The sequence below is a fragment of the Crinia signifera genome, chromosome 19, assembly GCF_055691185.1.
Source record: "Crinia signifera chromosome 19, ASM5569118v1, whole genome shotgun sequence".
In the NCBI taxonomy this organism is placed as follows: domain Eukaryota; kingdom Metazoa; phylum Chordata; class Amphibia; order Anura; family Myobatrachidae; genus Crinia; species Crinia signifera.
In genome coordinates this window covers 105,442,273-105,514,361 of record NC_139226.1, presented here as the reverse complement: position 1 = coordinate 105,514,361, position 72,089 = coordinate 105,442,273, and the positions used below count along the sequence as shown (strand labels likewise).

The 72,089-nt window shown below is 44.5% G+C and overlaps 1 protein-coding gene and 1 long non-coding RNA gene across 2 annotated transcripts in view; one reads left to right on the top strand and one right to left on the bottom strand.

Annotated features, from left to right (window-relative positions):
* LOC146042829 (uncharacterized) overlaps window positions 1-108 on the top strand; it is a 13,961-nt gene extending 13,853 nt beyond the window's left edge. The window contains exon 4 of the long non-coding RNA XR_014464030.1: window positions 1-108. This exon is cut by the window's left edge and continues 1,463 nt beyond it. This is a non-coding gene — a long non-coding RNA (uncharacterized LOC146042829).
* A 15,583-nt stretch (window positions 109-15,691) lies between these two features.
* On the bottom strand, window positions 15,692-71,771 carry LRRC38 (leucine rich repeat containing 38). Its single transcript, XM_083163084.1, has 2 exons — window positions 70,642-71,771; window positions 15,692-16,234 (listed from the first exon to the last, which is right to left on the bottom strand). Exons 1-2 carry the CDS (start codon window positions 71,264-71,266, stop codon window positions 15,999-16,001), a joined length of 861 nt encoding a protein of 286 aa, XP_083019210.1. The 5' UTR covers window positions 71,267-71,771; the 3' UTR covers window positions 15,692-15,998.
* Between the last annotated feature and the right edge of the window lie 318 nt (window positions 71,772-72,089).

Sequence of the window (72,089 nt, the reverse complement as noted above, 5' to 3'; positions counted from 1 at the left end):
TATGTTGGTGACACATGTAACTTGTGTGACACTTTTTTGCTTTGTAATTGTAAAAAAAAAAAAAAACTTAAACAAAAACAAAATGATAAAATCTGGTTGGAATCCACATGACTGCTGTTATTTTCTTCTGCTTGTTTGCATGCACCAGTTCAGTGAACTGTACAGTTTATTAAAGTTTCACAACACACATTGCAAATATAATTTGCGGGACGGGAACAGCAGGGTAAGAGTAGTTTGCTGCCAATTTTCCCTCTGCTTACCCCAGCACAATCAGGCTGTAACTGCACCGTGTGTCAGCCATGTTTGTCTCCCTGGTGCTGGCACCATGCGATAGATCCCTGTGAGTGCTGTGTGTGCATTGCACTGAGAAAGGAGGAGAGTAGGGTGGAGGCGCAGTCTGGGAGTTTGGCTACTGTAGCAGGGCATATAAAGTGCAGCTTTTGTGGTCCAAGAAGTGGCGCTGAGAATACTCAGACAGGATAACGTACAGTATAAGTAAGTGCTTATTTCTACTACAGCAATAATGATATATGCTACACACTAGATTTGTACAGATTCTAAACTTTAACCGTACCTCTCAGCTGTCCCGATTTGCACAATTTTTATTTGTTTGGGACTGTCACATGTCCCACCAGCAGCCTGGAGGTGTCCTGTGGTGGTGGTGGTGGAGGAGTTGGGAGTCCTTAGCAGATCAGCAAGGAATAAACACTGTACACAAGCAGGGGGACAGGGGGTATGGCCAGCAGCTCACAGAGCAAAACAGGGGCGTGGCCTTGCAGGAGCATCATCTCATGAAACCACGCCCCTTTCACACAGGCCACACACCCTTGCCAGTGGCAGGAGTCCAGATCACAACATCTTTAAAGGTATGCCTTAATCACTATCATTCACTTATCATCACTTATCAGCACTCTATATAGGAAATTAAGATGGGAGTTCTATTTTAAATGGGCTGTGGCTAGGGGCAACCAATCAGATACTATGTATTATTTTCTAAATCAGGGAGCTTTTTTACCTTTTACCCCAAAATATATTTAGATACGCTTACGTTACCCACTTGATTTGAAAGGAAGGAAATCATATATTATCAATTATTTAAATTCAAAATTTTTTTGAATCTATTCAAAATTTCTTTCAAAGCTTCAACTTCAAAACTTCAGGTTTTGGAGAAATGATGTGGTTTTATTCTGTGCAATTTTTTGTCCCCCTAGACTAGACATGGATATACCTTGACAGGAGCAGGCGGAGTTGGAGGTGGGGCCCAGGTCATCAAGCAGGGAAGGGTGTTATACACAAGGGCCTGACGCACTGCGCTGCATCAGGTGCTTGAACACTACAGTACTGTAACACACACAGCCGGGCAGGGCCGGACTGGGACCAGAAATCGGCCCAGGCATATTGAACACACAGGCCCACCTAAAATAGGCGGGACCCTTGCGCAACAAAGCCACGTGGCGAAAAGGGGGCGTGGTCTCATGGAAACACACAAACACACACGTATACCAGGACACATCCATATAAAAATAGAACACATGTATACACACAGCCACACAGCCACATATGCACATACACCAACATTTGTACACACAGCCACACTCACACATACATGTTTACACATAGCTACACACATGCCTATAGACACACACACACACACTTGTGTACACACACATACATACACACGTGGCTATATAAACACAGCCACATATGCACATACACCCACATTTGTACACACAGCCACACATACATATATATATATATATATATATATATATACATAGTTACACACATGCCTTTATACACACACAAGTGTATACACACATGGCTATATACACACAGCCACATATGTCCATATTAGTCTAAATATGAAAAAAAAGCCCCATATGCACATAAACACAGGAACTGTAACCCTCTCACCAGTGCCGTAAGTTGCCGGGAGGCAAGATAAAAATTGGTACCCCCCCCCAACACACACACACATACATCATCTTATATAACTATATGTATGCATGTATGTATGTTATGGATATTATGTTTAGAATAAAGAGAGTGTGACATTTATGGTCCTGCTAGGAGGAGGAGACAGCCACAGAAGTGATATCAACAGCTTTCAATTAAATTATTCAAACTCAAAGGGGAGGAGAGGTGCCCCCTTGGGAGCAGGAGCCCGGAGGCAGATGACTCCATTGCCTCCCAGAGTTCTGCCTCTGCCTCTCACCTATGAGACCTCGGTCCAGTCAGAAGGACACAGAGGGCTGGGGGAAGTGGAGAGCCGGACGGGCTGCAGGTCTGTCAGGAGGCATGGGCATTGCCTGACACTGCGACAAGCCCCGCCTCCTCCTCACACTGTGTCGGGGATTCCAGAGCAGCACGGCTCTACACTCCCCTCTCCCGCACCGCTCAGTGTCATGATGCAACTATGCAAAGTGGCCACTCGAGCTGGAAAAATTCAGCCCACCTGGCCATCGGCCCTTCTGGCATTTGCCAGAAGTGCCAGATGGCCGGTCTGGCCCTGCAGCCGGGCATATAATCTATATATAGATTCTATATGCAATGAAATGAAATTCCAGGGGATAATGGACGATTACCCCCAGGAATTTCATTTTTACCCCATTTGGGGTATGTTCCCAGTGGAACTATTGTATCGGAAGTATAGTGAGAATCAGGGACACCTCAATACAGTTTAGCAATTATTTATTTACAAAATCATTAACAAACAAGAAATTATACTTATACCACGTTCCTCAAAGGCAGTTACAAGAGATAGCCAGTCCAAACAAGAGAGTCCAAACATAGGGTGTATTTCCAGGGAGCCTCCTCTCACTGTGTAGTCCTGGATCTGTGGTCAGTCACAAGCACCCTGTCCTCAATCTTAGGTCCAATGGAAGCTCAAAATCAGTCTGTAGTGACCCTGTATTTAAACTAAATCCTGGGTGGTTGTCAAGGGATCATATCCACATATACATTAACTTGGAGACCTTGATTAATGAATGCCTATTGACAATCCCATTGTTGTATAGAATTCTAATTTAGGTCAAATAGTCCTTCATGTCTGTGTACTTAGAATTGTGGTGAATCTTGTCAAATGCTTAGTATATTTGAACTTGGACAAGATTCTACAGTGCTTGAGCTCTGTAAACCTGTATATGTTTACATCAAATAACGGTATTGTCTGGCTTCTCCTGTAACACAATGTGGCAGTCTAAATTCTGATTAACACAGTATAGCTACTAGTCTATGTAGGAACAATGGTCCCTACAAAGATACAGATACATTCTTATAACACAGATATAGAGCTATATGACACACAAATACATAGAAGACAAACAGTTTACCCTAGACTAAAAGTCAACACGGTTACAGGGTAATTTACCCCTGTTCCCTGACCACTGTTCTAGATGGGGCTAAATAAATAAGAAGTTGATTCTGATTGGTTGTCCCTATGAACATCCCATGTGAAATAGAACTCCCAGCTTAGTAAATCCCCCCCCCCCCCTGACTTGAGACAGCATAATGCAGCATTATGTATCAAAAAAAAAAAAAAAAAAACAACACCTGGTCTATTTAAAAACAATTAAACTCCATGTTATACACTTTAATCTTACATTTCAATATCTGTGCCACTAATTTTTTTTTAGGAGATACTTGCTCCAAATACGTCAGCTCCTGGTACCAATTCCCATGAAATATAACTTGTGGCAGTGTCAGACTGGGGCATAAAGGGCGCAACGGGGAATGCAGTGATTGGGGCCCTTGTTTGGGGGTGTTGATAGTCTCCAGAAGGGGTGTGGCCAGCTGCCACAGAGGTTTGGCTAACTAAAATAGAGTGCCTGTCTGGACCCCTTGAGAAATATATATATATATATATATATATATATATATATTAAATACTGCTAATGCATGCTTTGCCAGAATAATAATGACAGTGCAATGGACAAAGTGCAGTGGAGGTGGGCCCTGCAGGAAGTGGGGCCCACGTCACCAACTACTAGTGAATCCAAACTTCTTGGAGCCCCCTAAGAAAGGGGGGACCTGGAATAACATATCCCCCCCCCCCCCTAAAAAAATGCTTGTTTTTATTTTTAAAAATAGCGCCACTTAATGTTTTTGAGAGGTAGCGGCTTGCATTGTAGAAATAGTTTCTAAAAACTGTTTATCATGAACAATAGAGCATAGCTAGTGAGGTGACCAATTTGTGAGTTTATTAAAACAATCTGATTTGTGTTAGGTATCCAAAAAGTAAATGAATTGCTAAAGTTTTAAGGTCTTATGTTAAAATGTAAATGTTATTTCGGTTAACTCAGAGGAACATCTTCCAAATGTGTATTGTCTTGGATTTTGCCATGGCCTTTAATGCTGACTCATATTAACATCAAGATGTCAAATCACGTACAGATCCTTTGAACGCATACTCCACATTGGCTTCTGAAAAATGACTTTAGTCCTGAAGCAGTGTTGGAACAGCAAGCGCAGAGTTTCTTCGCTCTGTAGCTGTCAGGTTGTGTTAATGAACTAAAGTATAATATTGACCAGGACACTGGTGATATTTTTGTTACTCATTTTGGTATTTGTGAATAAGCCCAGGAGTCATATTACTAAGCAAATACATGCACAATTCATAAAAAAATCACATGCATTTCTAACATGATCTTTGCACAAGTTATGACTAATTATGGATAACGATGCTGTGCCTTTCTCGGCAAGGTCAGGATGAATTGAGTTTAACAGGGTAGAAGAAACAATGGCCCTTATTCTGGTTCACTCGCAAAGGCAAATTCCTTTTCAAATGGATAAAACCATGTACACTGCAGGGGGGGGCAGATGTAACATGTGCAGAGAGATTTAGGTTTGGGTAAGTCCGGATGTTTCAGCTAGCCATAACATAATTGCATACCGCCCATAGTGTTGCACTGTTGCTACAAACAACACTATGGGGTTTATTTACTAAGATGGGAGTTCTATTGAAGATGGGATGTTGCTACGGACGACCAATCAGATTCTATTTATTATCTTCTGGAAGGTGCTAAATAAATAAGTAGATTTTAATTGGTTGCCCAGAGTAACATCCCATCTTCAATAAAACCCATCTTAGTAAATATAACCCATAGTGTTACTATAAGCAACAGCAGTGCCAGATTAAGCCTTCAGGGGCCCGGGGCACTTTAGACGGGGGGGGGGGGGGGTGGCCTTGCACTATATATATATATATACGTACAAAAGAGCAGCACTCCGTTCAGAAAGATAAATAGTGTATTGAAGTAATCACAGCAACGTTTCAATGCGGGTGTCGCATTGTCATCAGGCTGTGTTTGTCCCTCTGCACATTACTCTGTAGGACTGTAGGGAACCTCACAGTCCCAGTGCTGCCTCTGATTAAAAACCCTCCCATGACTACGCTGCTGCTGCTATCCTCCATGGGCATGAGAAGCATGTAATGAGCTCCACCAAGCAGAGCTCAGCACAAACCTCTCGGCCTCTGCCCTCCTGTGCAAAGTGTTGTGGGACTTAGTCAACTCCCAGTGTCAGTAATGTCAGTATGCCTTGGCACCCCATGCTCAGCTCCATTAATCATTGTCACATTGGCAAATAGGTGAAGCTGCAGCACTACCCCACTCCCATGCACAAAACCTTTAGCTAAATAAAATTTAAATACAGTACATACCAACCACAGGGGGCTCCTAGCTACAGAGGGGCCCAGGGGTACTGACCCCTTTTGCCCCTGCTTTAATCCAGCCCTGAGCAACAATGCAACACTAGTGGGGCGAGCTCCTGAATTGTCGGTGTCTCTGGCTTGGAAATACAACAGGAAGCAGAATGTGGTATAAAAAATGGCATTTTAGCCTGTTAACTATTAACTGGTATCAGCAGGTCAAAGAATCCACAAAACATACACGGATGGGCTATATTTTTATTAATAAAGTACAACAAATATGTACAACATATTTGTGACAACAAAATAATAGGTACAAGAAAACAAAAATTCACACGAGTTTGCATTGTGCAATATAAATACATACAATACATCTGTAACATAATAGCGTAATAAAATAATACAATACTTGGGAATCATAGTACAAAACGTTTGTCATTTATAAATATTTCATTTTATTATTGCACACATGGCACTAGAGTAATGATCAAGTCATTTTAATTGTTTCCCACCCAAATGGTCAATGCTGCATTTTATTTCACATTTTTATACCATAAGATATTTTATTAATTGAAGGAAAACTGTCATCAAAATGTAACGTTTTAGAATTTCAAATGAAAGATAATAGTTAATAGAAAACCACGCCTATCTTTTAATATAATTGATAAAAATATAGTGGAACATGCACAAATACAAGCCAATAAGAATGTGTTATTTTTTTTCCAGTACGACGAACTTAATTGAAAGCAAGCATCTGAATGGTTACTTTCTATGTTTTACAATTATCACAAAATTAAAAAAACAGTAATAGATGTAATCTTGCAACATAATCTTTTCATATTGTTTATTATCACAAATGTAAAAAACATTCCTGTGTAATAAAAGGCTAACGCTGCTCCTAACCTCTTTGGGGGGAGATTCAAGTGTTTTGCACGCCAGCGGCCACTATATGGCGCCACATGGAACAAGTCAAGTATTGCTCCATTTAGGCACACACAGCCGCCGGCACTAACATTACTGTTATTTTGTTCTGCAGTTCCGTGATGCCTGGCTTGGGGAATCGGGAAAATCCAATGTGATCATACCTTTTTCATCTTAATTTTTATTACAATTCATGCAACAAATAACAATCAATTAAAAGTGTAACAGTCACTGCTTCAAAAGTAAAAAAAATATATTGACTTACTGTAATTTATTAATTGATTTTCTATATTGTAGCAGGACCTTATTAAATAATTCCATTACTGTAGATGCCTTCGATTTTTGGAAGTATAAAATGTACATAAATGTGGAATGTACCTGTTTCTACATTGGTGTAGGAGGGAGGCTGCCTCTGGCTGCACCAACCCCCCTCCCCCTAACGTTTCTGGTCCCTGCAGCTGCTGTTTCCTCCCCAGCTGGTCCTCACCGCTGTGCAGTAGCTTTCTTGGTACTGCGCTGGCCCCCAGCTTTCATGGGCTATGGCACAGACTGCACTGGCTTCACTGGCTTCACAGTGGCGTAATATACCTGGAAGGGTTGCGTTCCTGCAGCCCATAGGTAAAAACCGCCACTGCTTACTCTCCAATCTGGATGTTGTGGGGTATGCCATTTGTGTCTTCAAAAACAATTATTCACTGACTAAACCTCGCTATGGGCAGAAGTACAGAAGTAGTTTTGAGGTTCAGGAATAATTTACACAACATATTCCAGATGTTCTTTATGCATGTTCTTTATGTATACAGTGTCAGCCATGTATTCCAGAAAACATTTAAAAATACATCATGTGATACAGATGAGTAAGGTCTTTTTCTTGGGTATATTAAGTCACACTAGAGCAGGCATGTCCAACCTGTGGCCTGTTGTGAAACTACACATTCCAGCATGCCTTGCAATAGTTTTAGCATTCCCTAATAGCAAAACTGTGGTAAGGCATGATGGGACTTGTAGTTTCACAACAGCTGGAGGGCCATAGTTTGGACATGCCAGCATTAGAGGATATTTTTGAACGATATTGTTCTCTATATCGTCCAGCGTGTACACTCAATGGGGCAGATGTATTAAGCCTTAACAAGAGATAAATGCAAGGGTGATACAGAGAGATAAACGTCCAGCCAATCACATCCTATCTGCCATGTTACAGGCTGTGTTTGAAAAAAGTCAGTAAGGAGCTGATTGGCTGGACGCAGGGGCGGATTGGGGACTAAAAGTGGCCCTGGAATATTTCTGGAAGTGGCCTCATGTGGGCGGCAACAAATCAATAATGGGTGGAGCCCATTACAGCACACTCCGTTATACCCAGTACGCATTACAGCACACACCGTTATGCCCAACACATTACAGCACACGCCATAATGCCCAACACATTACAGCACACACCATTATGCCCAGTATATATTATAACACATAAGTGCTGCTTACCTACATGCTTGTTGCCAGGCATTATATGCCCCTTGCAGGGGTTACATGCTGGTTGCCATGAAGGGGGCATTTTATGGTCATTGCCACAGTGGAGGGGGCATTTTATGCTCATTGCCACAGGGGGGTGTGGGGGGGGGGGGCATTTTAAGCTCATTGCCCAAGGGCTAGAAAAGCTGACATGCTGCTCAGCAGAGTAGGTGAACGGGTTGTCAGCACGACAGGGGACTGGATGTGGCTGGAATAGAGGGGCCCAGCCCTGGGCAGCTGGGCCCCACAATTTATGATGGCAGCCCTGCTGGCAGAGACAATAATTTTGCCTATTCAGTGGTGCTGGGCTGCTGGCAGTGCTTTTACTTACAGTTAACTGATGCCACTTTTGCCACACACAGCCACTGGGCTGAGAGTAGTCTTCTGCTGCTGTGAGCGGACTCAGAGCAGAACAGCAGAAGCCATGACTGAGGACTCCAACATAGGCTTCAAGTTCTCCCGTTCTCCTCCTCCCACCCTGCCCCAGCATAGTTTGCACCTCTTGTAATGTGCGCGGTGACGTCACGACGCACATACAATCACAGACTGAGAGTGAGACTGTCTGCATTGTCTGCCTTTTCTTAAGTGCTAGAACAGTTAATAAAGAAGAAAAAAATACAAAATTGTTCACTGATTATTGCCGAATGCTCCAGCTATGCCACTGAAGTGAATGGGAGCCAGTGAGAGCATGTGCCCAAGTCAATATCACTTCAATGGGACCGGTTAGTGATGTGAAGAGATACCAAGGTGCTGTTACCTCTAGCAAAAAACCTTCTGATTTTATCACTATTAACACTTTATGAACCACCAAAAAATGTGCACATCTCAACATAGCTTTTCTTTTATATTCTCTATGTTAATTATAAAGGACTGAGTAATGTCCTTTTTAGGAGAGCATGGTTAATCAAAGGGGACGTGTCCTTCTAATGAAAGGGGTGGTGAAGCAGACTGGGGTGGTGATGCTGACACATATGTTGACAGAGACAGCCACTGACACACAAGTGCTGACACAGACACTAATTTGCAGACAGACTGACACACAGCCATTGACACAGAAGCTGACACTCTGATACCACCACATGGACAGATGCTGACACATAGATACAGTAGAAGGAGGCCAACACACAGAAATACGATGACACAGAAATATGCTGACACAAAAATAGATGTTGACACTGACACACACAAACAGATGGACGCTGACAAACAGGAAGACGCTGAGATGATGCAGTCACACAGAGATACTGGCACGCAGACAGACACTGACACATGGAAGCTGGCAGAGATACTGACAGACAGATGCTGACAGACAATGATGGTGCTGACAAAGATGCTCACTCTCAACACTCTCACAGCACTACATGGACAGATTTTGACACACACATACATGCAGAAAGATACTGATACAGACAGAAGCTGACACACAGATATAGGCTGTAGGTAAGGGATTTGGACCCAAGGCAGGTTACATGGTAATGCCCATGGTGTGTGCTTACTGTATATATGTATACTGGAAAATGACGCATCCTGCCTGTGTGCAATAATAATACCCTGAAGGGCAACACCCCATACACACACACGCACGCACGCACACATCTATATCCAGGGGCTTAACTAGAACTTTATGGCCACCCCCCAGCCTTCGTCACTACAATGCCTCTTAGCGGGAGAGAGAGAAAAGAGAGATCTAGATAGATAGATAGATAGATAGAGTTATCTAGGAATGAGGGAGAGAAAGAGAAACAGATGAGCAAGAGAGGGAGAAGCATTAATGGGGCTTAAGAACAGACAGATGTGAAGGAGAGGGCACAGAGAGAAGACCTGACAGGATGGGTGACAGAGAAAGGGACGGACCGGACAGGATGGGCCGCAGAGAGAGGGACAGACGGGATGGGCCGCAGAGAGAGAGGGACGGACGGGATGGGCAGCAGAGAGAGGGATGGACGGGATGGGCCGCAGAGAGAGGGACAGACGGGATGGGCCGCAGAGAGAGGGACAGATGGGATGGGCCGCAGAGAGAGGGACGGACGGGATGGGCCGCAGAGAGAGGGATGGGAAGAGAGAGAGAGAGAGGGATGAGAAGAGAGAGAGAGATGGGAAGAGAGAGCGGGGGGGATGGGAAGAGAGCGAGAGATAAGAAGAGAGAGAGGGAGGCGAAGAGCGAGAGAGGGGGGATGGGAAGAGAGAGAGAGGGATGGGAAGAGAGAGAGAGGGATGGGATGAGAGCGAGAGAGGGATGGGATGAGAGCGAGAGAGGGATGGGAAGAGAGAGAGGGGGGGTGGGAAGAGAGAGAGAGAGAAAGAGATGGGAAGAGAGAGGGGGGATGGGAATAGAGCGAGAGAGAGAGAGGGATGGGAAGAGAGGGGGGATGGGAAGAGAGGGGGGATGGGAAGAGAGAGGGGGATGGGAAGAGAGAGAGAGAGGGATGGGAAGAGAGAGAGGGATGGGAAGAGAGAGAGAGATGGATGGATGGGGGAGGGGCTATATGGAGAGAGAGAGAGAAGGATAGGATTGGGCATAGATGGATACACAGGCAGGACACTCTAACTAGCGAGGATGTAGATTGAGGATGCAGCAGTTTACACAGTCCCCCTCTCACCTCTTCAGTGACCTCTTCCTCGGCAGCAGAGAGAAGACGTGCAGCACCAGCAGTAGCCCTTCACCACTGGCTCACACACAGCCTCCAAGACCCCATGAGCAGGTTACCTCTGGAAGGGCATAACATCGCAGCGGGGCTACAGAGACGCTGACTGATGAGGAGGTGGGGGCTGCCGCTTAGATTGTTCTGGGCGGAGCGTCTGTTTACCGGGGCGGAGCTTATTTTGACCAGGGTCGGAGCTTCAGGTGACCCCAGGCGGGTGAGGGGGGGGGGGGGGGGGGGGGGCTTGTTAGACAGTGACAGTGCAGAAGTCACTGTACAGAGTGGTGTAAGGGGCGGAGCCTATTGCCGATCAGCGGCCGCCGGCGCCCACGCCGCACACACACAGCGGCGCAGCACTGCCCCCCCTCCTCCTCCTCCTCCTCACAACAACCACACCAAGAATAATGAATAATGCAATGGTGATTGCATAATGTATAAAATAAAAATATGATTCCCGGATCAGCGGCAACACCGCACACAGTGCCCTGCTACTATATGCGCCCCTGCCTCATCCTCTCCGCTGTTCTCCGAGTGACTGAGTCCCGGAGAACAGCGGGCAGGAGGAGGCGGGCCACATACAGTAGTAACTAACAGGGCACTGCGTGCGGCGTTGCCGCCAATCTGGGGACTCACTCATATTTTTTTTTATACATTATGTAAATACAGTGAATGGCATTTTTGATTATTGTTTGGCATGGTCCATCCATGATGTGGAGGCTGGAGGAGGAGGGGCAGGCAGTGCAGCGGCCGGGAGGAGGCGGGGCTACTATCTCTGACAGCAGCCACCCACCAATGACAGACAGAGGAGGCAGGGCCGCACACAGGGACTGGGCGAGGCCTCCTGCCGCTGAGCAGCCCCGGCCTCAGCCCCAGGCTGTCCCTGTGTCAGTAAGTGTGGCTCTGCGCACGCATGCGCAGCTTTCGGCGGCCGCGGCCTCTGTAGTGTCGGCCTCCCGGGAAAATTCCCGGTAGATATAATGGCCAATCCGCCCCTGGCTGGACGTTTATCTCTCTTTGGGCAGTATTCAATGAGAAAAATCCGCCGTGTTTTATGGCGAGTTTGTGCTTGGACGGAGAATTTTGGTCTCAGAAAGCAAACAACCCTATTCAACGTGCACTTCTCGCCGTCTTTCTAAGTGATTTTCGCCGTGTCTCTCCGTGTAGCAATTCTCCATCTTTTCATGGAGAAGTGGAATGTGAAAATTTATTTTGTCTTTAATTTTGGTGTCAAAAAATCATGAATTTTATTCTGTGAAAGGGCATGCTATTTTAATTCATGTGCTTATAGCACATGAATATATATTTAATTAAAAAAAAATATATATATATATTTTTTTATACAGAGCAGCCAGCAGGGGGCCGGGAGCAGAGAGACGCTTATTACATATTCATATATTCACTGCACCCGATCATTACATATGCATGATCGGGAGCAGTGAATATACCCGGTCCCCTGTTGGCTCTCCCAGGGGGCAGCCTGTGCTGCCTGGCTCCCGGGGAGCCCACCTCCCCCCTACATACGTTCTGGGGCAGGCAGGGAGACTTCCATCTCCCTGCCTGCCACCGTCCCACGGCTCCCTGCAGCGGACGCTCGACCGCTGCAGGGGTTAAGATTCGCCGCGAGTGGCAACGAGCCCCTCCGACATTGAATACTGGGAGAGCGAGTGGCAGCCAGCCCTCCGGAACACAGCGAGTGTGCAGCGAATCCTAAACAGGATTCGCTGCACGCGGCGATATTTTACATTGAATACTGCCCTATATCTCCCTTGCATTTATCTCTTGTTAAGGCTTAATACATCTTCCACAATATCAGTAATGATGAGCACTTCCGTGCCTTGTTAATGATGATTGATGTCTATTGAACATACAGGTCAAATTGGCCATATAGCCAAACAACATGCATGTTAAGCAAGACCTTCAGCCGATATTGTTCGGTGTGTACGCACAATATCGGCCGATGGTTAACTATATCAACCACGGCTAGAGCGCATGGGGCTTTAGACAGTGCCTCTGGAAGATCACTCCTATCAGCTGTGACAGTGATAAGATACTTTAAAATTGTTGTGATAATTGAATGGTTTGGATAGAACAGGTGTAAGTCATCCTTGTTGACCATCCTACATTATCTATATAATAAAATCAACTGCTGATAAAAAAAATATTATTTTTAAATTTTAATAGGATGACAGTTTACATGAACTTGGACCCCCCCAACAATGACTCACTCGGGGATATTTATAGAAGGTGAGAGGCCCCACCTATAAAGTGTTGGGGTGGAGAAGCGAGAGAGAAGGGGGGTAGAGAAAGATGGCAATCAGGGGGAGAGAATATACTAAAGTATATAAGCATTATTAAAGTATGTACTGATGAGTAGATTTCTGGTATGTAATTGTATGGTATTCACCACCTTTCATAAACTATACAAAATCTAATGCAATGCTACTGGTTATACATTATATAGGGCACACAGAGGCCTCTCGGAAGGAATGGTATTGCTAGCATGTGATCAGGGCTGTTTCAGCATTCAGACATTGACAAGAGTTTGAAGAATCTAATAACACATTCATCAATTTATAATGTTCTAGTAGTTATTAACCATACCCCCCAACTGTCCCGTGGTGGTGGGGGAGTTGGATGGGAGCACTGTCACTGCTGCTCTGCACAGCAAAGCAGCATATGATGTGAATGGAATAGATGGCATGGCATCTATTCATTGAGCAAGTTACGCCTGGGGGTTGCCCAGCTCCTCAAAGAATGCCAGGTCCTTCCCCACATTGATGCAAATGGAGGTTTGCTATGAGGCCACACCTCTTCACAAAATGCCCCGCCTCTTCCCTCTTTTCCGGTAGCAGGATGCTGCATTTATTGTGAGGTACAGTATGCCCATAAGTGATAGGAGCACATTTTGCATAAGTACTAAAAGAAAGGAATTTACTTTCAAACAATCATTCCTGAATGAAACATTCCACAGTACAGTAAATACAGAAGGTAGGTACTATAGTGCACTAATATTTTAAGTTAACCTGATGGCAAAAGGGTCTAGATGACTTATTCATTATTAAATTATGCACATGTTACATCTGCCCCACCTGCAGTGAACATGGTTTTGCCCATTTTGAGAACAAATTTGTACTGCGATCAGATCTGAATAAGGGCCTAAGCCTTGAAAAGTGATAAAGTTTATCAGGATAAAGTACCAGCTAATCAGCGCCTACTGCATACCTCCCAACTGTCCCACTTTTCACGGGAATGTCCTGGTTTTTGGGACTTTCCAGCGTCCCGCCCAGTTGGAAGTCCCCACTGTCATTGGCGCATGCGCACAGCATCTATATCTGCAGCCAGAGGGGTTGGAGGCCTGGCTAGCAGCTCACAGAGCCACTGGTCAGGCCCCCACAGCGGCAACAACGGGGGCATGGTCTTGCAGTAGCATTGCAAGTATAGGCTACGCCCACTTGCTGCTAGGCCATGCCCCCAAAATTTTCGCCTTGTGCAATATCCCTATTTCCAACCCTCCAATGTTCGGAGGTATGCTACTGATATTGTATGGGCAGTGCTTTAAAAAGTGACAGGAGCTGATTGGATGTCACTTTATCTCTCTCCACGTTATCACTTTTTAAAGCTTAGTACATCTAGCCCAGTGTATTTATGCTCTACACTATCTATCAGGTAAAGGGGGGTTGTTCTAACATCCACACCCTATCTCCGCCCATCGCATTCATAATTATTGCATATGCACTAACATATGCGATAATTATGGCAAAGGACAGCTCTTGCGTTAAGAGCTGTCCTTTGCGGTGAGAGCCCGATGGCTCTCCCCTCCCTCCCCTCCCTTACCCGGCGCTGTTGCTGCTGCACCAGGCTCTCCTTCTCCCTGCACCCGGAAGAGGATCAGTGCAGGGAGGAGGTCACAGGTCCGGGCAGCACAGCTCTGTGCTGCCTGGACACAGATGAGGAGGGGGTCGGTGCGGGGCGGCGGTAGGTCGGTGCAGGGCAGCGTAGGGTTGCGGTAGAAGCCCATAGGCTTCTATGGGGCATCGCCAGATTTTTCTGGCGATGACCCATACCCCGGTAACCCGGCGGGGGATGCTTAGTGCATACCAAAATGTGGTAAAAACCCTGATAACGGGGTTTTTACCACATTTCAAGCTTAGAGAATCTCCCCCAATGACATTTCAGTGGGTGGTTTTACAGTATTTGGATGTTGCTATGGGCAAAGCTTTTTGGCCCAATATTTAATCTCTCCATATATCCTGCTCTATGGCAATACTGTGGACAAAATGTAATAGGAATAAGGCATTGCAAAATCCAAGTGACAGGCCTTAACTATAAACTTTATTTTAAATATTTATCCACCTTCTGATAACATTAATTTAGTGGTTTGCAACATTTGCTAAATACACTGCTCCTTCTTCAAAGATTTCTCTGTGTCTTTTATCTTCAAAAAGTGCTAAGTTTAAATTGCTTTTGGATCCAGTACAATGTTCTTCTCGGAATAGTTATATGGAATGTAGAGATCTCATCTGAACCTGGGTCATATCCTAAAGGCCCCATAAAGATTTCCCTTGAACCACCCGGCAGCTTACCAGGCGGCAGGATCACATACGATATATGGAATGTGGTGCTTTTACTGACAATGTCAATATGGTCAAAAGTTCGACATTGGCAATGGTCAACACAGAATATGGTCAAGACACCCCAAAAACTCATGTCCAACTTTCCATGTGTTGACCCTTTTTATTTTGACCTTTTGCTTGTGCCGACATTGTGCATGTCAACCTTTGGTGGTCAACCTAGACCCTGACAGTGTTTTCCAAGCTGGAAAGTTTTTTAAAGGTTCCCATTATTAGTGTTCATTCTAGCACCCGCCATCTTTGAAAACCCATGCAGTTCCTCTTCCCTGCCTGGGGTGTCGCTGTCTGCTATAGTGCTTCTAGCGCAGTGTGGTCTGTATATCAGCACTGATATGCAAACCAGACCTGTGCTAGAAACACCACAGCAGACAGCGACACCCCAGGCAGGGAACAGGAACTGCATGGGTTTTCAAAGATGACGGGTGCTAGAATGAACACTACCATTATGCTGGGAGTAGTCTTTCTTCCCAGAAAAATATAAATAAGCGTAAACCAATGGTACACAGCAGCGGTTCCTTGAGTATACTACCAGCTCTGGGGTGTTATAGAACAACACAATTATGTCTCATACAGGAACTGTAGATGCACATGGTTGCAACTATATAGTGTCCAAAACACCAGCGTATTATGCCGGGGAGTGCACTGTACTTCTTACTCATCCTCCTCATCCTCATCCTTGCTTGGGGCACATCTGTGGAAACAATGCACAGTGGTAGCCAGGAAGAAGCTTGAAAAAATGGCAGCGATGGATACAGCGACTCCGGAAAAGATAATGATGAGAAAGTCTGTCAATGACAAACTGAATTTGCATTCGCTAAAACTAATGTCTGAGAGTTCGTGTAAGAAAATTTTTCGGTCCTCTAAGACGCACTGAATTTCCTCCACACCTGTAAGAAGGGAACAAATGCAGGAACAGGTCAGATTTACATATATCGTCCGCAGATACATTATATACAGTACAAAATCAAAGAAAACATGGGGATCAGCACACATGTCTAGTATAAGTATAATGACGTGCCACACGTACATCAGGGTTGCCTACTTTTAAAGTCTCCTCTCCGGGAGAAGTCAGGAGAGTAGACTGTACTTTGGGGGGGAATTAAAGCTACCGTGAGGGAGATGCTGGGGTGTGTGTGTGTGTTTTGGGTGCCGGTACCTGGGAGGGTTGCCCACCTTTCCGGGGGGCCGGGAAAGGGACCCGATTTCCGAGGGGGCCGGCAGCGGACCAGATTTTCGGGAGCCTCTCGGCCATTCCGTGACATACATGGCTCTCGGCCTGAATCATGGTATACAGTCCATGGACTTGTGCCTTTCATGTGTTGATTTCCAGTGGTGGCTCGGAGAGGGCTGAAACACAGTTAAAAATTCGGTACTTGTTTCTTAGCACGGCCACACCGATTTGTATCGGGGTGATCGTGTCGAAAAAATAACGTCGGTCGCATCGCATGCGACCAAATCGCATGCGATGCGATCGACCCGATTTTTACATTGAATCAAATGTGAATAGGGCCCCTGGGACCCTATTTTACATTGGATTCAATGTAAAGTATTCCCCAGACCCCCAATTTTACCCCCTCAATGGCACCCCACGATTGACGCCAACCTGAAGTGTGGCGAGCGCAGCGAGCCCGCGAGGGGCGGCGGTGCGCGTCCTCCGACCTTTTCATACCCCTACTATCCACGTCGGCGTGGAGTTGAGAATATAAAGTGTGGCGAGCGCAGCGAGCCACCGAGCCCGAAGCGTGGCGAGGGGACGCGTATAACTTCACAGGTATATGCGTCCGCTCGCCACGCTTCAGGCTCGGTGGCTCGCTGCGCTCTCCACACTTTGTATTCTCAACTCCACGCCGACGTGGATAGTAGGGGTATGAAAAGGTCGGAGGACGCGCACCGCCGCCCCTCGCGGGCTTGCTGCGCTCGCCACGCTTCGGGGCCATATACAATGTGAAATGGGTCATATTGGCCCATTTCACATTGTTTCCTATGTAAAATGGACTTAATCAAGTCCATCTCATCTTGTGCCATTATAATGGCACAAGACCGACGCGATGCTCCCGATTTCAATGTTAAAAATATTTTAACATTGAAGCCTATGGCAAAATCGCGTCCATCGTGTCTGACGCGTCGGGGGCCATGTTAATGCACGCGACCGACGCGATGCCCCCGATTTTGCCTTTGCCGGCAAAATGGACCTGATTTCAAAGTAAATCGGGTCCATCGTGTACCTTAACTTTAAGGTACACGATGGACGCGATTGTGGCCGTGCTAGTTAACAAGTACCAAAAATTCAAATAGGGGAGAAACACCAACAGCCATTGATTCAGTTTGAAGAGGCAGTTGGTGGCAGTGGGTGTGGCTTCCTTATTTGACATTTAAACTGTGCTATATCCCCTCCTCTGGGGCCTGCCCTGACGGTCCCTTGCATCTTTAGAATCTACAGTACAGGATCCATTATATGTTATGTATTCCTAATAAATCCTATACCCTTTTAGAAAGTGTTCAGATGTAAATACAGGTTATATGCAAAACATAACACGCTACACGTTATTAAGTCTTAGTTACGTTTAATACAAGTAGCCAAACTCTGTTGCTGACTAGAACCTGAACCAAGAGATTGTGTGACATTGTGCTGATTACACTGTGCTTCATGATCATTTAATGACTATTTATAAATTTAGGTAGGGAAACGTGAGAAAAGTGTAATTCACCTGACCTGGGGTTAGATTTGGCTGTTCTCCTGTGACACGTACTTCTAGAATTCAGTGCTGGCTCAGCAGTGTTTTCTTCAATGCATGTTTTATATATTTCTGTGGAGAAACTCATTTATTTCCATGTACATAGAACATCTCTTCCATTCGCCTGGGAGAAGTGGAAGAGAATATTCAGTGCACTGGATACACACAAACCAGGGGGGGTAACTTACTAAGAATTGCCTGTGTCCCTTATTGCCCCAAATCGTCATAACAAACCATACTTTTACTAAATAGCGTTATCAAGTATACGTTTGTCTTTCGATAGGTGGTCTGGGGAATGTGACAGTTAGTAATGACTACAGCTGTGCACCAGCTAGGTGGTCTGGGGAATGTGACAGTTAGTAATGACTACAGCTGTGCACCAGCTAGATGGTCTGGGGAATGTGACAGTTAGTAATGGCTACAGCTGTGCACCAGCTAGGTGATCCAGGGAATGTGACAGTTAGTAATGAATACAGCTGTGCACCAGCTAGGTGATCAGGGAAATGTGACAGTAATGAATACAGCTGTGCACCAGCTAGGTGATCTGGGAAATGTGACAGTGAGTAATGACTACAGCTGTGCACCAGCTAGGTGATCTGGGAAATGTGACAGTTAGTAATGACTACAGCTGTGCACCAGCTAGGTGATCTGGGAAATGTGACAGTTAGTAATGACTACAGCTGTGCACCAGCTAGGTGATATGGAAAACGTGGACCGTTGGTAGATCTCGAGGACCGGTTTGGCCACCTATGGGTATTTAGTTGCATTGTGCTTTGTGTTGGGGAAGTTGTATGCAGAATTCTCAGTAGAATGCATCACAAGACAAACTCCAACATAAATGGATTCACACCACCATGACATTAAGTTGTTGCGATTGAGGTGGAACATTTGTATGATCTCATTATAAGACACTGCATTGAGTTTCAACCACCCACAGAAGAACATAGGCCTACATAGAACCTGCTGGTTCCTCTGTTTTGTTGCTTGTGCCTGGACCCTTTTAATCGGCTGGTGCAGGCTACATGAAATCATTACCTTCATCCAGGGTACTTCATAGATCATTGCATTGATTTAGTGCATTGAAGTAACGATGTTGGTGTGATTTGGAGCAATTTGATAAAAATGAATATAAATAAATTAGCGATTTCCAATGATACCAATGATATTTGGCCAATTTTTACGCCGATGGTGAAATGCCATGATTTAGAGTACAAAGTTGTATTTGACATGCAACTTCTTTGCAAATTAATCTTTAGAAAATTGGCTCAATTGAGTCATTTTCAAAAACAACGCAAATCAACCTAATCGACCATTAGTAAATTACAACCCCTTGTTGCGTGGCTTATGTGAGAGAAAGGATCACACCTGGTCTGCAGAACATTCCCCCCATACTTGTAATTCTTTATACTTCCCTTACTTCTACCTTATTGTTTTATAGTCACGGTATATCATCACGGAGCCTTGCTTATACACAATACCACCGTTTCCCAAATTCGGTCGTCAGGACCCAACACGGTTCATGTTTTCCAGTTCTAGAGTGGATATTTAAAATGTGACAGTTGGTGATACACAGTGCTCCTGCCGGTGACCTTGAGAACGTGACCCGCAGGAACATTGGTCATTGGCCTTACAGGGAAGATTCCCGGTAGGCTGGCGCACCTGTGAGGCCACCTATCAGCCAGTCATCCAGACTGATTTTCTATAATGGTGCTGTATAGAATTCTATTCAGCTCTGTTGAGTAGGATTAAGCAATGTCATCTTGAGTTTAGACACTACACAACACCACATCCAGTATTGTTGACTAATGAGCCTGCCTGGGTGATTCGCATACCTCCTATATAATCCCATGCAGCTCATAGCAATGTCACTATAATATATGTTGCTATCAATGTATACTTGCACATGGGTGTGTTGGCCAACATTTTGTATATGAAAACAGGAAGAGGGGTCCATAGTGAAAGAGGGTCCAGTGGAAAGCGGGAAATCACATAGAAACTACATTGCTCCACCTGCCAGACTGACTCACAACTTGTAACTATTGCCATCCAACCCCCCCCCCCAACAACCAAGGCATGCCTTGCCCACTGAAACATTGATATAATAAAGTCAGTTAGTCCAAAACAATAATCTCCAGAGTATACAAGGTCTGCTGAGGTGATATTAAACAGCTGGACAATACACTGAAAAATATGTACTGCTCTGATTTTGGGGATACTATAATAGGGAGGTCAGTGTAGGAGACAGATGGCATCCAGTCATAAACAGTGGTGGGTTCAGAAGTGAGGCTTCTGCATAGTAGAACCACACCAAGTGCCAGTGAGTCCCCACTGGCAATGATTGGCAGCATTGGGGTGGCAGTGGGTGTGGGCTCCACTGCATGAATTTTGGATTTAGCTGCAGCCCCACATCTGGACCTTCCAATGATCATAAATGGTAACAAGTGATAATTGAGTCAGGTGTCAGACAAACATAAGCAGTAATTAGCAGAAGGTTGAAAAGGGTCAGTAATTAGCAGGATAATATACACAAAGCAGATGATGCCAAATATGTAATAATGCTATAACATGCAATGAGTGCCGCTGATAGTTTATAATCCCCCATGAACAATCCCATTATATTGGTGCAGCCATCACAGCACTAATGTATTAATGCACAGCACCTGCTCACCCCTGGAAATTAGTGATGCTATTAAGGGAACCAGTAAACAATCTAACTGACCTGGGATTCTATAACTTAGAATGTCTGTGACTTTATCCCGGAGACTGGCACTAACTCTGACAAACCGCTACTAATCTCCAGGGCGTGATTAAAGGTTCCAGGTGCCCTAGGCTAACACACATGTAGCTCCCCTTGTAATGCTGCTAAACACACGTGTACTCAGGGACTCACCAGTCATACTGCCCACGTGCTTGTAAAGAAGGTTATACAACTGGCATGTACTGTAGGATCTAATGCTTGTGGCGTGGGAAGGAGACTTTGCGGTTAGGCTCCCCAGCTGGCGCTGTAGTACATTGTACATAAAGTATGTTTATGGTTAATGGTTCCATCAGTAAGTTACATTGGCACAGCCATCTGGCAGTCACCTTAAGAACATTACCCCCCCCCCCCACAGTACATTGGGACAGGTGATAGCTAACAAGCATGGCATAAATTAGGCCTTCTCTCTGATGCAGATCACTTTCCATGGCTCCCTTCTCAGTGTAAATGGAAGAATGCCTTCCATTTATTTAGTATTTTACATTATATACCACATTGCAACGATATACCTTACGTGGCTTTGGTGCCATTACAATGCACTGGAGCAGAGAACTGCAATGGGTTTACTATTAGTACTATCTAATTTGAGGTGCATCTATTACCTGCAAGCAATGGAAGCCAGTTCATCTTTCTGGTCCAATGCTACCCCTGCCTGACTCCCAAAGCCATTTGATCTGTTCTTAAAAGACAAGGGTGGAGACATATCTAAGCAAGGGACTGAACTATTTTATATGTACAGTACATTGCAGAAGTTGTATTAACTGGTGAAGCCCAGGCCTTTGTTGGACCCAGAGTTCCCTGGTGAAGCACAGGCCTTTGTTGGACCCAGAGTTCCCCGGTGAAGCCCAGGCCTTTGTTGGACCCAGAGTTCCCTGGTGAAGCCCAGGCCTTTGTTGGACCCAGAGTTCCCTGGTGAATTCCAGGCCTTTCTTGGACCCAGAGCTCCCTGGTGAATCCAAGGCCTTTGTTGGACCCAGAGCTCCCTGGTGAAGCCCAGGCCTTTGTTGGACCCAGAGTCTTTTGTGAGACTCACCAAACCAAAATGAATACTTAGAATGCCAAACTCCTCCTTGACGCCTGACACCTGTAATCTCAATAGAGTATCAGAAACTTTGGTATATAGCTGTTTACCATAATGTCAAGAATCACAATAAATAATAACGTTCATGCTTCAATCTACAAAAGTCAATAAACATATAAAGTAGAGATGCGCGGGCTCGGATTCCCCAGATCCGAGCCCGCACGGACGTCATCAATCCGGGCCCGGATACGAGCAGTGCTCAGCGCTTCCCGCCTGACTCAAATCCGGGCGCACGGACAAAACGTCATCGCCCGGCGTCGGATTCTCGCGAGATCACGGAACCCTTAAATTCCGCAACCTCGCGTCGCCATCTTCACTCCAATCTCGGAGAAGGGTAGGGAAGGGTGTGCTGCTGCTGTGTGTGGTCTCTGCTGGGGCCCGTGCTGCTGTGTACTGTGTCTCTGCTCAGTGATCAAGACATCACCATTGCAAGGATGACTGGTGCTGTGTTCTGTCTCTCCTTTGTGCTGGGGCCTGCCTCTGCTCCTGTATAGTCAGTCACAGTGTGATAGTCCACTGGTGCTGCTAGTGCCACTGCCTGCCCCGCACTGCCTAGTGTCTGTTGCAGTCTGCTCTCTGCTGTTGCCACTGGCCTAGTGCCTACCAGTACCTATTGCAGTATATAATTCCAGTGTGCTGTTGCCCCTGGCTACCAGTACCTATCACAGTATATAATTCCAGTTTGCTGTTGCCACTGGCAGTGGCTACCAGTATTTTATTTATTGCAGTATATAATTCTAGTCTGCTGTTGCCACTGGCTACCAGTATTTAACGCAGTATATAATTCCAGTCTGCTGTTGCCGCTGGCTACCAGTATTATTTATCACAGTATATAAAAATCCAGTCTGCTGTTTCCACTGGCTACCAGTATTTATCGCAGTATATAATTCCAGTCTGTTGCCACTGGCTACCAGTATTTATTGCAGTATATAATTCCAATCTGCTGTTTCCACTGGCTACCAGTACTATCAGTCCAGGGGTGCCCACATGTGTGCTGTATCTATCCAGGGGTGCCCACATGTGTGCTGTATTTGTCCAGGGGTGCCCCCATGTGTCCTGTATCAGTCCTGGGGTGCCCGCATGTGTGCCGTATAATTCCAGGGGTGCCCCATGTGTCCCATATCAGACCAGGGGAGCTGCCCTTTTTTTTAATGAAAATAAAATTAAGGTGTTTTTTTTTTTTTTTACTGCAAGGGCTGTTAAATGCGCTGTAGTCCAGGGGTGAGCCAAGAGTGCTGTATAATTCATGGGGTGTTGCTAAGTAAGGTGTGCTGCTCTTTTTTATAATTAAAAGAATACACATTTTTATTTTTACTGCAGGAATTTGTCTGCCGTATAATTCCATGCCTGCCGCCATGTGTGCCATAACAGTCCAGGGGTGCCGCCATGTGTGCTGTATAATTCCATGTGTGCTGTATCAGGTCAGGGGTGCCACCATCTGTGCCGTATAATTCCTGGGGTAAGCCAAGTCTGCCGTATAATTCATGGGGTGCTGCCAAGTGTGCTGTATTAGTCCAGGGGTGATGCTAAGCATGCCATATCAGTCCAGGGGTGATGCTAGGTGTGCCGTATCAGACTAGGGGGGATGCTAAGTGTGCCATATCAGTCCAGGGGTGATGCTAAATGTGCCGTATCAGTCCAGGGGTGATGCTACCTGTGCCATATCAGTCCAGGGGTGATGCTAGGTGTGCCGTATCAGACTAGGGGGGATGCTAAGTGTGACAATTTACAGAGGTGGATCTTCACAGCGCTTTTCTCAGGAAAGACGGTTCTAATCCAGGTGTTCACCAACACACGGGACAGAAGAGAAAAAGATTTTCCAGTTAGCACATAAACTGAAAATTCTGATTCAGACGGGTAAAAGTACCACCGCCACTCACCTAGATTGACTAGGAGATGTTCACATCAAGGTATCTTTAAATGCCCATACACCAAGCCAATGGAAAGACACTCACCGAGGGAACAGTCCCTATGTTCATCACAAAGGTTTCTTTATTCAGCAGACTTCAAACGACTGGTCCACAGGTAAAATTCACATTTATTAAAAAATTCCGCAAACAGCTTAGGGCCCCACACTTCCACTGCTGTATATCTGTCCTCTCACCCGGAATAAGAGGTGGCAGCGACACAGTTCAACCCAACGATGGCATAAGGGTTAGGTGGAAATGCAAGGGTCCAGGTTAAAAAGTCCTTTAAACACCAACGCGTTTCGAACATGAATGTTCTTCCTCAGGGTGCAATACAAAATAAAATGGCTCCTGGACGGGTATATATGCTACACACAAACATGATAGTTCTAAAACATGGCAGAGATCAATGCTCTAACCAGCATATACAATATACATAAAAAGCTAAAAATACACACAAATTCATCTTTTTTTAACAATCATAAAAACGACATTCATAATCCGTTATTTAATATATAAAAATGGGAAACATCAGTGGTATATAAACACATCAAATCCGCTCCTGGGTTTACTGATAATTGGCTGGCGTCCGTCTTCCAGAGACTGTACACTCTCACTTCCGGAGTGCAGACGCCATATCCGTTGGGTGGAACGCACTATGCGGGTCACCGCCCGACATGCCGCTTCCTGTCAGATCGCGGCGCTTAGTCCTTTGGAACGCAAGCTGCTGGCTTGTTTCCAGGAAATGGAGTTTATGAATGCGTTCCACTGCGGATCTTTGCGGACTTAGGTATTGAAAGTCTCTGCCATCGTAACGTGGATAGTCTCCCCCATAGTAAAACAAAGGAGATAAGAAATGGGTCAGTCACTATATAAACAATAAAACAAATATATATTTCTATATACCATTTCATCCCTATAAAGAATAGCGGGTATACAGACAGATTTTTTACAGAGAACTCATTACGTACAGACACATCATATCAGAAAACATTTCAATTCAAAATCAATTCAAATCAGATTTTGAATTGAAATGTTTTCTGATATGATGTGTCTGTACGTAATGAGTTCTCTGTAAAAAATCTGTCTGTATACCCGCTATTCTTTATAGGGATGAAATGGTATATAGAAATATATATTTGTTTTATTGTTTATATAGTGACTGACCCATTTCTTATCTCCTTTGTTTTACTATGGGGGAGACTATCCACGTTACGATGGCAGAGACTTTCAATACCTAAGTCCGCAAAGATCCGCAGTGGAACGCATTCATAAACTCCATTTCCTGGAAACAAGCCAGCAGCTTGCGTTCCAAAGGACTAAGCGCCGCGATCTGACAGGAAGTGGCATGTCGGGCGGTGACCCGCATAGTGCGTTCCACCCAACGGATATGGCATCTGCACTCCGGAAGTGAGAGTGTACAGTCTCTGGAAGACGGACGCCAGCCAATTATCAGTAAACCCAGGAGCGGATTTGATGTGTTTATATACCACTGATGTTTCCCATTTTTATCCTGCAATTTTTATATATTAAATAACGGATTATGAATGTCGTTTTTATGATTGTTAAAAAAAGATGAATTTGTGTGTATTTTTAGCTTTTTATGTATATTGTATATGCTGGTTAGAGCATTGATCTCTGCCATGTTTTAGAACTATCATGTTTGTGTGTAGCATATATACCCGTCCAGGAGCCATTTTATTTTGTATTGCACCCTGAGGAAGAACATTCATGTTCGAAACGCGTTGGTGTTTAAAGGACTTTTTAACCTGGACCCTTGCATTTCCACCTAACCCTTATGCCATTGTTGGGTTGAACTGTGTCGCTGCCACCTCTTATTCCGGGTGAGAGGACAGATATACAGCAGTGGAAGTGTGGGGCCCTAAGCTGTTTGCGGAATTTTTTAATAAATGTGAATTTTACCTGTGGACCAGTCGTGTGAAGTCTGCTGAATAAAGAAACCTTTGTGATGAACATAGGGACTGTTCTCTCGGTGAGTGTCTTTCCATTGGCTTGGTGTATGGGCATTTAAAGATACCTTGATGTGAACATCTCCTAGTCAATCTAGGTGAGTGGCGGTGGTACTTTTACCCGTCTGAATCAGAATTTTCAGTTTATGTGCTAACTGGAAAATCTTTTTCTCTTCTGTCCCGTGTGTTGGTGAACACCTGGATTAGAACCGTCTTTCCTGAGAAAAGCGCTGTGAAGATCCACCTTTGTAAATTGTCACGTGTATCTGTTTTAGGGTTTGGTAGCCCTATTTGGTGTATTTTCTAGCTGCATTTCTATAGTGAGCGCAGGTGACCACTAATATCTTTTTTTCCAATTTTTGGGATGCTAAGTGTGCCATATCAGTCCAGGGGTGATGCTAAATGTGCCGTATCAGTCCAGGGGTGATGCTACCTGTGCCATATCAGTCCAGGGGTAATTCTAGGTGTGCAGTATCAGCCTAGAGGGTATGCTAAGTGTGCCATATCAGTCTAGTGTTTGTGCCGCACACTTGTGTGGCTTATCATAGTTATCCAGCTACCTCGGTGCAACCTTTTGCCCTAAAAACAATATTGTAAGGTGTGAGCTGTTCAGAATAGACTGTAAATGAGTGGAAATGAATGTTATTGAGGTTAATATAGCGTAGGAGCAAAAAAAAAAAAAAATGCTTTTTTAACAAAAAAATCAGAACCCAAAACCCAAGAAATCCAAACACAAAACACTTAGGAGGTGTTTTGGCAAAACCCATTAGAACCCAAAACCTCAAGGTAATCAGAACCGAAAACCCAAAACCCGAAAAGTGGCCGGTGCACATCTCTAATATAAAGTATGTAATATATCTTTACGGAGTGTAAAATGCTGACTTAAAGGGAATTGGACACCAAGGACGACTAAGACGACTAAGAATTTTCTCCATCCTCAAATGTCCATTCTAATTGTAATGGGGGAAATGTGAGAAATGTGGGCTTCACCTGACCTTGGATTGTATTTTCTTGTTGCTCCTTAGATGTTTTCGAAGAAATCTTGAAAAGGTCATCAGTATAAATGTTTTATTTTTGTTTCTAATGGATCTAGATCTTAAACCATCATATGGAATTTGCATTTCTTAGATTAGTTTGGGGAAAGTACTAAATGTGGAGCTGACTAAGAAATACTGGCTCCAAGTCCTACTGTGAATACTTGTTTCTTTTTGGAGAATGACAATCATGTGTTTTACTTTTGATTTAAAAGTCACAGTACACCCTTTTGTTTCAAAAACTGTGCAGGAAATGGCAAAACTGACATAGATTCAAGATGGCGCCCATGTTCGGTACATACCCACTTCACCCATACCTTGCGGGAGTATTCAAGTTTTCCCAATTCCTGCAGCTTTTGAAACACAAAGGTGTAGAATGAAATATTTATTTTCTGAGTGTTTACAGTATAGATCACTGTATATACTTTAAACAATTCTAACATTAGAGCGTACCATTGCTCAATCCTCCCCACACTACCTAATTGCAACAGGAAACTGGGTAAGCCAGTGCAGCCTAGACGGAGGAACCTCAGGCCTTGATGTGATTGTTTCTTTGCCTCACCCCAGATTACAGTGGGATACTGTGATTCCAAACATTTCTCCCTGAATCCTGCCAACTTCACTAGGAAGTTGCCAAAATGTAGGAGAGCCACCCACTCTTCCGATCAAATTTAAAATACTGTACAATGCCCATACAGGCAGGGGCACTGACAACTGTGCTGGGCCCAGGTAATGTGAGGGGGTGTGGCCAATGTTGTATGCTGGGCTGGGGAGAGAGGCTGCTGCAGCAGCCGTCACGCCTCTCCCTCCCCACTAACTCCAGTCCTGGGCTCTGGTAAACAGATTTGGGCCCAATAAAACACCCACCCCTCCCCCCTCTTGGTGCCACTGCCTACAGGAAGCTGTAAACGCTAAAAAAGCATTTATATTGTACATCGGTCAAAACATTTGCCTCCATAAAAAACTTGTATGCTATATACAGTAATGAAAGAAGCAGGAGAACTGACAATGTGGGAGATACTGTACAAATGATATCAAATACATATACAGCAATATATATATCTTATAGAATCATTTTAGGTTAAGGTGAATGCAGCTATGATGCTGTTTAATTAAATGAAAAAAAGATGTCAAAGTTCCTTCACATGTAATAGATCAAGCATGTTAACTATTAATTATTCATCAGCCTGGCCTATATCCCCTGCGGTAATCACAAACCCTACAAGTCTATGACAGACGATGGCTCAGTTGGGCAGTTTTCGTTGTCTTGTTCTAAGTCATCCGTTATTATGAGTGTGGAGTCTGTGTGTCTATATAGTATGCTCCATGCACGAGGTGATACATCTGCTTTTTTGCCCTTATCATCTGCTGTGGATTGCAGCGAACCATTAAAATGACTGATGAGAGAAAGGTAAAAAGTGACTGATTCAACAGCATAAACCTTCTGTTTTACTTTATCTGGTTCCAATTTACATAATCATCTGTGTTTATTCATACAGTAGCTGAGCCCGCTCAAAGCAAAAGCTTCGAAAGCTGGTCTGCTACCTTGTGTTTTTGTCTGTCTGTGTTTCTATATATGTGATTGACTCTGTGTTTCTGTATGTATGAATGAGAAATAGATGTAGTTTCACTCACTGCCAGCAGATGGTAGTGTTTCGGTCACACACAGAAATGTAATAGGCTCTAACATCTTATATATACTGTACATACTGGGTGAAATGTATTAGGATGAGAGATTCAGAAAAGAGAGGTTTGTTAAGAAATCTCCAGGTTTTTTTTTTAAAGCGGCAATCATTTACACTGCAAAACCAGTGTGATTTTGCAGTGTAAATGATTGCCGCTTTAAAAAAACTGGAGATTTCCAACCAAATCTCTCTTTCTGATTCTCTCATCCTAATAAATTTCACCCAGTAAGTACAGTATATATATATATATATATATATATATATATAGATTGTAGTGGTACTAGCGCTGTTTCGTTTCCCCACTTTTTGGACTCAGAGCGTCCTTAAGTGTACACTGTCCCGTGTTCTTTATGATGTAAATACACTCCCCCTCTCTTATCTCGGGGTGGCAGCTCCTTCTCCTATGTGTTCCTGTTTCTCGGAACCACGTGAGTAAGATCTGTAAAAAAGAGTGAGAAGGGCGCCTCCTAGTGTAGTATTAAATATTCTGGTTTCCCTTCACCAAAGGATTAGAAAGAGTAGGCACCCCAAAGTCAAAAGGTGTACCGTAATCAGTGGCCTTTCACCACTTATTATGAGCGTAATTTCAAATGTTCCCACAGGGCACTCTCTGGCTTCCTCCAGTAACAGTTCTTCTCTAACACTCTTCTCCTCTGGTGTTTCTCACCGTCATCCCAATATATAATAGGAGGGAGAAGGAATAGAGAGGCAGACTAGTGTAATATAGTTTAAAACTTTTAATACACACTGCAAACAATATAAACTCGTACAATAAAAAGAGAAAAATGAGGCTTATCTGATGTTGTTTTGCATGGTCTGGAACTATGTCCCCTCAACGCGTTTCATCCATCTAGGACTTCCTCAGGAGTGGGTTCAAGTTAGCTCCATACCCTCTATTTATAGCAGGATAACTGATTCAATAATCAGCCTAATTTCCCGCTTTTTTCTCAACTAGCTTCCTGTTCCGGTATATGCGTTCCAAACACAGGAACAGGAAGCTAGTTGAGAAAAAAGCGGGAAATTAGGCTGATTATTGAATCAGTTATCCTGCTATAAATAGAGGGTATGGAGCTAACTTGAACCCACTCCTGAGGAAGTCCTAGATGGATGAAACGCGTTGAGGGGACATAGTTCCAGACCATGCAAAACAACATCAGATAAGCCTCATTTTTCTCTTTTTATTGTACGAGTTTATATTGTTTGCAGTGTGTATTAAAAGTTTTAAACTATATTACACTAGTCTGCCTCTCTATTCCTTCTCCCTCCTATTATATATTGGGATGACGGTGAGAAACACCAGAGGAGAAGAGTGTTAGAGAAGAACTGTTACTGGAGGAAGCCAGAGAGTGCCCTGTGGGAACATTTGAAATTACGCTCATAATAAGTGGTGAAAGGCCACTGATTACGGTACACCTTTTGACTTTGGGGTGCCTACTCTTTCTAATCCTTTGGTGAAGGGAAACCAGAATATTTAATACTACACTAGGAGGCGCCCTTCTCACTCTTTTTTACATATATATATATATATATATATATATATATATATATATATATATATATATATACACATATACATATATAGATAGAAGAAGAAAGTATGCTGCCCGGCACTCATCCAAATGGTCAGCTGCCCCGGTGCCCTTCCACAGAAGGGTAAGTACAGGATGGAATAAGGATGGCACTCAGGAGTCTGTATAAAGCGTGCTGTATTGAAGTGCAAAAAGGACCAACGTTTCGGGGTGGGAACCCCTTTGTCAAGGTGCTAGCATCTTGACAAAGGGGTTCACACCCCGAAACATTGGTCCTTTTTGCACTTCAATACAGCACGTTTTATACAGACTCCTGAGTGCCATCCTTATTCCATCCTATATATAGGAGTTTGTCCGGCACTCACAATAAATGGAATATTGCATCGAGGTGCCTTCCTGTAGTAGATACAAATACACTGGTATCCTGGGTCCTTAGCAGGGTCCGCTGGAAGGAGGCGGCACTCTCACGACTTGTTTTTCTTGTGCGCTTTATGAACTACCATTAAATCTTTGAAAAAAAGTCGTGAGAGTGCCGCCTCCTTCCAGGGGACCCTGCTAAGGACCCAGGATACCAGTGTATTTATATATACATATATATACATGATGTTAGAATTGGAGTGCACTACTTTTCAGCCTTAACTATTCTGGGGAAACTTTCGGCCTGATTCAGACCTACTCGCTGGGTTGCATATATTCGCTGCCCAGCTAGCAGGAAAACGCATGCTCCCCCTTCCCCCCCTGCCAGCTGAATCCCTGCACTAGCATGCAAGGAGATGTGTAAGCTAACACATCCACACTAAGAAGTAAGTTTATTCACACATACGCATGCGCAACCTGCACCATCGGGGCCGGGGGGAATTTGGACCTAAGAGATCATGTCTGAATGACCCCTTTATTCCCTAACCAAGATGGCTGCTGATAGTGTAACTGCGCATGCCTGATGCCATCTTGCCACTGTGTATGAGAGACATGATGGTAGCTCTATTGAAGATGGTATGTTGCCCATAGCAACCAATCAGAATATACTTCTTATATATTTAGCAGCTTCTGAAAGATAATAACAAGGGGCCAGATGTACTACGCCTTGAAAAGTGATAAAATGGAGAGTGATAAACCTCCAACCAATCAGCTCTTACCTGTAATTTTTCAAACAGTCTGTGACATGACAGGTAGGAGCTGATTGGCTGGTTGCTTATGACTCTCCATTTTATCACTTTTCAAGCTTAGTACATCTGGCCCAAGGTGTGGTAGAAGCTTGGAGTCCACATCACACATGAACAGTGCCTTCAGCATTTATACACGGGAGAAAGGGACTTTTAAGTGAGGAAGGGTCTACAACCGGGCCCGCACCTCTCTCACCGGCAGGCAGCACAGTGGGGACAGTGGGGATGTACTAAACTGAAAAAAGTGGTTAAAACCCTGTTATCGGGTTTTTACAGCATTTACAGAGGCACCAAAGCCATACCGCCGGGTCTTTGCTGCGGGGGGTTCTGCCAGCTTGAGCCGATGGGCTTCTCTTTGTGACTCCTGCCTCCCTTCACTGTCCCTCGCTGCCCTGCACAGCCCCCCCCCCCCCCTAACCTCACCTGATGTCCGGACAGCCTCCTGCTGTGCTGCCCGGACCAGTGATCTCCTCACTAGCACCTTTTGGGAGCACGGAGAAGGATGCGGAGCCCGGCAGTCCCGGCAGAGCCGTCTGAACAGGAGGAAGGGGAAAGCCACGGGGACCCGCTCACCCCCTGCCGGCTGCTTCACAAAGGGCAGCTCTTATCGCAAGATCTGCCCTTTGCAATACTAATCGCATATGTTAGTACATATGCGATTAGTATCAATGGGGCAGATGTATTAAGACTTAACAAGAGATAAATGCAAGGGTGATAAAGAGAGATAAACGTCCAGCCAATCAGCTCCTTACTGACTTTTTCAAACACAGCCTGTAACATGGCAGTTAGCAGGTGATTGGCTGGAAGTTTATCTCTCCTTATCACACTTGCATTTATCTCTTGTTAAGGCTTAATACATCTGCCCCAATGTGATGTGCAGCTGGATGTGCCGCAGTTGTTTGGTACATGCTGCCCTGAGTGATGATCTGTGCATGCACAGGAGATCAGGTTGTTGATCCACACATCTCCACAAAGGGTCCGATTCAATGTGCTCACTGTGAGCCTGTCCCATCGCAACAGGCTCACCATGGAATGATTATTACACTGGCCACAACTCATTGCTGGTGCTGCGTAGCCCTGGACTTTCTTGGCGGTAAGATGCATAAAGGCATATCCGTGCTGAGCTCGCATCCCACACCCTCCACTAAAATGCTCAGGCAGGCCTAGCGTATTCCTGGACACTTACCACCTTGCTAATAGCTTGCATTGAGAAAAAGTTGCCTCGTGCATTTGTGCTATGGGTCGTACGCATGCGCAGTCGATAAATGATAATTGGCTGCTGTGTGAATTTTCAGGATGCGTTCAGGTCTGAATAGGGACCAAATTCCAGGGAACAAAGCTGGTTTAGTGCACAGATGATCCACAAATGGAAGGCAAGACAATAGATGGGGAGTTACACAGAGTATACAAGGATCATCCTTGCCTACCTGACCCTCTCCATGAGGGAGAAAATGGTCTAGTCCGGGACTTCCCTGGTCATGTAGGATTGCCATCACCTGTGGTGAAACACCTTTCTTATCAATTACCTAGCTCCCTACATGTGATGGCAATCATACATTACCAGGGAGGTCCAGGAACAGAGCATGTTCTCCCTCATGGAGAGGATCAGGTAGGCAAGTATGTACAAGGTATAGAACAACAAACAGAGGAAAGGTCAAAACAGGAGCAAGGAGCCTAATTCAGCATGGATCGCTAATTAGGGAATGTGCAAATCAGAATCATCTTTATTGGACAGGTATACTTGCGCATACTAGGAATTTGGTTCGGATTGCTGTGCAACAGCCAGTTAGGTACAGTTAAGCAGTGACAGTACAGATATACATAACACAGACAGGTGTGGGCTAGATGTACCCTGGGGGTTATAGACGCAGGGAACATATATTCGCTCAGCTGCACTGCGCCTAGGCAGCCATCAGCGGTGCCACTGGTCATTGCAGCAGCCAGGCAGGCAACAATACAAGCAGGGACATTACAGTTATTGCACAGGGAACACATAACTGCCGAGCTGCACAGCGCCTAGGTAGCCAATCAGCGGCACCACTGATCACCGCAACAGCCAGTTAGGTAACAATACAGCAGGGACAGTACAGATATACATTGCTGTGCAGTGCACAAGACAGGGTAGACAGGGGGCAGGTTCCGTGAGGCTGGGTCGAGGTGGTAGCCATACTTCCTCCCTTTGGAGCTTACAGCTGGAGCTGGTACAGTCCCTGCGTCCTTTGCCTGCCTACCTCTGACCATCCTGCACTAGGGCTCTCAGCGCTCGCCGCCTGGAGTCCGCAGCCCTGTCCGTCTCCGGCCTGGTTGCCCTGCTCCTTTTCTCTTCCGGGGGGGGCACAAACAGGCCGATGGTGCTGCCGCCGCACTGCTCATCAATGGCTGACCTGCGCCAGGGGCTCTCAGCACTCACTGGCCAGAGGGGCTGCAGCGCTTCCTCTGTCCTCTCCCTCACCTCCTCCCCCATGCTGCTCCAGAGGCCAGGGATGTTGGAGCTCAGTGGATGGGGGATCGGAGCTCCACGTGCATGTGACCATCCCACAGTACCTACACTGACAAGCGGTTACTGAACCCATACATGCTACAATTATTGTATACAATATCGCATCTCATCGCATCTCGGTTTTGCGATGAGATGAGATCTAGTACAAAAAGTATGTGCAGCACTGTATGTGCAGCACTAACATTGTGTTCTAGATCTCATCTCATCTCATCCCAAAACCGAGATGCGATATTGTATACAATAATTGTAACGTGTATGGGCACCTTAACATACGCATGGTGTATGCGTGAGGGAAATTAGCAAATTAATATTTGTATGGATCGTAAATGCAGTCCACTCAGTTTGACTGATAGTTAGGAACCTGCCATGTCGGAAAAAAATACCTAGGACTTTTTTGGGAGGGTCTGGGACATTAGCGCTGATAACTTCCAGGCTGTCTCATACCCCTTTCACACCTGCCTAAATTCCTGTGTTGGGCCTGGGAACAACCCACGACTAGCGCTGTGTGAAAGGTTCCTAGGCCAAAATCCCAGGACCAATGTCCCAGGATTTCAACCCTACTAGCTAGCAGGGTTGCTCATGCGACCAGCCCGGGATACAGGCTGGTGTGAAAGGTACTTACCCAGCTTCCCGGTCCTAGATGTGAACCTGCTGCTGCTGCCGTGTCGCTGCCTGTGGCTCTCCGCCGCTGTGGGGGGTGCCTGACACTCTGGGGACATGGAGCACTTGGGACAACCTGCGTCCAATGTTTAAACCGCTGTAACAAGTGCTGCAACTTTGTACATTAACCTGCTTAGACTCAGGATTCTGGTGTGAAAGTGGTTTTACAGTTTATTCCCATGCTTGTAGTCGCAACAAGAGGAACCTAGAACTTGACCATTGTATGAGATGTGTGTTGCTGAAATGTGACAATAATCTTGTATTATTTGTTTGGTAGTTTCTTCTTTAACTTCAACATACAGTACCTTGGCAATGTCCTAAATTATCTGCTTCTATCTTGGTGCCTACACCCCAAGTAGCTTTAGGCAGACTACCATACTAAAGGGAGCATGGGCAAAATATTTATAATGATCACAATCTTATACCATCTGCCAAATATACAGCTTTCCCAGATTGGAGAACTGCAGTAGATAGTTTTACCGTAGGCAACACTCTCTGTAGGGAGTTGTACATGGGATCAGTAGGGTATTCTGCTTCATCTGAACACAGGATGGTGTTAAATTAAAAGGTTCCTATGAAGTTAATCAAGTAGAACACTTACAATGGAATACTTCCTATTTAAACCTATTGCAATGTTACACTTAGCAGGAGCACATCTGATGCCAGGAAGGGTCAGGAGAACTAATGATGAACAGATTGGGTTCCGTTTTACATCCCTGAACAAACAGGACTTCGGAAATGTTTTACCTTGAAACAAAACTTGAAGGAAGCACAGTAAACAAAGTCTGTGCTTCCCTCATTAGTATAACTAAATGGGATTTTAGTTGGTCTTATTGTTTCAATAATTAAAGGATGAGTGTGCTGAATATTTAATAGCGAGGATTCTTTTTTTATTGATGCTTGCATATTTCTAAACGTCTTAAGTACCTGCTGTCACTAACTGCATCTTCCCCGAATGGTAGAACGAGCAGTAATGGGAAAGAAAGAACACTGCATAGTGGTAGATGAACAGAACACTGGATTCTATGACCTGGTATACATTAGGACAGTACAAATACTTATACTAAATGCTAAAAGTCATGGGAAGGCAATGGTAGGTGGCAGCACTAGACTGTGACATATTGGAAAAGGCCCAGACTGGCATCAGTTGTTATTCGACATTTCCTAAGTCAGTTTGAGCACCGACTAGGCTGGTCATAGCAAAGCAATGCCGATTATTGGAGTGTGTACAGGGCATGATGATAGGTGCTGGATGGATGGGACATTCCATTTCCAAAGTTGTGTGTACATTCAACGTTCCTCAATCTATGCTGTCACAAGCAGCAATGGTTGTGTCCGCTGGTCTGCCTGACATGTTATTGACACTCAACAATAAGGTTAGACCCCTTTTGTATCATTAAAGGTGTGTACACACGGTGCTGATCCAGCAGTATCTACTGGCAGGCAGGGAGGGAGGAAGGGGGGGGGGGCAGGGCCCTTGTTCTGAGATAGTAGAAATAGACTGTTCCATTTCTACATTCGATTCTGATGCCATGAGGCTGCACATCGCGATTGAATCGGTATGTGGAATGTAAAGGTGAGGCTTCAGATATGGTTAGGCACTTAGATGGAGGTTAGTTTTAGGCTGTGGGATGGGGGGAGTTAGTTTTAGGCGATGGGTTATAGAGGTTAGGGTTAGGCACTAGTGGGGAGGATAAGGGTTAGGCTGCGGGAAGGGAGGGTTGTGGGGGAGGTAAGTATACTTACCTGATCCCTATCGGGATTCCTTTCTTTGAAATATTGGCTTTGGTTTCTGAACACTGGCAAACCGACCACTGGTTGACTGTATGTATCCTGTCAATGACCCCATGTCACTATATACTGACACAATTTATAACAAAGCACAGCTACCTTACCACCCATAAGAGAGAGAGAGAGACAAAGCACAAGGACAGGACAGTAAACTTAAATGTAAGAATAAAATGAATGAATTTTATAAACTTTTTTGTATTTCAACTATAAAATAAAAAATAAAAAATCTATTCGTACCCACTTTGCTTTGAAATCATATGGGATACAGACAAGTATAGTTACAGGGCTGCTAACCCTCTTCCGGTACTAGACCAGTCCCTGAATGTTCCTGCCATGTTAGATGGAGCATGGAGCTACAGTAGGTTAGGATGGATCAGTTGATCTCATGAAGCCATTTTTATAGTCATTATGAGATTGGTAAGAAAATAACAATTGACAATTGAAAAGGTTGGCCAAGGCCACTCTACCTGGTCATGACCCCGATCCACATACTCTATTTTTTTTTTTTAATCTGACAATAAAAAAGTGGTAACATAAATATCAACACACACAAACTTGGTTTCCCCGTTTTGTTGTCCCATCCATTCATCCTTCTGCTGCCTATGTATTAACCTAGCCTCATATATACAGTGGGGCAAAAAAGTATTTGGACAGCCACAGATTGTGCAAGTTGACCCACTTAAAAAGATGAGAGAGGTCTGTAATTTCCATCATAGGTACACTTCTGTGAGAGACAGAGGGGGAAATTTACTAAGAATACGAATACAAAAAATCGTATTCGTATTCTTAATACAAATGAATACGAATGAATATGACTGGTGTAGCCGTATTTTCATTCGTATTCCGGAGGAAAATTTACTAATCAGTCGTATTTGACTGATTCGTATTATCCGATGGCGTATTGATTCGTATTTTTTCTGATACGAATTCGTATTTTAAATAAAAATTTGTATTTTAAAATAGAAATTCGTATGTTAAAATACAAATTCGGATTTTAAAATACAAATTCGTATGTTAAAATACAAATTTGTATTTTAAAATACAAAATTGTATTGGTTTTAGCCTGCATGGATCAGTCAGATCCGTGCAGGCTGCAGTGTAAAAAAAAAAGTAAAAATAAATAAATAATTTTAAGTGTGTATGTGTGCTTAGTGGCCTTTTATAAGTCACACATTTGTGATTTTGATCAGCTGGGGGGTATTTTCTGATTTTTTTCCTCATGTGTAAAATTCTAAGATGTGAAATACACTTCCAAATCAAGGTGTATTTTTTGGGCGTATTTTTTTTACGATTCGTATGCGTTTTAGATTCGTATTTTTTACAAGTACGAATTGTTAGTAAATGACTAAAGTACGTTGTTTTCATGTTAAAAATAGGCGTATTCTATCGATGTCGTATTCATTCGTATTTGTATTCAAAAATACAAATACGCCATCTATACACCATGAATACGAATACACATCACCGTATTTTCAGGATAGTAAATCCTGAAAATATGAATACGCATAAAAAAATTGTATTTTACTGTACGAATTTTTTATACTATTTTACCTTAGTAAATTTACCCCAGAATGTGGTAAAAAACTTAAGGAAATCACATCATTGACAATCTCCCTCGACCTGGGGCTCCATGCTCTAACCACGTGGGGTATCAATGATCTTGAGAACGATGAGGAATCAGCCCATAACTACATGGCGGGACGTGGTCAATGACCTCAAGACATCTGGGACCACAGTCACAAAGGTTACTACAGGTTGAGTATCCGGTATCCGGACATCCCTTATCCGAATTATTCCAAAAAACGTGGTTTTTGGAATCATTCAAATTTTTTTTTTTTTTTTAACCCCCTAACCCTCTTTTCATACTTACCAAGTCCCCGGGCGTCCACAGCAGGCCTCCGGCATCTTCTCCAGGGTCTCCAGCGGTCCCAGGAATGCATTGCGCGAGTGTGCGCGCGCGCCGGTGACATCACCGGTGCGCGCGCACACTCGTGCAATGCATTCCTGGGACCGCTGGAGACCAGGAGAAGATGCCGGAGGCCTGCTGTGGACGCCCGGGGACTGCGCGGACGCCGAGGGACGCCCGGGGACCATCAGGGGACAGGTAAGTATAGCTGCAAAAAAATATTCCAAAAACCGGAAAATTCCCCTATCCGAAATGCTCGCGGTCCCGAGCATTTCGGATAGGGGATACTCAACCTGTATTAGTAACACACTACGTCATCATGGATTCAAATCCTGCAGCACCCGAAAGGTCCCTTATTTAAGCCAGCAAATGTCCAGGCCCATCTGGATGATCCAGAGGAGGATTGGGAGAATGTCATGTGGTCAGATGAGAGCGAAATAGAACTTTTTGTATAAACTCCACTCGCCGTGTTTGGAGGGAGGAGAATGATGAGTGGCATCCCAACCATACCCACTTTAAAGCATGGGGTGGAAACATTATGCTTTGGGGCTGCTTTACTGCAAAGGGAACAGGATGACTGATCCAAATTAAGGAGAGGATGAATGGGGCCATGTATCGTAAGATTTTGGCAAAAAATCTCCTTCCCTCAGTAAGAGCATTGAAAATGGAACATGGTTGGGTCTTCCAGCATGACAATGACCCCAAAACACACAGCCCGGGAAACTAAGGAGTAGCTCCATAAGAAGCATTTCAAGGTCCTGGAGTGGCCTAGCCAGTCTCCAGACCTCAACCCAATCGAAAATCTGTGGAGGGAGTTGAAAGTCCGTGTTGCCCGGCGACAGCCCCAAAACATGACGATCTAGAGAAGATCTGCATGGAAGAGTGGGTCAAAATACCTGCTACAGTGTGTGCAAACCTGGTCAAGAACTACAGGAAACGTTTGACCTCTGTAATTGCCAGCCGAGGTTATAATACAAAGTATTGAGTTTAACTTTTTGATTGTTCAGATATTTATTTTTCCGCAAAAATATACAAATAAATTGTTTAAAAATTATACAATGTGATTTCCTGTTTTTTTCCCACATTTTGTCTCTCACAGTTGAAGATGGAAATTAGAGACCTCTCTCATCTTTTTAAGTGGGTCAAGTCAGTTGCTGTCCAAATACTTTTTTGCCCCACAGTAAAACAAGTACTGGTTTGTGTCTATGGGCCTCATTCTAGTTCACTCTTTCTGACAAAATCCTACTTAGATGGACAAAACCATGTGCACTGCAGGGGGGCAGATGTAAAATGTGCAGAGAGAATTAGATATGGGTGAGTTATTTTGTTTCTGTGCAGGGTAAATACTGGCTGCTTTTTTTTTACACTGCAATATACTGTAGATCTCACTTTGAAGTAAAACCCCTCCCAAATCTCATTCTCTCTGCACAAGTAACATCTGCCCCACCTGCAGTGCACATGGTTTTGTCCATCTAAGAAGGATTTTGTCAGAAAGAGTGAACTAGAATAAGGCCCTAAATGCCACAGAACATGACTAAATAACACAGTCCACTCTAACAATAGCACTGCCCATGCCAGTGTGGCTGATGTAAGCATATGAACCACCGATATCCTTCTGTACAGATAACTATAGTGTTATAGCTCTCTATGGGCAAAACTAATGTCATTCTAATTTGTGTATATTCTATCTTCAATGATTGCATCACAAAGCATTATAATAAAAGATCATTGCCTGTAAATTATATTGCCCAACAATTTGGCTTTTATGTTACCCAATTCTGAAACTATCTGAAAGCAAATTGAATTTTATTAAGAGCAGGAATTCAGAAAATTACAAATTGAAGCTTTTACGGCACAGAGACGTGGAGCTAAAAAAATGTGAATATCTGAAAATTGTCTCTATTCATGAATCTTTTCCAGTATGTGTCTTATGGTATAAACATAAATTACTGTATTTCAGATTGTAAATTTAGGATATGAAGCATTAGTGGCAGATTAAATTAAGTGCTGTGATACCCATTGTCGCAGCAACTGCGCATTAACTTCAGAAGGCAGATTCTACTCACATAGAGGTGCGAGAAGAGTTTGCCTAACATTACTGGCAGATATATACTGTATGTGAGCTGTGATTTTGTTGTGATTCTGGCTGTTTTGCAAAAGCAAACTCCTTTTGTAATGGACAAAACCATGTGCACTATAGGTGGGGCAGAAGTAACATGTGCAGAGAGAGTAAGATATGGGTGGGGTGTGTTCAAACTGATATCTACAGTATATTGCAGTGTACAAATAAAGCACAGAAACAAAATAACTCACCCAAATGTAAGTCTCTCTCTGCACATGTTACGTCAGCCCCACCTGCACTGCACATGGTTTTGTCCATTTAAGAAGGAGTTTGCTTTTTGCAAACCAACCTGAATCACCCCTTTTATACAGTGTATCATGGGCCTAATTCAGTATGAGTTGTAGTTTTGTGAGTAATCGCAAAAATACAACTCCTTCCACTAAGCAGCAGGGGCCATCCAACACAGGGCAAGGCTGCCTGCATGCCAGGTCCCTCCCCGCGAGGTGCCCGCAAAATCTTACACTAGCATGGCAGAAATGCTTGCATCTTTAGGGTAGCTCTCTGCCTGCGCCACCTAGCAGTCGCCAGACTGCCATTTTTCCCAACATGACGCAGCTGTTGCAGATAACAGCGCTTATTGGGCGTCCTGAGTGCCCCTAAAATAGATATTGTACTATCGAACTGTAGCACCCATTAGATGTTTAAAAAAAAATTAACCAATAAAAAAACAGCGTCTACTCTATGGGGGTTGTTCTGGTTGGTTCACTCGAATGCAAATGCACATTCTTGCGAGTCAACCAGATCCCGCCGGCCCACCATTCGCACAACGCATACCTTTGCACGTACGTTTGACATAAACATCCATTCATACGTCACCGACCATCGAATGATGTGGAAGGCACACGCACATCTAAGGTTGCTCAGAGCACAGGAATTAATTATGCAGTACCTGTATACAAGAATCCTGTTTATGAACATGTCAGGATGATGGTTTTAAATGTAGAGATGAGGAAATTGATCCATTTGTAGTTGAAATTTATATACATTCCTTAAATTTTGGGCCACAAGTTAAGAAAAAACAAAACAAAACATGAAACAATTATACAAGGTTCAGTAGATAACAACCACAAGTAGGGCTGAACATTGTTAAGGAAATAAAAACAGCCAATTGCAACACAACAGCTGATATCACATGACATGTCCACACACTGTTTTTTGCTTGATATATGAGAGGAACGTCCTCTGTCAGTGTTTAGAGAAGATAGAAAGTATCTTTTAATATGCATGCACAGGTGTGTACTATTAGCCTCTATACGCATTGCGTGCGAGTGAGCCACACCAGGGCCCTTATTCTGATCGGTGCGGCCGGATCCGATTATGCGGCCAGGACCATGCGTGCGAAACCCCGCCTTCCATACGGATCGCCAACTCTGTCCGTACGCGGCAAGAAGCTGGCCGAACGGACCGCACGTGTATTTTTCACGGAATACGCCTCCTCCATCTCAGGGACCCTCCCCCATCATTCGATGGTCGCAGACCATCGAATGCAGGACCGAGTGCTCCACCAGCTCCCGCAACCTCAGACCACACGGACATTTCTCCGTGCAAAAGCAGGGATCTGGGCGGGCAGCTGACATCCGGCGATGTCATATGTCCGCCCCCTACACTTGCGTCACGGCCGCATTACCATACGTACGCCCAGCGTTTGCATGGGAACGCCCATGAAAAGCGGGGCGTATGCATATGGTAATGAGCCCAAATATCCCTTCACGCCCCTCTCCACCCCCTGTTCGGAGTGTTCACATTTCATGCGGGATTTGGCCGTACGCCCCGCTCGCACATGCGCAGAGACGCCTCTTCACATGCGCAGACACAAAACATCGGCGGCACGAACGCACGCGGATATTACCGCACCGATCAGAATAAGGGCCCAAGAGCTGTAGTGACACAGATACATCAAACCACCACTCACTCTGTACAAATTCCCAATGCATTTGTGTTAGGAATTACATTTCTTTTGGCTGGGATGCTTGCGCAGACCACCGATAATCGTTTAAACATCAGAGCAGCGTGAAACTACAAACCAGGACCTATGTTCACATATTAAGTCTTACTAACATCTCCTATGACTACTAGTAGTTGATTTTCAGCACCTCCTCCTCTGTGGACAGTTCCGACCTCCTTATGGTGCATACACACGCTGCAATTTTTTAAATGATCTCTAACGGTATTGTTAGCGATGTCGTTAGCATATAGATCAGTGTGTATGCACTATATCACCCCCCCCCCCCCCCCCCGAATTCATCAGTACTTGAAGTTAAGTTTTGATTATATTGTCAAGACTGCATGTTCTAAACAGGGACCGGGTGTCATCACTAAACGATATTGTTAACAATATCATTCAGTGTTTATAGAGTTTGCGCAGGAGTCAAAGTAAATCATTAGCGGTATCCCTCGTTGAATATATCGCATGGTGTGTACACAGAGGCAGGGTGGCTCCGGCGAGCCGCAGAACAGGTAAAACTTCTGTCTGTTCAGTAGGTGCTGGTGATAGGGAACCAGCGCCGCAGTGCTAAGTCTCTGTCCATCCAAAAATGTTAAGTCTCTGCCTGGCCAAAAATGGGCACCGTCAGACCTCTAGTGTCTGTCAGAGGAGAGCAGCGAGCCCAGCGCTACCTGGAAGTCCAGATTCTGGCGTGCTGTTAGAGAGAACCCTCCTGGGCAACATGCATGTAACCCCCCAGGGCAACGATCCTGTAAGTCCCCTTGGCAAGAAGCATGTAACTCCCCCTTGCAATGAGCAATCAAACTTCCCCCTTGCAACGAGCATGTATCAATAATCAACAGGTCAAAACCAAAAGGTCAATATGAACAAGGCCAGCAATGGCAAAAGGTTGACATGCAGAAGATCGACACAAGCAAAAGTTCGACATTGCTTTAAAAAAATAAAAAGCAAGCAGCAAGGGTATGAGGTACACTATTTGGGGGTACATGTGCTCAGCTGTTAACATTAACACCCTAAAAACTTAAAAACCATGACGACCATGTGTCGACTATCAAGTCGACCCTTTAAATCTGGAATCCACAGTTAAAATAATGGATCAAATCTAATCCCCCATTTTCAAAGGAAATCCTTTGTCCAAAATGTGCAGTTCTGAATAGTGATTGGTTATGAGATGAAGAGATGAGGTCCCGTGGTTCATAGTCCTCGTGGCGTAGATACTAAACTTTTATCTCCTCCTCTGTAAATGATTCTCCATGAGAACACGGCATCCCCTTTTCCCTTTGCTCAAAGCATTAGGATGGGTAGAACACAGCAATGTGACAGCAATGAGTGCTTGTGAAAGGTAAAGAAAATAACATTGTACTCACATATTAAAACCAGAAACAAGCAAATCAATACCCCGCAGTCTGGCTATACAGGAGTACTAGATCGCCTACCCACCATCAAGCTGATATTAATAAGATCGCAATCTCAGGAGACAGAGAAGGTCTTTCTGATGACTTTGTACTTATGTTTCTGACATTTCTCTGCCACCCTCTCTGCAGAAGCAGCCTGGCAGCAAAACTGGGGCACATCTCCAAATCTCCAAATCTTATTTCCGGGGAAAGTGAGACACTGAACACGGATAAAGCTTTGTAAAAACTGATATAAGATTCCAGCCATGAAGTATCCCCATTCACATGTACAATGATAGAGGAAGCGCTAATTGGGTAGATATTTGATGACCTGGCTTGTTAGAAAGATGGCATCCTATGATAGTGACATTGTGCCATATGTTCACAATGTCGACTTGTGAAATGCTGACATTCTACATTGAGCGGCAGCGGTGTGTTAGGATTAGTCTACGGGAGATAAGGTTTGGGGTCAGGCGCTATGGGAGAGCTAGGCTACAGGTGTGAGGAGGGGGTTAGGGTTACACTACAGGAGGTAAGATTTGGGGTTAGGCACTAGGGGGGGTTAGGCTATGGGAGGAAAGGTTTGGGGTTAGGCACTAGGGGAGGGGTAGGCTATGGGAGGAAAGGTTTGGGGTTAGGCACTAGGGGAGGGTTAGGCTATGGGAGGTAAGGTTTGCGGTTAGGCACTAGGGGAGGGTTAGGCTATGGGAGGTAAGGTTTGGGGTTAGGCACTAGGGGAGGGTTAGGCTATGGGAGGTAAAGTTTGGGGTTAGACACTAGGGGAGGGTTAGTCTATGGGAGGTAAGGTTTGGGGTTAGGCACTAGGAGAGGGTTAGGCTACTGGAGGTAAGATTTGGGGCTAGGCACTAGTTGAGGGTTAGGCTATGGGAGGTAAGGGTTGGGGTTAAGCACTAGGGGGGGGTTAAGCTATTGGAGACAAGGTTTGGGGTTAGGCACTAGGGGAGGGTTAGGCTATGGGAGCTTATTGAGGGAAAGGGGAAGGGGTTGTGGGGGGTCCGCACACAGATTAATTATACCCTTATTTTATTTGTATAGGGTTTTATTTGTTGGAAGAAGAGAACCGCCGTGTTATTCAAAATATTTAGGCGGGGGTGCTATCCGGGCAATAAGGTTTGAAGACTGGTTTAAAGAAAAGAGAAAAGAAAATTGCACGGTGGATGCACACCAAAAGAGATGATTTATGTAATCATTTAAAACTTAACCTTTATTGTTGGTTATTCTTAAAATATTAAGAGGGGAGCCGGATATCCGTGTTCTTATATACGGAACTACGGGTCCGGGTCCACTCCGCTTATATGTGAAATTGATAAGAAATTAAAATTGGACATACAGGTCACACATACATATAAAGTGAGGTGCTTGCGCACTTTTGAAGTAAGATAGTGTGTGGTTAAAGATTAAAAGGTGTTCGCCAGACTTGTTACTGTGTTCTAGTTATTGCTGTACGGGTGATTAGGACACTGGAATTCGAATATAGGACCGTTCAGTATTCTTAGGGTGTTGGTATCAGATATGTCTATATCTTGTCCCTTTTGTGTGTCTCTCTTTTTCACACTCGTATCACGGTGGTGTGGTATGGTGTCTTGACTATATCAATTCTTTGTGCGGTATGCACTTTGACACCTTTCTCTTATCTGGCCTTGAGTAGAGGGCGGGTAATCGGGTATAATTGTATTCGGTAGTGTAACGTATTAATAACCTTTTACAGGAGTCCACTGCTATCTAGTAGTCAGGGAATTGCTTTAGATCATTGTCTGGTGTTAATACATAATGTTACATACCCCTGGTCACTCTGGTTCTTATAAATGTGACTCTCCCGAGTCGTGCTACCCTATGGATAGTTGGTAGCTGTTTAATTACAGGTTATATCCTGCTTTAAATACGCTGTCCTCCACCACTCTCTCAATATAGGTCTTAATTCAAGGTCACCGTATACCATTAATATTCTCTTTTTTCTGCACGGAGTTTAGTATTTTTATATATATTTTTGGTGTTAAAGTTTTACTGTCCTATCCAATCCTTTAATGGGTATTGGTTCCAGTTGGGGGATTTAATACAATTTTTGGGGATTATTGGTCCATTTTCAGTATTCCACTGCCATCTAGTGGCTTTAATTGGGAAATACCGGGATCAATTCCCCTATGTTGTGGGTAGCTACCACCTTAGTTAAATATGGATACTGAATTGCTAATAAATATTAATAAAGGGGTTGTATTCCCATATTATCTTAGACAGGCTTCAGTATTTAAGTGGTTTACCCAATATGTGCATTTATTATTTCATGCAAGTTGGGTCTCACTTTAGTTGTTAATTACATTGGGCTTATATTGCCCTATTATAACTGGTGGTTATGCTTCAGTGCTTAGATGTATTGAGCTCAGCTTTTGCACTCAATTATCGGTGCAGGTTAAGTCTCACTTATGGCTGAGCCTGCTCCCACAATCCCCTCCGTTTTGCCCTAGTGTCACACACTGTACAGCATTTTAACATTCATTCCTTTGTAAATTCACATAATTAGATACACAGTAACAGAGGTCAAAAGTTCACACGTGTTTCACATTCAAGCTTCCTCAGAACTGCAAGCAGATTGCCTACAATGTATCTCCTTTATTCATTTAAGGCTGACCAATCACGGGTCTTTTGCCTGTCATCTGGTCTCAGATGACCAATTGGGGTGCGCTGCGTTTGCCCTTACTATTGAGGCTGCTTCCGCCTCTTCTCCCTGCGTGTCTGGGTCACGTGACCAGCGTCATCGCGTCATCGCGGTCACGTGACTCGTCCAGCCAATCACGGCTGGTTATGGACGTTTTTTGCGGAGGTCTGGGGCTGTTTATGCTTACCCCGGAATCTGTATATTGTAGTCATGTCGTTTATATTCTTGTTAAATATGCATTTGCCTTTCACTTACATTTGCGGTGGGCGGTGAGATAGTATAACGCACTTTTGTTATCATTATGTGTTCATGTGAACTTGTGCAGAGCTAAATTGGATATGGAACCAGTATGATTTGTTGTTGTATATACACATTCATGTGTTGCCCCTCCCTCTGTGTATTTTCATTCACTACCCGGCTGATTATCCCGGAACCTGTATAGATGATACTGATGTCATATTATTCCTTATTTATGATGCTGTTGTTTATCACTTGGGTTTGTAGTGAGAGGTAAGGTGGTATATCGCACTTTCCTTGTCATTATGCGCTGGGTTGGACCAGTACAGAGCTGGGTTTGGTATGAGATTGATGTATTGTGTTTTTATTCATCCACATTATGGTGTTCTCCTGCCTCTGTGTGTTATCATTGCCTACATAGGAATTGAGATGTATCGCCCTGGAATCTGAATTGCAGGTGGTTGGTATTCCTGCTTGGTTGTATATCCATCTGAGGTCCTGAGTTTTTCATATATAATTGCTCCACTCATATCTAGAATTAATCTTTGTGGTTTGGTATGAGTTTAGTTAATAATATTATTTATATCCCATATTTATATATTTATGTTCTTATTCTTTTGGGACTAGTCTCTTCATTTTTATTGATTATTCTTATCAATACTGGGTATTTGAAATTAGCTAATAATATCCGATTGTAAAGGTGGTAGTGAAAAAGTCCTTATGATAATATAGATTGCTCAGTAGCATCAGTGGTATTCTTATATATCCTTTTGAGATGGTTAAGTGCTTATTTACAAAAACTATACAAACGTGAGGGAATAGGAGAAGGTGAGTTATTGGGCTAGTTATAGGTGGGCATGGGGCGGGTATGAGGGAGAGAGTTAGTAGGGCAAGTAGGGTAAAATGGGTGAATGGGGAAGGTGATGAATGGGGAGGTTGAGGTGTAAATAGTGAGGGTGATAAATTATTAGGATGAGGATTAAGTCCTCAATGATAATGAGAGTGTAAGACTCGTAAGGTATCTTGTGATTGGATTATAAGGGTAACATTCCTTGCTAGGTATTCATCAAAAAAAATGTAGAGAGATAGGGAATTTTGGGGCAGTTTTTATTTTGCCCTGGGATATTAGGTCAGGATTGATCCTGAAATATTATTGATCGTATGGGACCTGTGGGGGGCTGGTGTCTGAGTGTCCAAAACATTGATATTTTTGTTAATATTTTTCTTTTTTGTAGGGCTTTGACCGTTTGGTCCACCTCTTTGCATCCTGGATTCACCACCCACTCATGATCATAAGGTAAGTTTATGTTTGTTGGTATTGCTTTTGATTTTATGTATTTTCTAATTTTAGATTTTACCTCCATTTTTGGATTTTCTGGAATATTCATGGGGGGTGGGTTGTTCTCGCACAGGGGGGAGCTACAGATATGATATGTAGCTGTTGTTCTCATTCAACCCGTTTGGGGTGAGGCAGTCCATTAAGTAAATCATTCTGGTTTCTGTTTTAAGGAGTTCTTGGTCCAGGTCGCCTCCTCGAATCCCCAGTTTTATATGTATCATTCCAAAGACTTCTAGATCTTTGGGGTTGCTCTTATGAAATTGGAGGAAGTGTTTGGCTACTGGTGACAGCGTCTTGAAATTTCTTTGATCTTTGATCGAATTTCTGATGGACCCTATGTGCTCTAATACACGAACTTTTAGTGCTCTGCTAGTTTTTCCCACATAGGATTTGCCACATGGGCAGCGGAGGTGATATACCACTCCTATGCTTGTGCACGTTATGTAATCAGATATTGTCCATTGTTTCCCAAATCTGTCCGTATACCTCTTGGTGTCTTTCATGTGCTGGCAGGCTTTGCATTTGCCACAACTATAGGAACCTTGTCTCTTAGGTTTAATGCTGGGTTCTGCAAGGTGGCTGCGTACTAGGTGATCTTTGATATTCTTTGATCTCCGCCAGCTCATTTGCACTTGATGCGGTAAGATGTCTTTCAGGTCTTTGTCCGTCTGAAGGATCGGCCAGTGTCTTTGTAGAATGTTACGGATTTCTGGTCCTTTTTCATTATAGGTTCCAATGAATCTTATTGGTTCCTCTTTCTCTTCACGTTTCTTTGGGAGGAGTAGTGACTCTCTTTGAATGTTATCAACAGCTCTAATTGATTTTCTAATGAGTCTGTTGCTATATCCTCTCTCTGAGAATCTGCTAGCGAGTTCTGTTTGTCTGTGTCGGAATGTTTCGGGGTCTGAGCAGTTCCTTTTTAGGCGTATCAGTTCCCCTTTTGGCACAGCTTTTATAGTGCTCGGCAGGTGTGAGCTGCTTGCGTGCAGGATACTATTCGTTGATGTTTCCTTACGATATATATCCGTCTGGAGGTTTCCTTCACCATCTATTATGATGGTTAGGTCCAGGAAGTTAATTCTCTCCTGGCTCGCCTCGTATGTCAGCTTCAGATTCATGTTATTGCAGTTCAGCTTGAGGATAAATTGGTCTAGATCTTGTTTAGTTCCCTCCCAAAGCATCAGTATGTCGTCTATGTATCTTAAAAATATCAGGATATTGTTGGTATACTCCTCGTGCTGCTCCTGAAAGACGACTTCTCTCTCCCACCATCCCAGGTAGAGGTTAGCGTATGTGGGGGCACATGCCGTCCCCATTGCTGTACCTCTAACCTGGAGATAGTGGGAGCCATCGCATGTAAAGAAGTTTTTAGTTAAGATGAACCTAAGGGATTCAATCAAAAAGTTGTTGAATTCCTCATTCTGGTTCATTTCCAGAAAATATTTGGTTGCTGCGATGCCTCTTTCATGACTGATGCTGGTGTATAAGCTCTCTACGTCGCACGTTACCAGCCACGTGCCCTCTGTGACTGTTAGATTTTCCAGTTTCTTCAGGACATCCATTGTGTCTCTGAGGTATGAGGGCAGTGCTGTAACGTGCTGGCGTAGGAACTGGTCTACAAAGACACTTAGTTTCTCAGTCAGACCTCCCATGCCCGACAGGATTGGTCTTCCAGGGGGTTTTGTGTTGTTCTTATGAACCTTTGGTAAAAGGTATAGTGTCGGAGTCTTGGGTCTTTCTACTTTTAGAAAGTTATAGTCACTTTTACTTATCACCTTTTTGTCACATGCCCTCTGTATCATATTGGAGTATTCGGCTGTGTATTTAGCACTGGGGTTAAATGTCATTTTCTTGTAGCACTCTGTATCCATCAGTTGGCGTTTTAGTTCCTCCAAATATTGGTTCCGTGGCCACAGAACCACATTCCCCCCCTTATCGGAGGGCTTGATAATTGTGTCCTCCCATTTGGACATTTCTTTAAGTGCTTCCCTTTCTTTCTCGTTTATGTTATCTTCTGTTCTTGATTTAGACTGTAGTAACAGATCCAGATCTTTTGCAACGAGATTTTGGAAGATTTGCACCTGGGGACAGATTTTGGGGTCCGGAAAAAATGTTGATCTCTTTTTGATCTTGGTACGATCATGTGGTTCTGGGGGGAGGTGTAATATGTTTTGTTCTCCTGTGTCTAATTCTTCCAATATCTGGAGTGCCATTTCCTCATCTTCTTCCAGTGTTTCTGTGTGCAATTGTGAAGGTAATCTTGTTGTGATAGTGTTAGGCTCCTCTAAGTTTGCTGCCCTACGTAGTGCTTCTTCTTCATCTCTTTGTTGTTTTTGTGTGGCGAAGAACTTTTTTAACAAGATTTTTCTAGTGAACAGATTTAGGTCTTTTTCAGTTTCGAATCTTTGGAAGGGTTGGGTGGGGGAGAATGATAATCCCTTTTTCAGGATTGATTCTTGTTCTTTATTTAGAATTTTGTTGGTCAAATTTATAATCTTCAGGGAATCTGATGGTGTATTTACAGATGTTATTCCCTGAATCTCCTCCTCTGTTTCGGTTCTTCCCTCCAATCTGGGGATTCTCTCTTCCTCCTTCCTCTTCTTGCCCCTCCTGATCTTTCTCCTTGTTCTCTGGTGCCTGTCCGGCCATTCCCTAAAAAATATTTCCTTTGGTATCTTTCATTGGGTATTTCACCTTCTGATGATTCAACTTCTGATGTTGAATAATTCGAAAAGTTATCATTATTGGTGGTTGATTGCCTTGGGGGTCTGGTGTTCCATCTAAAAATTCTATTTGATGCGAAGTCTGTCCTGTCGCGTTGGAACTTTCTTTTTTTGCGTTCAATGATATCCTTTTCGTACTCCTCAATCTCCTTCTTGTACTTATCGTACCTTGTTTGGAATTCTCCCAAACTTTCAACACTTTTGAGTTTATCTCCCAGTTTCGTAATTTCTTGGGAGAGTTCGGAGAGTAGTATCTCATCATGTTTTATAAGGACCTTTATTAGTTCTCTTGAACATTGCAACAGGATTGTCTCCCAGTTTTTTTTGAGTTCCTCGTTCGCCAGTTCGTAGGCTGGGAATAGCCTTGGTCTTAGTCCCCTTGGTATTAAGTTATGTTTTAGGTAATTTTCAAAAGTTGTCCTATTCCATAACGTTTTGCTCTGTTTCATCAGAGATTTTTTCAGGGAGAATAGGTCATCCGACCAACTTGTAGTAGTGAGATCCATTTTGTCAAAATTATCAGTGAATACTGAATCTATGTCATTTTTCAACTTATCTCTTCTAGTTTCTAGATCTCTAGCTAAATTGAATTGAGACATTTTGTAGGCAATCTGTTTGTTGTGTCTTGAAGTATTTTCAGATTTGTTGTATTTTAATCTTACTGTTTTAGCTGGTGCCGGATCCCTCGAGAAAACTGTACTTACAGTATTAGGCTATGGGAGGCAAGGTTTTGGGTTAGGAACTAGTGGAGGGTTAGGCACTAGGGGAGGGTTAGGCTATGGGAGGTAAAGTTTGGGGTTAGACACTAGGGGAGGGTTAGTCTATGGGAGGTAAGGTTTGGGGTTAGGCACTAGGAGAGGGTTAGGCTACTGGAGGTAAGATTTGGGGCTAGGCACTAGTTGAGGGTTAGGCTATGGGAGGTAAGGGTTGGGGTTAAGCACTAGGGGGGTTAAGCTATTGGAGACAAGGTTTGGGGTTAGGCACTAGGGGAGGGTTAGGCTATGGGAGGCAAGGTTTTGGGTTAGGCACTAGGGGAGGGTTAGGCTATGGGAGGTAAGGTTTGGGGTTAGGCACTAGGGGAGGGTTAGGCTATGGGAGGTAAGGTTTGGACTTAGGCCCTAGTGGAGGGTTAGGCTATGGGAGGTAAGGTTTGGGGTTAGGCACTAGGGGAGGGTTAGGCTATGGGAGGTAAGGTTTGGGGTTAGGCAATAGGGGAGGGTTAGGCTATGGGAGGTAAGGTTTTGGGTTAGGCCCTAGGGGAGGGTTAGGCTATGGGAGGTAAGGTTTGGGGTTAGGCACTAGAGAAGGGTTAGGCTATAGGAGGTAAGGTTTGGGGTTAGGCACTAGGGGAGGGTTAGGCTATGGGAGGTAAGGTTTCGGGTTAGGAACTAGGGGAGGGTTAGGCACTAGGGGAGGGTTAGGCTATGGGAGGTAAAGTTTGGGGTTAGACACTAGGGGAGGGTTAGTCTATGGGAGGTAAGATTTGCGGTTAGGCACTAGGAGAGGGTTAGGCTACTGGAGGTAAGGTTTGGGGCTAGGCACTAGGGGAGGGTTAGGCTATGGGAGGTAAGGTTTGGGGTTAGGCACTAGGGGAGGGTTAGGCTAGGGGAGGCAAGGTTTTGGGTTAGGCACTAGGGGAGGGTTAGGCTATGGGAGGCAAGGTTTTGGGTTAGGCACTAGGGGAGGGTTAGGCTATGGGAGGTAAGGTTTCGGGTTAGGCCCTAGGGGAGGGTTAGGCTATGGGAGGTAAGGTTTGGGGTTAGGCACTAGGGGAGGGTTAGGCTAAGAGAGGTAAGGTTTGGGGTTAGGCCCTAGGGTAGGGTTAGGCTATGGGAGGTAAGGTTTAGGCTTAGGCCCTAGTGGAGGGTTAGGCTATGGGAGGTAAGGTTTGGGGTTAGGCACTAGGGGAGGGTTAGGCTATGGGAGGTAAGGTTTGGGGTTAGGCACTAGGGGAGGGTTAGGCTAAGGGAGGTAAGGTTTGGGGTTAGGCCCTAGGGTAGGGTTAGGCTATGGGAGGTAAGGTTTAGGCTTAGGCCCTAGTGGAGGGTTAGGCTATGGGAGGTAAGGTTTGGGGTTAGGCACTAGGGGAGGGTTAGGCTAGGGGAGGCAAGGTTTTGGGTTAGGCACTAGGGGAGGGTTAGGCTATGGGAGGCAAGGTTTTGGGTTAGGCACTAGGGGAGGGTTAGGCTATGGGAGGTAAGGTTTCGGGTTAGGCCCTAGGGGAGGGTTAGGCTATGGGAGGTAAGGTTTGGGGTTAGGCACTAGGGGAGGGTTAGGCTAAGAGAGGTAAGGTTTGGGGTTAGGCCCTAGGGTAGGGTTAGGCTATGGGAGGTAAGGTTTAGGCTTAGGCCCTAGTGGAGGGTTAGGCTATGGGAGGTAAGGTTTGGGGTTAGGCACTAGGGGAGGGTTAGGCTATGGGAGGTAAGGTTTGGGGTTAGGCACTAGGGGAGGGTTAGGCTAAGGGAGGTAAGGTTTGGGGTTAGGCCCTAGGGTAGGGTTAGGCTATGGGAGGTAAGGTTTAGGCTTAGGCCCTAGTGGAGGGTTAGGCTATGGGAGGTAAGGTTTGGGGTTAGGCACTAGGGGAGGGTTAGACTATGGGAGGTAAGGTTTGGGGTTAGGCCCTAGGGGAGGGTTAGGCTATGGGAGGTAAGGTTTGGGGTTAGGCCCTAGGGGAGGGTTAGGCTATGGGAGGTAAGGTTTGGGGTTAGGCACTAGGGGAGGGTTAGGCTATGAGAGGCAAGGTTTGGGGTTAGGAACTAGTGGAGGGTTAGGCACTAGGGGAGGGTTAGGCTATGGGAGGTAAGGTTTGGGGTTAGGCACCAGGGGAGGGTTAAGCACTAGTGGAGGGTTAGGCTATGAGAGGTAGGGTTTGGGGTTAGGCACTAGGGGAGGATTAGGCTATGAGAGGTAAGGTTTGGGGTTAGGAACTAGTGGAGGGTTAGGCTATGAGAGGTAAGGTTTGGGGTTAGGCACTAGGGGAGGGTTAGGCACTAGGGGAGGGTTAGGCTATGGGAGGTAAGGTTTGGGGTTAGGCACTAGGGGAGGGTTAGTCTATGAGAGGTAAGGTTTGGGGTTAGGCACTAGGGGAGGGTTAGGCTATAGGAGGTAAGGTTTGGGGTTAGGCACTAGGGGAGGATTAGGCTATGGGAGGTAAGGTTTGGGGTTAGGCCCTAGGGAAGGGTTAGGCTATGAGAGGTAAGGTTTGGGGTTAGGCACTAGGGGAGGGTTAGGCTATGAGAGATAAGGTTTGGGGTTAGGAACTAGGGGAGGGTTAGGCTATGAGAGGTAAGGTTTGAGGTTAGGAACTAGGGGAGGGTTAGGCACTAGGGGAGGGTTAGGCTATGGGAGGTAAGGTTTGGGTTAGGCACTAGGGGAGGGTTAGGCTATGAGAGGTAAGGTTTGGGGTTAGGCACTAGGGTAGGGTTAGGCTATGGGAGGTAAGGTTTGGGGTTAGGCACTAGGGGAGGGTTAGGCTATGAGAGGTAAGGTTTGGGGTTAGGCCCTAGGGGAGGGTTAGGCTATGAGAGGTAAGGTTTGGGGTTAGGCACTAGGGGAGGGTTAGGCTATGAGAGGTAAGGTTTGGGGTTAGGAACTAGGGTAGGGTTAGGCTATGAGAGGTAAGGTTTGGGGTTAGGAACTAGGGGAGGGTTAGTCTCTAGGGGAGGGTTAGGCTATGGGAGGTAAGGTTTGGGGTTAGGCACTAGGGGAGGGTTAGGCTATGAGAGGTAAGGTTTGGGGTTAGGCCCTAGGGGAGGGTTAGGCTATGAGAGGTAAGGTTTGGGGTTAGGCACTAGGGGAGGGTTAGGCTATGGGAGGTAAGGTTTGGGGTAAGGCACTAGGGGAGGGTAAAGCTATATGAGGGAATGGCGAAGAATAACGTTTAGACATTATTATATTTACAGCTGGAAGCACAACAGAATGTACAAATGTTCTGCACATTCCTTTTATATTGCTGATTTGTGCTGAGCGTGTACCCCAAGTATCTGCCATTAATACATACTGTAAGTCATGGGTATTGCAGTGGAGGGCCCCGGGACACACAACTTAGACACAGGCTCATGTTCCTTCATGATACAACTATTTCCACATAACAATGTAGTCATTTCACTGCCTTAAATCCCAAACGGTAATGCTGGAAGGTGTTTAATTAAAGTAATAAATTCACTTAGACACCAAATTCCCCCTCATGGCAGTGTTAAAACCATGAATGTCTGCTTAATATATTATGGAAAACAAGGATGTTAATAATTAATAATCTAAAATTAGGGTTAAGTTATAGCAATGTAAGAGGAATGCTTAATACTATCCATACTATACTACTCACAGAGATATGCTCTCCCATTTGTCTGAGCCGCACTCGCACAGCCCTATCCTCATTAGTCATTCATCTTAGAGATGGGTCGTTCGCGAACGAACCGGATCTTTTGAACGGATCCCTCCCAAGAACGAATGAGCCGCGCGATCCCAAAAAGGTGATCCGTTTCAGTTTACAATGCATTTTCCTGATCTCAGTGCTGCCACCTGTGGCAGCTGAGAGGTACTACCTCTGTAGACTGAGTACAGTGCTGTGACTACAAGTGTTAGAAAGATTAGCTGCTGCTGCCAGGGATGACCATCGGTGCAGACGCCATCGATGGCGATTCTGCACCCAGCCATCGATCAGTGTTTTTACTCGGTCATGTATATTCCCCCCTGTTTTTTAAAGCGAGCCGAGGATCAGTCTAAAAGATACGTATCTTTTCACTGAGAGCTACGCCGGATCCCGGCTCAGCTTAATGATCCGTTTTGCCCACCTCTAATTCATCTCCCCCAGATGCTTCCCCCCTCCCCACCCTTTCTTTCCACATTTATTACATCCCTGTTTCATGTATGTCCTGTGTCCCGCACTGTCCTGCGCTGCGGAGCAATGTGGTGCCTTACAAATCAATGACAAGAATAATAATAATAATTTAACAGCGTAAAACTTGTCAGATCTCCTTGGCAGTTGCCATAGTAACTGCTGTTCGGGCTAACTTTAATACGATTGATCTCTCACAGGGGCTGTAGGGAAGTCCACACACACACTGAATATGAAACACACACTCCAAGCACTATATACACGATGCACAGATGGCATCATAAATTCCAATTCAGTATTATCGTTTCTTTTGTATTGCTAATGACAATAAATGGTTCATATAATTAAAGGGCCTATTTAGTGCGTACAATTTGGTAGAAAAAAAAAATCTGTATTAAAAATGTTAAAACGTTAGAAATTTAAATCTTTTTCTTGTACTGCAGGAAAATATACTTACTGATACAAATGTTGTATAGATGGAATTGAACAGTGTCCTATTGCCAGAGATAGCGGGCCTGATTCTGGTTCACTTGCAAAAGCAAATTCTCTCATGTGCAATGCTGGGGGGCAGATGTAACATGTGCAGAGAAAGGTATATTTGTGGGCGTTATTTTGTTTCTGTGCAGGGAAAATACTGGCTGCTTTGTTTTTACACTGCAATACAGAGATCAGATAAGTACACACCCCACCCAAATCTAACGCTCTCTGCACATGTTACATCTGCCCCACCTGCAGTGCAGCATGGTTTTGTCCATTAGAGAAAGAATTTGCTTTTGCGGTGAACCAGAATCAGGCCCAACATCCATTCTCCTTGGCAATTAGCCTTCTTGGCAGTTGATGAGTATGGGTCATTGAGTCGACCCAATTTAGGTCAACATGCATTAGGTCTACCACTGAAGGTCGACAGGGCTTAGGTTGACACCCGACATAAGTCGACATGAATAAGGTCCGCAGTGTTGTCTAGCATACTTCTCAAACTCTCAGATTTTGGTGGGACAGTCCCACATTTTGTGGACTGTACTGCTGTCTCACCACAGGCTGGAGTTAGGTTTCTGGGGTTGGGAGAACCCATTGCCAGTGGTACCGGTGGTGGTGTCTGGGGATCCGCGGCACCTTTTCCGCTGCTGCTCTGGTTAACATCTCTTATGCACATGGCAACTTTTCACTGTAGAGAGGAACTAGAGCAATTGTTCCCGAGTTCGGTCCTCAGTTAGCCCCAACACGTTTTTCAGGTCTTCGCACAGAATTGCAAACAAAATAATTAGCTCCAACTGTGGATCTTTTAAAATGTAAGTTAGTAATGAGTGCACCTGCTGGGTGACTTGGAAAACGTGAACTGTTGTGGGTACTTGAGGACCGAACCACTGGACTAGAGGCTTGCCCAGCAGCTCCAAGACCACTAGGTATGCTCCTATCATGATAAAAATGGTGGCGTGCCTCGCTGATGATATTTCATGAGATACCATGGGGTTTATTCAATAAGTGTCTGATCCATTCCGACATTAATTTGTCGGAATGGATCCGACACTACCTAATCAATCAGCAGGCAAATCCGAATGTCACCTTTGGCCACTGCTGCTGCTCACCCGGACCGAGTGAGTGAAGGTGGGAGGCGGCGGGAGGCAGTGAGAGGTGGAATGGTGCCAGGTGAGCTGCTCTCACCCGGCCTGGTGGCAGAATCCATTGAGCGATGAAGGAGGGTGTGGAAGGCGGGTCGAAGGATGGCGCCAGGTGAGCTGCTGCTGCTGCTCACCCGGCGCTGTCCTCCCTGCCTCAATCTGTATTTTTTTCAAGTCAGATTGAGATAGCCGTTACTTTCTGTCAAAAGCACATGGATCTGCAGCTATATCGCCAAAGGGGGTTCCGACCTATTCAATATGGAACTTTTTTCCCGACAGGACAGAATGCTCCAAACGGTTGGAAAAAAACTGCCTGTATTGAATAGGTCAGAACCCCTTCCGACCGAAATCTTTCTGACGAGACGGCAGTTTCGACTGTAATTGAATATACCTACATGCCCTTGTCACAAGCTTATACCCCCCAGTTCATGGAGCATGCAAAGGTCCCTTTTCCCATTTTAAGAAAATAGGAAGGTACGGCCAAGCCACCCAGGTGCAGAGAAAGGTTACACCAGCTCTGCCGTGTCTGGGCCATGATGAAACAAATTGAATTGCCATGACCACCACTTGTACTCTGAACCTCTCCTAAGGGTCTTACACAGTCATTGGTGTCTCCAAGGTGATAAGTGACCACTGAGATGATGGAAATGTTGTACTGCTTAAACATATTGAGTACATTTTTAGGACAAAAGGACAGGCAGGCATGAACAGGAACAGAGCTGTGTCTTCTGCTATATGGGGTGCAATTGTACATAACTAGCGGACAACAGTGCCATTGCTTTAATGAGACTGTCCAGATTGTCTGCACACATTTATCAATCACCTCTGCTGTTCAGGTGATTTACACAATGCGTTACCGCTGGGAAATGAGAGACCCTTCATCTTACAGGCTCCTTACAGATAATTAGATAAAATTTTCAGCACCATATAACAAAGTAAGCCATTATTTAAAGGCATAAATAGGCCGCCAGGGCTGTAATGATTTCCTGTCCCACAGTCCTTGAAGCTGCTGATTTGTACATCAGCGACTCAGACAGATGGCTTCAATTTCTACCGGAAGAACACAAAAAAGAGAATTCGCTAAATCGGTGCTGACTTCTTGCTCCACACTGCAAAACTGTAATATCTGCACTTCTAAATATACCGTAAGAAGGTCAGCTTTCCGCCAGATGTTCCACAACGGCAGCTACCAGCAGGAGTACCATGCAGCTGTCCAAGTAAGGGAAATGTCATCATATGCGGAATGCGGGGACACACGGATGCATAGTTATTTTTCACCTTTGCAAGACGAAAAGTATAATTTTTAAACAAAATAATAAAAAATGATTAATCACTACCTAACAATATCGTATCGTCATGGGCGCTGAGAAATACAGAAGACATATCACTGCTATGGAAAAATGAAAATCAATAGAAGTTTACAAAAAATGAAAAGCTCTATAAATAAAAATATAACAGTAGATATCATATATTATATCTACTCTTTCCACACTCAATAAATAAACAATATGTCTTTTCTGCCCCCTTTCCTCTGGATTTGTGTGCAGCCGCCACCTACTAACCTCATTTCACTGGAAACATTTGTAGCATCGGTATATTTGCTGCTAAATTAGGCCACGTAATCTGTAGATGGCATTTATCCACAGCCTAGCTATTAGTCAAGAACAGCGTGTGTGTGCTGTTCAACAACAACAATGCCAGTGAGTCCCCCCCTGCTACCCATTGCTCTGCTTAGGAGAGCTGAACAGCGCTGGCAATGCCCCCAACAGTGGTTGAAAATGGGGTGTGTGGCCTCATGGGAGCACTGAGGACATACAGATGGAGCCATCCTCATCTACCCGTCTCTGGATAGCCATGGTGAGCCATGGCTATCCAAGGCCTATTGTTCTCAGCAGCAATACAATACATAGAACAATACAGTAGGGGATTAGCAGAGTAATCCCATTACCCACTTAATCCTATTAAAGGGCTAGCTGAGGATGGCTCCATCTGTAGACCAGGGTTTTAGATGCCTTTGGCACACGCTCGTGTCCCACCTCCACTGCCACCAATGTTGGGAGGTATGATGTTACCTGTTATGGGCAATGGTGCCGAGAGGGTGGTGGGGTGGTGTGGATACATTTTACCTGGGCCCGGGTCTGATGGAGGGGCCCGGGGCCTGCTACCCTCCTTCCCCTGTTGCAGAGAGCCAGGCACAGAGAGTGAAAGAGAGAGAGAGAACTAACTGCCGCTGTAGCAGCCTCTCTCACTAGATCACTTAGTAAGTTCCCCTACATGGCTCTGTGTGTGGGGGCATAGCGATAGTGATGCTCGGCCCTGCGCGCCGCTATCACCCCAACAATTAATATCCAGCATGCTAGATAAATCCAGTTAATTGCTTGTCTGGGCCAGTATTCTCACCGGAGAACTCTGTCCCTGACAGATCACTGAGCACATAGCTTTGTAGCGTTGTGTGCTGTGCAATCTTGCTGAGGGTTCTAAGCGATCTAGCATCGCTCAGGGCGCTCCGCAGTGTCACTAAGGGGTTTATTCTGGTTCACTCGCAAAAGCAAATTCCTTCTCAAATGGACAGAACCATGTGCACTGCAGGGGGGGGGGGGGCAGATGTAATATGTGCAGAGAGAATTAGATTTGGGTGGAGTTTTACTTCAAAGTAAGATCTACTGTATATTGCAGTGTAGAAATAAAGCAGTCAGTATTTACCCTGCACAGAAACAAAATAACTCACCCAAATCCAAATCTCTCTGCACATGTTGGGGGAACTTTACTAAAGGAAATTTGTAAAAAATAGGTGTATTTGTATCCAGAAATACACTTATTTTTGACATTTACTATCCCGAAAATACGGCAATTCGTATTCGTATTGATGCGCTATTAATACGAATATGAATTGCCATATTTTCACTATAGTAAATGTAAAAAATAAGTGTATTTCTGGATACAAATACACCTATTTTTTACAAATTTTCTTTAGTAAATTTTTCCCGTTATATCTGCCCCCCCCCCCCCCCCCCTGCAGTGCTTGTGGATTTATCCATTTAAGAAGGAATTTGCCTTGCGAGAGAACCAGCATAAGACCCTACTGTATGTGTGTAGGCCCTATTCCAATGAAGTTGCTGTTTTCTAATCTTTAGCTGCCTGGCTGAGTTGATGACATATTCACTAACCTGAAGCCAGCATTGGGGTATTTAAAAAATAAATAAAAAAAAGTGGTTCAAATGGAAAAGCTGCAGTGGTGTCTGTATAATTTACAACTACTGTACTAACAGGAAAACATAATCGCTATTCTTTGGGCATGTAGAACGTTATCCTATTGAACCAGCCGGACGCTACTTAGGGTAATTGGCCCAAAGCAGCTGTATGTATTTGGAGTATGTCGCTCTCCAAACTGAACAAATATAAAAACATTTTTCTAGAAGTCTAAGTGAAGCAGAACAGGACAATATAAACAATATGCAGTCAGAATCAAAATGCACATTTAATACTAGACTAGTTAAAAGACTCTCAAAATGACGGCTTCTGCAATGTACTTTAACTTGTGCCCGTTGATGCAATAGAGTTAATGACCATCTAACATCTATGTTTGGTTTGTCATCAGTTCCATAAGAATGAATGCAGGGCTTCCTTTGGTGATAAATTTGCAATGTAGGTTGTATGATCCAAGCGATTTGCTGGATCTCCAGAAAATGTGAAAGCTGCAAGATAGTAACACCAAAACACGTCACAAATCTGCACTTGTAGCTGATTGCGTCACAAGGACTTCTGTGAATACAGTTATCATCTGGCTTTGCCGTTTCCTGGAGTTGCATCACTTCAAACCATACTTGGGTGGGATGTAATCTGGGATCATGGCTGTCGATCCCCGCCGACAGCCATGATCCTGGCCCGTTTGCAGTCAGATCGACCGCATAACGACAGACGGGATTCAATGTCCCGCAATGGGCGCAATGGGGGCGTGGCCGTGAAAATGGCAGTGGATTGTCGATCTGTGGCCTGGACCACGACAATCCACGACCGTTATCAGCACAACGGGCCAGACAGTTTCTGAAGTCAGGCCTGTTCTGCCGTGATCCCGCATCAATGCTGTCGTTAATGACAGCATTGAATAGGGAGCTGCCGCTATTTCCCACGTCGGAAATAGCGGTGGCACATTGCATACCCCCTTAGACGGGATAAAGTCAACCTACGATACGCTGTAAATCCAACTCTACCTGCTTCAAGGCTTTGTGAACCTTTTGACACATGTCTTTCAAACGGACAATTTAAATCTTAGTACTGCAGTAATTCCTATTCCACAGACTTTTATGCCCATTATCAGTTGGTAGATGTACCCATGGTTAATTCATTGGTTTTATTTTATTATATTTATATGGCTGTGTCCATGTTTATTCATTCATTTTTTATTAAATGTATATTTTATTATACACTATATGCATATATTTTATTTTATCCTAATGAGGCTTGACTTTAGTGCTGTTATTATTATGTTTCTATATTTCTTGAGAGTAGGTCTATTGCTTGTGAGTAGGTCTATTTGCTTACATTGCTTGTGATGTTTAGTGCACAGGTTCTTAAAGTAGGTCCTCAGGACCCCACACAGTGCATGAGTTGCAAGTCTCCTCACAGAATCAAGTGAAATAATTAGCTCCACCTGTGGATCTTTTACAATGTGTAGTCAGTAATGAGTGCATCTGTTGGGTGATCTTGAAACCGTGAACTTTGTGGGGTGCTGCGGACCGAGTTTGAGAACCACTGGACTAGCGTATATCCTAACATTTAAACAAGCAACATTAAAATAAAATATTCCCCCTCATTGATCCGTTCAACCCTACTTCAGCCAAAGCGCTGCCAGTGTGACGCAAATTCTATCCCTTTTGAGGTATGCAAAATTCAGGACAGCGGGGAAGTTGAGAAGTACAGTAAGGCTCTCAGGTCAAAAAACTTTTACTAGTCTTTGTTGATGTGCGTTATACACAATATGATCACTGTATTTTATGTCTGTGCTAACAATGCATGTGAGACAAACATCTATTCTAAAGGCTGTACAGCAAGTCTGACTGAGCCAGCTAATACTGTGCTGCATTACAATGCATATAATTAATTATGAAACAAGTAGTTCGATATTATTCTGCACCTTTTTAGATGTTTGCGGAACCTGAAAGGGGTGACATTACTTGACTGTTCTCTCAAGAAGGGGGGTCTCTCAGTAGTGTGTCCATCTCAGTTGCCTGGAGGCAAGATAAATATTGGTGCACCTTATATAAATATATGTATGCACAGCACCTTATATAAATATATGTATGCATGCGTGTGTATGTCAGGCTTGCCTACCCTCCCGGAATGTCCGGGAGCCTCCCGAAAATCGGGTCCGCTTCCCGGGAAGGTGGGCAAGTCTCCCACTTTTTGTTCACAGCCCCCGCTCTCCCGTTGCCCGCTGGATTAATTAGCACAAATCACGGGTCTGCAGTGAGGGGGCGGGGCTTAAATGATGCAATTGCTGCATTTTGAGTTATTTAAGCCCGCCCCCTCTCCGCGGCCCGCAAATCACAGAGTTTTCTGGCATGGGGGGCAGGGCAGAGTGATATCAGCCTTGTCCCGCCCCCCCCCCCCCCCTGATGTGTTTCCTCTCCGGGCTTCTCCCGGAGAGGTGAAAGTTAAAGTAGGCAAGTATGGTGTATGTATGTATGTATGTATGATCTCTATATTATGTTTAAATGTGATGTCTATAGCCCTGCTAGGAGGGGGAGTCAGCCACAGAAGCAATATTGACAGCTTTCAATGAACTGATTCAAACTTGCAGGGCAGGAGAGGTGCCCCCTTGAGAGCAGGAGATCGGAGGCAGATGACTCCATTGCCTCCCAGAGTTACGCCTCTGGGGCTTCTCTCATTTATAGGTTCAGGAACAAAAAACCCTTACATACAACTGTAGTTTGTTTAAGGTGCCCACACACAGATAGATATTTTGACCAATCCAATGTCTATTCAATTTCCCTTGAAATCCAGAACACTCCTGATTATGCCCACACTTTGAGTAAACGATTAGAGGGTTATATGGGTCATTTAGCGACCCATCATAAGGCCCCCTTACACTTGTCCAACTTATTGTCCAACAAGTTGGACCTGATTGACTTGAGATTTATCCTATGTGCAGGAGGATCAATCACTTGCAATCTCTTGGTTATACCCAATGGCACGGGATTGTGCAATGGGTCCTACTGTACACATCAGGCACATAAGATTTTGTCAAATAATTTGACCCAATCCACCTGCATTGGGTCAAATCTGACAAAATCTCAAAAGTAGAGGGGGGTGTTTTCAAGGAGCAAACCAAAAGACAAATGTGCCTTTTTGGGCGCACTCTTTGTTATATGAATTCGATATGATTATTGCATTAAAACATAACTTTTAATGGTCTTTTTACACTAAAATATTAGGAGCATTTGTCAATTTATAATCAGTCATTTAATACATTTTCAGTTGACTGTCAATCGAGAATCACACACAACATTTAGATAGGACATAAACAAACATTCAAGGACATGCTAGACTCATAGCTTGTCTTGATCTGCAAGCATCAAATCATGAAATTACTGAAAGCAGAAGTCCCACCAAATGGTGAACTGACAATTTGTCACTGGGACTCACTCTTTTCAAAACACTCTCTCATCCATCCAGCCCGTAGTGTCTCCCTGCAATACTAAAAAGCACCAGGGTGACTCACCAAGCTGAATTGGAAAGCAGAAGTGACCTGTACCATAACTCCCATTCAACAACCAACCTGGTACTCTCATTCAACACCAAGTCCAAAAGGTTACCTACACACCCCAATACAGGCCAGAATCCAGCAGTACCTATAGGGGGCCAGTTCACCAGCCAGAGAGGAGACTCCTGGCGAACAAACTGGTTGGTAACTTAGACGGGTGATTGAACAGCAGATACACAGGAGCCACCGGTTGTAGGAGTACTTTCCACAGGGGACTATTCCTTCCAGTTTCATTCACCGGATAGGGACACTTTTTTCTATTTGAGCACAAGATTTAGCAGCTAGCATTATATCACAATCTATGAGCATGAGAGATTGTCTGAGCTGAAGTGGCTGAGCCATCTGTTGATACTTTGCTGAGGCAATTGAAATATAAAACAATAAAATATAAAATAAAAAAGTGCGAATGGATACATTGTTGCACATCAACACAAGCTATGAGTCTAGCATGTCCTTGAATGTTTGTTTATGTCCTATCTAAATGTTGTGTGTGATTCTCGATTGACAGTCAACTGAAAATGTATTAAATGACTGATTATAAATTGACGAATGCTCCTAATATTTTAGTGTAAGAAGACCATTAAAAGTTATGTTTTAATGCAATAATCATATCGAATTCATATAACAAAGAGTGCGCCCAAAAAGGCACATTTGTCTTTTGGTTTGCTCCTTGCAAACACCCCCCTCTACTCAGTTACAAATACTGAATGTGTTGGGCGCACCACCAATCCAAGACTACCATCATTTAATAGAGTAGTCCAATATATTGGTTATCCTGATGCTTCTCGTATAATGTAAAATAACTATGTACTGAGTCTGTGCGGATCCACACCCCCTTTCCTTTGCAAAATCTCAAAAGTGTAAGGGGCCCTTAACCCTGCAAATCATATACCACATCATTGCCACCTCGTTCATCATGCATATTCACGGAACAATGTGGCCATATTGCGCACAATAGGTTGTTCCATCTGCTGAAGGCAGATCCGGCCCTAGGCATAGGCAATTTAGGCAATTATGTAGCCCTAGGGCATTTGGATTGCCTAGGGGCGCACCACGCCTAGCTTAAGGGCCTGCCGCTGGCGGAGGTTTGGGGCACCTGCTCTGGTTGGCTACCGCAATTGGAGCTCAGCTTTAATTGGGCAGCTCATTAAGCCAATAGCAGGGAAAAGCATGAGGGGACAGTTACTGGCAGGTATTCAATGCAGCGAGGGGGTTAAACAGCGAGGATTGCAAAAAACCAGCGATCCTCGCTGTTTAACCCCCGCGCCGGCCGCTCGCTCTATTCAATGTTCGGAGGAAATCCTTGTCGTCACAGTACGGCGTGAATTCCCCAAAACAGCGAGACCCGCGGCTAGTGCAGAAAACTTGCTGTATTTAGCCGCGAGTCTCGCTGCTTCTGGAGCCGCATACGCCAATTCCCCCTCACTCAAAAAATGGAGCGAGGGGGAATTGGTGTATGCGGGGGCTAGGGTGACCAACTCATCCCTTTAGTCTGGGACACATATTAATTACACAGGTTCTGTGGCAGTTTAAAACCAGGTGAAATGGAGTCTTGAGGTGTGGCAGTTTAAAACCAGGTGAAAGCCAGCCACAGAACCTGTTTAATTAATATGTGTCCCGGATTAAAGGGATGAGTTGGTCACCCTAGCGGGGGCTGCGTTGAATACTGACAGGGTGAATGGTGACAGCGGGCAGGAAGCTCTGGTCGCTGTTACCGCTCGCCCACAGCATTGAATACCCCCCACTGTATGTGTGCCACGCTGCACGGCTTCTCCAGGCCTGGACAGCAGAGCACTCAGTGCAGAGCGCAGAGCAGAGCAGGCTGTCACAGGAAGTGGGGATGCAGGAAGTCCCTACATCCAACTTCTTCCTGCTACAGCTACTACCAGACACCAGACATGTGAGTAGTGTTGTGCAGAATGCTGCTGTGATGTGAGGGAGGGGAGGGGTGGGGTGTTCATCTGTGAGTAGGCTGTGACCGGAGTGAGTGCAGTTGAATGTACATGTGTGAGTGGGCTGTGATGTGAGTGCAAGGGTGGGGGGGGTACATCTGTGAGTGTGTGTGTAGGGGGTGTACATGTGTGAGTAGGCTGTGATGGAAGAGCAGGGGTGGAGTGTACATGTGTGGGTAAGGCTATGGCTGAGTGCAGGGGTTATGTATGTGTGTGACCAAGGATGTGACTAAGTGCAAAGAACAGTATAGATTTTTAAATTATATGTCCCCAGTCATACTGAGGAAGCAGAGGTCAGCTTCTTGTTAGCAGGCAGTTCCCAAAGTATCCACATCTCCTCCGATGACTCACTTTACAATTAGGGCAGCTGCGTAGCCGCTGACTCCATACCTGCCCTGGATCCTCCTGCTGCTGCGGCCCTCACACATTGACACCCTGAAGTTCACCCTGCGATTGATTAAGCGAGTGCCGGGGAGCCTTGTACCCATCCTACCCACCTAAACATCCCATCCAACTCCTGCTGTGTGTGAACCCCTCTTCCCCTGTGTGTATATTTGTGTGTTACACCTTGTACACCCTTAGCCCCCTCAGTGTTTTGACAACCTTTAACCCCCCCTTCACTGTGCGTGTGTGGATTAGTGTATTTGTTATCTGTGGGAGGGGGTAAATTGCATTTTTATTGTATTTTTTCACTGCCCTTTCCCTCCCCACCCATATAGTCTCTCCATGGCTTCCAGTCATCATCCACCAATTCCTCTGGTCACAGCCTGTCACCTCACACCCTTTGCCCCCCTGGTCAAAGCCTGTCACCTCACACCCTGTCACTGTTGATAAAAATATATACACACACCTCTGTCCCATGGTCACAGCCTGTCACCCCACACTGTGGGGTGACGGGCTGCAACCAGTGAGTAGACAGTGTGGGGTGACAGGCTGTGACTTTGAGACAGACTTTGTGGGGTGACAGGCTTTGACTAGTGGGTCAAAGGGTGTGAGGTGACGGGCTGTGACCATTGGGAAGACTGTGGGGTGACGGGCTGTTACCAGTGGGTAGACAATCTTCCCACTGGTCACAGCCCATCACCCCACACCCTTTGCCCCCCTGGTCAAAGCCTGTCATCCCACAAAGTGTGTCTCACAGTCACAGCCTGTCACTGTTGATAAAAATATATACACACCTCTGTCCCATAGTCACAGCCTGTCACCCCACACTGTCTACCCACTGCTCACAGCCCTTCACTCCAGAACCTCTGTCCCCCAGTCCCAGTCTATCTCCCCATAACCTCTGTTCTCCAGCCTGTTACCACACAAACTTTTAAATGTGTTTTTATGTGGATCGTTTTTTATTTTTGTGTTTGTATTTTCAGTGGATCTGATATTTTTATAGATCAAGCTTTTTTTAGTGGATCTGATTTTTTTTTATTTTATGTAGATCTGCCTTTTTTCAACATACAGTACTGGGTGTTTAGGAGAATCAGACATTTCTCAATGTTATTTTTCAATGTAACTACGTGAATATGGCTTTTTCAAAGTATTTTTATATGGCTCTGTCTTTATATTTTTTTAGTGGATCTGGATTTTTTGTGTCTTTTAGTGGATCTGGCTTTTTCAGTGTTCTTGCGGGTATGGTATTTTCAATGTATTTTTTATTTAGAACTATCATCTTTAAAGTAGGCCAGAGGTTTTAACCTTGCATGGACATAGATGACTTATTTCAATCAAATTAGCTGTGGTACTATCAGGACATATGCATGGAAATCTTTAATACCTGGACTGCAATGGAGGAGTTTGGTAAATTTTGATGGGACCTGTTGCAGTGGTGTCATCAGTTCAAATGAAAGGTGATGAACTCAGTCATCACTCTTCAAGTCGATGGCCCCTTACTACTGTATGTCTAACTCTCCATCTAGCCTCTGCTGGCTGTGTACAGCATGCTGGGAGGGGGAATGGGATTATCTGGTAGGGGCACCAAGTAAAGTCTTGCCTAGGGCAACAAATTGCTTAGGGCCGGCTCTGGCTGAAGGTATCAGAAAGCTTGATGAATGACCCGCGGGCACCATTGAATTGTGATCATGACACAGTAAGTTTTTAAATGATTGATCATTCCGATCTTACCGTGTGTGGGCACGTTTAGTCGTTGGCCTAGGTCAGGCATGTCCAAATTATGTCCCTCCAGCTGTTGGGAAACTACAAGTCCCATCATGCCTTGCCACAGTTTTGCTATTAGGAAATGCCAAAAATATGGCAAGGCATGCTGGGATGTGTATTTTCAAAACAGCTGGAGGGCCACAGTTTGGACATGCCTGGCTTAGGTAATAAACCCTTTGAGTCTGGTCTGAGGGGGATTCAATCCTGACTGTGATCCTTCTCACATTTATTTCTATGTGCTTTCCATATACATAATAGACTTGATAAATAGATACTTCCACCTTGTTACATTGTGGTTGCTGGGCTGTTAGGAAGTTACTGCAATTTACCAATAATCACAGTTACCATGGCGGAATAACCTCTAAATACCACAACTGTTCACGCTGCCTCTCCTCTCCCATCCCAGGGCTCTTTCTGGCTGTTAAGTGGTTAGGGATCTGAATGCTGTTGTCTGTTTAATTGCATATATAAACTTCATGGACAATTTGTGTGGTTTCAAAATGACTCATTAAAATAGATTGTAACCCCTTATGTCCACTATTATTCTCACTGGAAATACATACTAATACCAGGCAGATTCCGAGTTCACTTTGAAGGGCGTATTTATGAAAAACTGTGGGCAGACCCCAAAATGAAAAATCATTATCATCTCATATTGCAGAAATAATGATATTTTTATGGAGAATGTACCAATTTAAGACGCTGAGTTAAGGGCTTTGATTGTTGCTGGATCTAGCACAGTTCAAAATTCCAAACTAACTGCTACCAACTGCCATTCTAAACAGTCTCACTGGCAGTTGGTGCCCTATTTGAATTTTTAACTGTGTTGCAGCCCCAGTTCTGGAGCCACCAATAGCTTTCCCCTTAGATCAGTAACACCTGGCTGGACCGCTGCATATGTGCGGATATCCAGTTGTATAAGCATTTAGCATTGCCAACATTCCAGCCCACTGGAGAGTTATTGCAAGTTCGCTTTCCAACAGGGTCACCCAATTAAAGGTACGGTGCTAAGTAGTTTTCCTATTAGCCTAGGCATGCAAGATCCGCAAAGCTATTCTTTGGGACCTTGTTATATATTATTCCCATATCTATGGAGAAGGCTGATGAGAGGACTGGCAACCGGAAAGCAGGAGATATTTCCGATCTTTGTGGCTTTCTACTTTGGTACATTGAATGGATACTGTATTTAATTCTGCACTTAAAAATGCGGAAACAGTAGCTTCAAAGATTGTATCAGACAGAATTACTTGATTAATAAGTCCTATTGTAGTGTCCTACACATACTTACACATGGGGGCAGGGGGTGCCATTGCTATAGGGAAAAGGTCTCAAGGGGTTTCGAGTCCAGGTCATTTAGATGTCTACCAAGTTCCCAAAGCTGACTGTAACTTGGGTCTGGCCCATTGTGAAAAATGTGACTCCTCAGCACTCATACAGGAAGTGACTTCTGTCTCTCCCCCTCAGGTAAGTTCTACACTGGTATGATCCATATCCCTAGCTCCTGATTTACACTCACAGGTACAGCTGTACTAGCCAATGACCACCACACTGTCAGAGAATAGGTGTCTCCTTGATTTGAGCAACTGTGTCTAGAAGAAATGGGGTCTAAGCCCCCTTTAAATGTTGCTATGGGATCCACAGAACTCAATCTATGCCCCAGTACTTACCTACTCTCCTGGAAGGTCCAGAATAACTCAAACATTTCTGCAAAATTTCCCTTATGAAGAGGTCATGGAGAAATACTGTAGCCAGACGAAGTTGGCTCATCAAAATTCACATAATAATCATTTAGGGTACTTACATTTCAATGCAATAAAGTAATTTCTTCCATTGTTTCCTAGAACCTCATGCTGACACCTAAAGTCACAGTCATGGGAGGAAATGTAATCTGGTGAGAGAATCAGAAAGTGAGAGATTTGGTAAGAAATCTCCAGTTTGTTTTAAAGCGGCAATCATTTATATGGCAAAATCAAAGTGGTTTTGCGGTGTAAATGAATGCCTCTTTAAAAAAAAAAAAAGCAGATTTTTTTTTTACCAAATCTCTTACTTTTTAATTCTGTCACCCTATTACATTTCACCCACGGTTTCTCATTTCTGCTCTTATAAATTACAATTTGCCAGTACTATTCTGGTTTCCTCTGCTGAGGCACCATTGCTACCTCAGTCCACCCTCAGCTTTAGCATTGAATCACACTACCCATCTGGTTCACAAAGTGCTTGCACACCTGCAGGCAGAAGGTCTAGAGCAGGGGTGGCCAAACCTGTCCTCAAGATCTACCAACAGTGCACGTTTTCCAGGCAACCTGTGGATCTATAGTAGAATTGAATGCAGCATGTTTGAAAATGTGACAGTTAGTAATGACTACAGCTGTGCACCAGCCAGGTAATCTGGAAAACGTGGACCGTTGGTAGATCTCAAAGACCGGTTTGGCCACCCCTGGTCTAGAGTAAAGGACAGAGAATTCGGTGAACATGGAAAGCCAATGGCTAAGAGCAAGGCAGCAGTATTGGGCCAGCATACATATGGGGCCAGCATAGTTGGTTGCCCTGGATATACATACACGTAGACGGATTTCTTGTAGCGGCTGCATAATAAACAATTATTGATTAGTTATATCCCTTTTGTGTCAGATTAATGAGACCAGTTGTTGGGAGCATACTTTTCTATAGTGACATAGCATCGTCAGACATTTTAACCCTTTAACTACCAACAGTACACGCAGCACATGTTTTTGGTATTTCCTTAAAAAAAACAATATTAAAATGTGATCCAGCAAATGATTTAACCCAAACCTGGATTTCGTTGCCGATACCTTACCCACCTTTCTGTAGTTTTTTAGAGTTTTCATCAATCCAAAAAAAGAGGTTGGCAAACTCGCAGTCACATATCCATGGGTTACCCTCCAAGCGTATAGTCCGAAGGGATGGCAGCGAATCCAGGACACTCACACTCAAACTTTGTAAGTTATTGTCATTCAATTCCAGCACTTGGAGAGCGTCCAAGTTTTCAAAGGCATCTTCGTGCACCTCGGACAGATTGTTGTTCCCCAGGCTTAACTTTATCAGCTTCCCGGCCGATTTAAAAATCCCGGCATCGAGCTGCGTCAGGTTGTTGTAACTTAAATCCAGAAAGACCAGTCTGCTGGAACTGCTGAAGGTGCCCTCTTCCAGAGAGGTCAACGAGTTGTTCCGAAGATCCAGATACACCAGATCGGCGTAAAACAAGAACAGATCACCGGGGATCGACTGTATGTGGTTGTTGGCTGCCAGGAGTTTCCGTATATCCAACGGGAATAGGTTCGGAAGGCTTGGAAGTCCTTGGTCCCTGCAGTCTATTGTGTGGTAGTCCAAACATGTACAAACTGAAGGGCAAAGAAGACCTAGAGGTAAAATGAGCAAACAGCAAAAGCAAAAGAGTGAAATGTAGCAGAGGAAACATGGCAACATGGTAAAGGATTTAAAGCAGAGAGTGGGACTAGGAGAGAGACATTGTGCATAGCTGAGCAGTGATGCCCAGTACTTGTGTGTGTGAGTGTATCCCAGAGATCACATAACATCATAGATCAGATAGCAGCAGACTTGGGGGAGGGGAAACAAACGGGGAATGTTCTATGCATGGAAAATACATCTCCACTATTGTCAAAATGCAGCCTCCGCCTGTGCTTCGCTGCTGGTCAGATCTGGCTGTTCTCTGCATCTTGTTACTGCTAGAATAAAAATCACATCTCCCTTCTTGCCGCTGCTCTACACAACTAAATCTCACATCTGCATATATGTGCAACATAGGATCACTTGTGCCAACATTCAGGGTAATATTACAGGAGTGGAAATAAATGCAGGACTGAACTGCCTCCAGCACTGACACCGTATGAATGGAGACTAGAGGAATGCTGGACTCCAGTCTCCATTTAATTCAGTACTGATTCAGTAAAGATTCAGGGGCATTTTTATTAAGCTTGTTTTTTCACGAAGGTGGGATTTTCAGCATGATTTCTGTAACTAGTCTATTTAACCAACCTGATTGCAGGTGATATCAGGGGGACATCTCCAGTGCTATGCGGATTTTTCTGGGTAAATTTTATTTGCAGTTTTTTTTAGGGAAATCGAAGTCACTGATTGAATGTGTATATATGGGAGGGTGACGCAGAGAACTGTGGGTAATATGGTCAGATTACTGCAAATGCTAACAAACTGGGCAATGTTGAAGATGGAGACCGAGATATCTTTCCAATCATATATATTGAAGGTGTGTGTTTGTGATGATGATTTC

Excerpts from the sequence above, each read along its gene's own strand:
- LRRC38 (XM_083163084.1), bottom strand. The coding sequence starts at position 71,266 with ATGTTGCCATGTTTCCTCTGCTACATTTCACTCTTTTGCTTTTGCTGT. Across the intron at positions 16,235-70,641 it reads CTCTAAAAAACTACAGAAAG|GTGTGGAGGAAATTCAGTGC; the intron begins GTGGGTAAGGTA and ends CCCTTCTTACAG.